The sequence below is a fragment of the Dreissena polymorpha genome, chromosome 4, assembly GCF_020536995.1.
Source record: "Dreissena polymorpha isolate Duluth1 chromosome 4, UMN_Dpol_1.0, whole genome shotgun sequence".
In the NCBI taxonomy this organism is placed as follows: domain Eukaryota; kingdom Metazoa; phylum Mollusca; class Bivalvia; order Myida; family Dreissenidae; genus Dreissena; species Dreissena polymorpha.
This window is the reverse complement of record NC_068358.1, coordinates 95,844,434-95,916,522: the sequence shown is the minus strand read 5'-3', so window position 1 is coordinate 95,916,522 and position 72,089 is coordinate 95,844,434. Positions and strand designations below refer to the sequence as shown.

The following is a 72,089-nucleotide window of genomic DNA, read 5'->3' as shown; positions in this document are numbered from 1 at the left end:
TCATCCAATCGACATTCTTCATATGTACCACGTGACCGTCCAATATATTCCGGTATTGGATCCAAAAAGTCTGTATTTTTTCCATATTGGACAGTTGAGTACAAGTGCACTAAGCAATTGTTTTATAACGATAAAAGCCGTAACAGAGAAAAAGTATCCGAATGTACTATAATCGATTCACACAGGCGATATTTTGCTTGTATGTCTCTTTTTAATACTTTCCTATTGAAAATATGAGAGGAAATAAAAAAACGAATCGAGAATGTGATATTTAATTATTTTTTATTGTTAGAAATTAAAAAAAAAATGCAAAAGCAAGTGATATTGTTATTGCTAGAAATTGAAAACAAATATGCAACAGCAAAACAAAATGACAACTTTAATCCAATGTTAGCCTAATTACAACTAAGTAACAGTAAGTTACAATGATATGCATTTCCATTTTCCATTTTCTGTTCTTCCATCCATTTATCGAAATGCATTTTAAACCACAGTATTTGTTGATAGCGTTTGTACACATGCTCACCATTCTGACCCAAAGGCCAAAACACAATTTACGAATTCGTAATCCTGTCGGAGCGAGTTGTTTTATTCCTATCGAAGTTAACAATTATGCATGACAAACACACAATCCGAAATACGTTTTGCCTTTTGGATTCGTTCAATGCTATCAAAATGGTATAATTTGCTACTAGATTTATTAAACACTACCACCTCCATATTGTTGTCCATAAAATGCAGAGTCTTGCTTATACTAGTATGTTTCGTCAGAGAAATGACGTCACACGAGATACGTCATAAAGTGCGTATTCAATGAATGAAAATAAAAATACGGAAAGCTGGTTTGGTAATGAGGATATAGAATAAAAAGTTTATTAGACGTTTAAACTGTACAATACGTGATATATTTGGACTCGCACACAGTTTGAAGTCATATTGGACTCGCCTAACGGCTCGTCCAATATGACTTCAAACTGTGTGCTCGTCCAACTATATCTCCGTTTTGTACAGTGAAACGTCTAATAACCTATAAATATTCACCATTTTTATACGATTTTTTTGTACATGTTCTGAATCCAAATACACAAATCTTTGGAGCAGTTAAAACACTACACTTTATGTAATTGTGTATTGAATTTTCCTCAATTTATTTAATAAAAATCATACTGTATAATACATTACAACGCAAATACACTTACATATTTTACCACAAGTGTACAGATTAGGGATGGCAACGAATACCGATTTTGGTATTCGAATATTCGGTCATCCTTCCGAACGAATATTCGGATATTCGGTCAACATCTGTTGCAAAAAAGTCAACTTTGTTTACCGTACCATTACTCCAAGAATTCTACTTTCGTTTTTACCGGAAGTGCACCGGAAATGACTAAATATTGACACAGCATTGCCGTCGATAATTCGAAGCTGATTTTGTTGATTACTTTTTATTGTTAAAATTGAATGACAAAAACTGTTTTTAAACTAATACTATTGTACATTAACAATAGAACGAGAAACATAATATTACATGACGACAAAATAATTACATGACAAAACAGAACTTAAACGAATTATGTACATAGCCGCAACACACTTTGAACCTGTTTAACAGACTAAACAGTCAGTCTTTTAAAGTTGCCACGTTTAAAAGTCACTTGGATCGGCGACTTCTTATCGGATGTTGTCGTGAAATACTTCCAAGCATCGGAAGGCGTAGGTGGCATTTTGCTTGGACAGAGATTTACTTTGTGCGTGTAGCAATTATAATATTTTCAATTAAATGAGGGCGAACTACCAAAAACATTTATTTAAGTATAATACCTGATTGAATATTGAGTAATATATTAAAGTTTGGACCATACGATACGCAAATACTCGTTAGAGGTTGATTAAATTATTTTCTAAAAGCTTTTTTGATTGGACAACGTGATTATAACCATACGATCTCTTTGTTTTTCACACCAAGTCGGCACTTCCTTCACTCATTTAATCTTGGATCATTTTAAATGTAATTCGAGTTATTAGATCAAGACGGGTCGGTGGTTTAATTGCCATACGGTCTTATTCGTTTTTTACACCAAGTTGGTTTTTCCTTTACTCATTTAATCTTTGATAATTTTAAATGTAATTCGAGTCATTGGATCAAGTGCAGGTCGGTGTTTTGATTGCCGACGCGATTTGCACCTATCATAATTTTGACGCAAAGTGTCTGTCTTTGTTTGGCAATTAGCGGGATTTATGACCGGTATACTGTCATCACCATAGCGACGCATTATCGCGCGTAGCAGGAATACACATTATGACACGAGGAACAACTTTTTTTAACAATGTTTGAAGCAAATTTCACGAAAACAAAGTCTTTGAAATTACTCGATTTTTTATTTTTTCTTCCGAATATTCGATTCGGAAAACTGTATCCGAATATTCGGTCTGGGACCGAATATTCGGATATTCGGATATTCGTTGACATCCCTAGTACAGATATAAAGATCTTAACTTAAAAAAACTGTGTTCCGAGACTTCTCCTGGTTCCAGGTATCCACCATTATTCCGAAGTTCACTGCCTCATTGTCTGGTCCTTCAATGCTGACCATCACCAGAGCATTGAAGACAGCAGACTTTAGACGACCCTTTTCATTGTGCTGAAGCCCTCTTGCAGTCTAAAAAACAATACAAAGATGTATTTAAGCATTTTGTGTGTGTTATTGTATTTTTGACAGTCTAGTCAAGAACCCACGGAGCAGTACCTACTGCTGGGCTGCACTGGTCTTCACATATGACGAATGAGCAACGAGCACTTCATACCTTCAACATGGTGGATTATTTTTGAAACAGCTGTTTTATATAAAAGTCTATTATATGTTTATAAAGTTACATTAAGACATGCTTTCATATTGAAATCTTATTAAATGTAGTGTCTAATCTTTGATGCAACACATGGCCTGGAGTATGCATTTTAACGCACAGTGACTGAGTAACATTTGTGTAAATATTTATTATTGAATCGAAGCAAGTACTTTAACATCGGTTTTGCCTTTCCCCGTATAGTTCACAATTCAGACCAGTGTTTTAAAACACACACTACAACAGCTCTTCCAGTAAATGATTGAGCATTCAATACATTTTCAAACAAACCAGAAAATATAGGTACACATGTAAATTAAGCGCGTTTAAGATTACCTTGCATACAAGTGAAATGGTTTACTTACCGTTAAATTGTTATACGTGCAAAATCGTTCAGTAATTCAATAACAGGTTTCTAATTTTTGCGTATATCATAAAGTTTATAAATGCATTTAAAAAATGTAGCCAATGTTCGCTTGAACAATTCAATGTGTTCAAATCGGCAGTCGAATTTTGGTTTTGAAATCGTTCGGATGATTAACTCTGATCATGAGACATTATTATTGTTAAAAATATTGTTCTTGGCAATAATCATGTCTCATGATCAGAGTTCATCCGAACGATTAAAAAAACAAAATTTTACGGCCCAAGTTTAATTTCTTGGTTAAAAGAAAGTTTATTATTGCAAAACAGTAATTCGGTATATGGTTCTCTACGATGGGTATGGGAATCTCAAAGTGATCCTTCAACTACTTAATACAAAGATGTATAAACATACAAGCTATTAATTCATGTTCACAATCTCAATTGAACAAAGTCTTTAGTAGAATTGCAAGATTGAACGTATGATCATCTTAAACTCTGTGCGGTTATGTACAACACAATGAAATATGGGTACACAGTGTAAATAGACGCAATTTTTATTTGTTTTTATTTGCTCCACATACTTCTAAGCTTCAAGTGTATCCGAGCGAACGAATTATTTCCCATATTAATCCATGTTTTGTAGTTTTAATGAACAACGTGTTTAAAATTTTGGGCCTTTATGTATGTTAATGTTGCATAAATTGATTTGTTCCAACAAGAAATATACTGCTTAGAAAATTCGACAATTCGAAAAGAAGACACAATGCGTTCAAGTATTAGAAATCAATGAAAATATAACAAATATTGTGTAAATATTCATTATGTGTACTTGTATTATTAGTTTGAAAATTGGAATAAATAAAACGTATGTTATATATCGACTGTCAAAATATACGAGGATTGTGTTGTGAAATCTTTATTTAACAGTTCACGCGACAATTGGTTTTGAAACCCAAATTCGCGTTTCTTCTCGGGATTGCTGTCTAAGATCCACGTTCTGAAGTGTATATTTTTAAGCTTAATATAACAATGTAGTTTTTGAATTTCATCTATCATTTAAGACATTGAACGGTAAAAAAAATAGACTCACTTTGAAAATTATTTACTTATTGGGGTAAAGGAAGCTCACTGCCATTTAACTTTACCATATTCACTGATCACACGAATACGTCCCAAAATCCCTAAGCCATGGGTCGGTGATTAAAGAAACATGACAGGATTTTGTATTGTAATAGAGTAATCCAGTATTTACGTGTACCGCATGCTAGCTATTGCGCGGTTATGAGGCATTTTATGCTCATTATTTATCGATCTTCTATTTCATTAACTAAGCAAATCATTTAATGTATACGTCTTCTCAAGCAAAACATAGCCTTGCAACCAATTTGGTTATTGGCGAGAATCGTTTGAACATTTACACTTATTTAATCGCATAAAGCCGTGATATAACCGGGAAGATTTTATTCACGAAATAGACCAGTAAGTGTCGTTGAACATATGTTTTAGGAGTTGTTATCTTTCTGAAACAATGAATCTACATACATGTAGACGACGCATTACTAAATAACTTTAAAAGACAATATGCATGGTGTACCTTTAGGTTTTAAAGTCAGGAATTCTTCATAAGGATGACTAATTTTAATGCGCATGTCAACCATGTCAGTGTAGTTTTTTAGCATTTGACAGGCAAGTGCCTGCATGGAAATGAAAATTAAATTTTGAGTTAAACGTTGACCGTTTTTTTTCGGATATACTTATTTGTAACGGTGGTCAGAATTAATGCAAATGTTTACTTGGACAACAGTGAATGCCATCTTAACGATGGGAACACCGTACATAACATGCGGATAGGTCCATTCTGGATCTATTTTCAAAAATACTATTCGTGAAGTCGAGTTTTGTTTTCAATGTTCGCCATTGTACAAAACTCGATTTGATTTATTTCAAACTTTATACATGTTCTGTCTTTTTATTATCGTTTAAACCCCCGAAATAAGGCGGACGACCTTAGACTGACGCTAACTGCACAGGTTCAACATAACCCACATTTTTTCCAGAAAACATCGTTAGTGAAGACAAGCTTTTTTCAAAGTCTTTACGTTGAATTTTGTTATCAAACGTTAGACTTGATGTTATACATCGGATTAAAAAGGTTTTAATCGTCTGCTGGAACATTTTAAACATTATATATTGAAAACCTTTTCAAACGACTAACATATAACATATCATAGTGTATTAAGTATATTGGCGTCTGAGATGTAGACTTTTCGTCAGTAATATCAGTCACTGGGTTAAAGATATGAAAAAATCAACTCAAGAATGTCGACATAAAAGTCAACATCACAGAAGTATTCTATTCATATTTCAGTTGCAACCTGTTTTATACGATGTTCAACATAATACTATTATCTCGTTAGTGGTATTATACGCTCAGTTATTACTGATATTTTTATATTTGACAAGGAAAACGAGGAAAAAGGAAGGAAAGCATATAAAGGAAATACATAACCTTGCCTCCATTAACGCAATATATATTAAAGCGAGTTCATGTAATTTCATAATAAATAATTTATGTACGCAATCTTAAACCCATGAATGTTCATTGGGAATATTAAATTAAATTAATTACAAACTATACATGGCATCCTCAATCAAACTTTGTTTACTGCAGTGAAATTTACAACGGGCAACTTAACAAATACATGGGCAGGTTTATTCTTATTTGTTGTCCTGCAAACGAATCTGCATATACGGATTTTCCAGAAGCGCACATACCATGTGTACATGAAGGAATTTTCTGATGTATAGCACAAACTTATTTGCTATAACATGTTTCTTTCGTTAATTTTCTTGACAATGTACTACTTCTTCTGAACATTTATTTGCTTGTTTGATCCATCGACGTTGTATTAGATTGTGAAAAGTAGTAAGATCGCATAAACTCGCGTTAACAACTGCACGGCAGTTTTCACACACTGAGGTGGTAAAGTGGATCAATCTGGAACTCGTTTTATGAATGTTGCTGGTTGGAGTTTATCTTTTTATTGTTGTTTATTAATAATGCTACTCCTGTTCAAAGTATAATTTTATATACTTTAAACAAAATGTGAGCATAATTCAAGTCTTAAATATATTATATATTTTTGTATTGTAGTTTTCAAGTTATGGTATTATGCTATCAATACGAGTGTTTCAAGCAGTAGCGGTAGTAAGGCTACCTTAAGGATTTAAAAAAAAGATTTCGAGAGGGGTTACGTGTTTATTTCTATTTAAAGATTTGACCCAGTCACAATTTATTTAGTCGCGTGTAACCAAAATTTAGACTTTGTCTACATATTTTCACAATAAGCATTCTGGACAAGTTTCACCAAGATTGAGTCATCGTTGTATCTTATAGAGGGTACCAATATTGTCTAAGATTTAATCTGGGTTTTGTACCAAATTATAAGGTCCTGCCTAGTCTTCTTAGATAATGTCCATGCTAACATTGTGACAACATTTCATGAAGATTGAGTCATAAAGGTGGTATGGAAGGTATGTAGCAAAAAAAACAAGCACTAAAAGCAGTTAAATAACAGCCATGTATGGAGTTTTCTGCTTCTGAATTATTTTAGAACGTGTACATCCCTACAAATAACTGCTATAGGCACGGTGGTAAATAGGCATTATCTTCGAAATAGGAAACGATCACCATTCTTAACACCACCCTTGCCTTAATGAAGATGTGAAAGGAAAATGGTATACCGGTTTGTAATTATTTAGTAGAACAACGTTCATTCAGTGAACAGAAAGGTTTGCAATATTACGATTGAAATGTATAACAATCAATAATAGACATAATAATCAATTGTTTTGGAGAAATTCTCTCACATATGAAATCATGGGAATTATTCATTCAAGTCTACTGGTAATAATTCGATTCAATATTGTTTAAGGTATCGATCGAGTGAAAAACGGTCAAACCCGTAGTGGATTAACGATATTAACGAAGTGCACACACATGCCAAATAATGCAAGAAATTAATACCAATTCTTAACATTACCGGAAGTTGATTAAATAGGCTGGTGCTAATGGCTGATGTTGATCGGCTTACATTGTCGAAAATAGGACTCCGGATATCAAAGCTGAGAGAATGGCAGAACTATTTATGGAATTATACTATTCCATTTCTTTATAAAATAAACACAGACAGTATTTATTAGTTTTAGTGTTAGCCCATGATTGTACATGTTCAATCTTCAACTTATATGCATTACGTATTGTAAAGAATAGCATGTTCAGTTCAAACGAAAGCCATCTTCTTGCGGACAGGCAACACAACCAACTCTTTAACTGTAGAATATTGTGATTCATTAGCATTCAACTTTTGCACCAATAGTTCAGATAACCACATTTCATATTTACATGTGTTGCATACTAAACTGTCTCTGCTCAATACTGTTTGTTATGTTCAATTTATATGACACACACAAATAGTTTTAATATAGGTATATTTAAAAAGATACATCTAGACTTAAATGTAACATTACTTCGTATTTTAATTATTGCAATTAATTTACCCGAATATCCCCACATGGCTATTGTGGTATCTTATTAATTTATGATACCGATTAACATATTCAGTTCGTGAGTAGATTATAAATTTTCTAATAAGGTCAATACATAGTTGATAAAACAATGTTGTGCCTATGAAACCAGGATACAAGATTGCGATGTTAACATCGAGATCGTGACCTATCCTTAGTCGAAATTATCATGCGAGATCGCGATACTAACATCGTAATAGTGCATCGTTTTTCACTGTTTCACATCATTCTCTCGCCATTTCGCATCGTGATTTCGCGAGGTCTAATTGCAATATCGTGCCGCCGCATCGTTTTTTTCGCATTCTCGCCCTTGAAAGTCAAAGTTGATAGTACGAAATGACGATGCGAGATTGCAAATCGAAAGTACGAGAATACTATGAACAATTATCGATATAAATGCTGTATTTTCACATCGCGTGCTTGCATTATAGACCTCACGGACGAGAAAGAAGAAATATTATACACAGACATATGCTTACGATGCCAGACCGCGTTATTATCGTGATTTCGCTTCTTCGCATCGTGTGCGTTTTCGCCTCGTCGATGTATCGAGACACCGCATGGCACTAACGGAACACTATACGAAATCGCATAGTTTGAATGAACAGCGTAAATAGACGACAGTAACAAAACTGCGTCTTGCCTTTAAGTTAAAATATATCAAATGAACATTAAATGCTAAAAATAGTTTTCAAAAATCGCTCGCGTTATACTTAGTCACAGGCATTTAAAGCATTAAGTAGGTTTGCGTTCAAGGTAAAATGATAAAACTTGATGAACTTGATATTTATGTACCGTCCAAATGTATTCGGTATCAATGCACTTTATCCTCTTATATTCGGTAACGCATAATTGGGGTGGTATAAATGCTTTATTTGTACATGGAGTTTGCAGCGGCAAAGGTCGTTCAGACTGTAATCTGCGACCTTTAAGTTTTTTACATTGTGTGATCTTCGAGCGGAATATAATCTAACCCGTACTAATTCATAGTTTGTTAAACCACTGACGTGTGTAGTTAACCCACTTTTGACACGGCTCAGGCGGTTCATTTTAAGGCCACGGTTTTTACAAAACCGCCGCTCGCTGCAATTTCTGAAAGAGCAACGCCCCAATATAACATGTATTGCTCATTATAAAAGCGGACGTATTTACAATTTAGCATAGCGTGTTTTTGGCTGGTAACATACATTTAGGATTATTGACTACTATTTACAGTAAAAGGAAACAATGTCGACGCTACATAAATATTCTAAATTAATGAAATGTTTTTATTTACCTAGTTTTTTGTTATTAAGACTGAATGTGTGTTATTCCATAGTTGTGCAGTATTTATGCAAGGTATTCATAGAATATGCATAAATACAATTTAATTATGCATAAACATATACATAAATAATTTATTTTCAAATGCCGTATAGAACTGACAAACATGGGTAAATATTCAGGTAGGAAATGATCAGTTGTAATAGCAATAGGAAAAAAAACCTTATCTGGAGATTTGTATACATGCATATATATGTTGCTTTATAATGTTATTTTAACATTTGCAAGTAACATTCTTACGATGCTATTGATATACATTTTACTAAAATATTATTATAATATTTAATACACCTGTGTATTTTGACGTATCTATCTACTGTTTTTTCTTTAGAATGAATTACGTCGAAGTGATACTGAACATTGTGGTGTTATATTGTGTAAGTATGTTATAAGCAACTATAGTAATTCATTGTAAAGTTCCGTGATTGCATTTTGTCCGAAGAATATTATTAAGTGTTTTAGTAATTCATTGTAAAGTTCCGTGATTGCCTTTTGCTCAAAGTAAATTATAAACGACTTTAGTATTTCCTTGTAAAGTTCCGTGATTGCCTTTTGTCCGTCGATCGTCGTCCGTGGTGCGCAACCAACATGTGTGTCGTACATACTCCGTCGCAACCTTTTAAGTGTAATCTTCATTGAACTTTGTCAGATTGTTGTCCGAATGATACCTTGGCTGAGTTTGAAATGAAAGAAAGATGCTATTAACACAATAGAAGTCAGAGTTTGAGTCCGATTTTTATGGCACTTCTCAAAACATTTTATGTATGATATCCGGGCCATGTTTGAAAATAGGTTCTCAGAAAAAAAAGAAGCAAAGGACGCTTGAAATTTGTCCTTTCATGATTGTAATTTAATTCAGATAACGCTGTATATGTATCATTTTTAGTATAATTTTCATGAAAATTGCTCTTAATAATGCGGTAACGTTAAGTTGATTAACTTTGAAAATGAATCCGGTCTGCTGAAAAAAAATGCGGTCAGGTAACATGGCGGCTAGGGGTGCGTCTTTTTCTTTTTATGGCAATAACGAACTCTTATGAACCTTATAAAAACTTGTTAATGTTTTAGTTTTCGGTAATTCTTAGCTTGGTAATGCACAAGATCATTGTGTTGATATAAAGAAGCAGTTCTCCTCCCAGCTCCGAATATGTTGGTTGCGGTCAGTGATCGCCTCCCCAGTGATTGGTGCGGTCTTCTTGACCCTAGAATGGTATGCAGGAAGGCAGCGGAGGTATTAGATCAGAGTTTTCCTTCTCCTAGATGGGCTACCAACCAAGGTTGACAATCCCTTTCTGCCCGAAACAGATTTAGGGCGCCGAAGACCCACCTACACCCCTGTTCCTGTTACTTAGAACATCTGCCGGGCTCAGAAGCTAAGCCACACGCGAATGCAAGGAGATGGATTTGGGCTGAAATTGGCTATTTAAGACGATTGCCGTATTTGGCATTTCTAGAGGAGAGAGCGCGTGTCCCCGATTTCCACACTGACATTATTAGCCTTGGGTACGACTGAACTCTTAAAAATAACATAAAGTACGTTTCAAATGACACCTTGACCGACGTACATTGTGCGAAAACTAAACAGGCTTTATCTATTTATCTGTATGATTACGGTCGAAGTCAATTTATTAATGTCGTATGTTTAGGAACATACGATGTTGTATCGCTTTAATAGCTTAAAGGGCATTTGTACTTTATTAGAAGACAAAGTATAACATACCGCACTTATATTACAATTGAACAACATGTATACAATAATTACACTAAATAACTGCGTTTCGTTAGTAGAACAATGGCATTATATTGCTGTAGAACCAAATTTTACTTTAAGACTCCACAAAATGAATATTTTATAAGTAAGATATGTGTTCATTTCCTTTACGAAATATTAGTGTTGGTTGGTTTAAAGTTTTGCTTAGAATCCTCTTAACAGTAATCGAGTACGTACGAAACAATATGTATATTACATTGCTACAGCAATCGCGGTTTTGCTCTGTGCAGTTTAATAGTATATATACGTATCATTATATCTATGATAGCATAGCATTATTATCGGGTCGGAGTGTTTCAAAAAGAAAGAATAACCATTCTCGTAATGGACATACAGGCGCGCTTGTTTGAAGTTCTAATGTGTCTTGTCGCTGCCCTTCAAACTGGTCCTCAGGAACAAAAAAATCTGTCAGAAATCTGTAAACTTTCCAAGATATTCATGAATTTTCTAATTTTTGATTATTGTAATTGTTTTAAGATTGAATTAAGTATATATCTTTATAAAACTCACAACTGTGAGCGAAAAATATCGAACGCGTTATGATACAATTTTTACATATCTTATAAAATGAATTCACATTTTAACGATGTGAATGCTAACGATGTAAATGATCGTATGCGAGCAGGTGTAATCTTCCTCTCCAAATGATAATGAAGATGCTTTTGATGATAATTCGAACGAGGCGTTTGTTTTCAATTCACATTACTTTGAATATGCTCCTGTACATGTCACTCTCTTTGAGAAATATCATAGAACAGGAAATAGAACAGCATTCTTACGTCTTGAAATGCCATTGCATTTATTAAAAAGAATACGCAGTGACTTTTCAAGCGATGCACGTTTAACATGTGTATTACGGCGTTGAAAGTAACAAACATGTTTTATGATGCATTCGGCGAACGTGAGCGAGCTAGGGTCCATCACTCAACAAATCACTTTCATCTCTTATCACCATCACCTTTTTAAGGTGTAGCCTATGCTGTAACCTTCATTGACCTTGAACAACAACCAATAGTATGTTAGAGAAGTTTTAAGTCAGTTAGCAAGAATGTGTTAGTGGAATTTTAGCTATTATTAAAAATACCATAACTAATCAAAAAAGACAAAGGCCTGTTTTGTCGTCAACATCTGTTCAATAATATGCACAACTGCTTGACATTCGGGGTTGTGTAGTATATTGTATCTAATTTGCAACGCTGGGATATCCCTACTATGTTAAGTGAATGTGTGTGTTAATACGTCACTAACTTAAAGCGGATAATGATCAATGAAAAAACACACACAGTGTGTTGCCTTTGAAAAAGTAGTGAAATATTTATCTGATGTGTTGTTTCTACAACACTGCAGTGTTTGGCTGAGTAAGGATTATGTTCGAGGTTGGTTATCTACAAAGTGTGATAAATTCATTATAAACTATAGAGAAGCAAACATTTCAGGATCTACTATCACTACTACCACTACTACTACTATCTCTAATACTACTACTACTACTTTTACTACTACTACTACTACTACTACTACTACTACTACTACCACTACTACTCACTAACTACTAACTACTACTACTTCTATACTACTACTACTACGCTACGACTACTACTGATACTACTACTAACTACGACTACGTACTACTACTACTACTACTACTACTACTACTATACTACTACTACTATACTACTACTACTACTGACTACTACTACTACTACTACTTACTACTACTACTACTACTTACTACTACTACTACTACTAACTACTAACTACTACTAAGCCTAGTCTTACACTACTGACTACTACTACTACTACTACTAACTACTACGACGTACTACTTACTACTACTACTACTACTACTACTAGTACTACTACTTACTACGACTACGACTACTACTACCTTCGACTACTTACTACTACTACTACTACTACTACTACTACGACTACGACTACTACTACTACTATCTACTACGACTACTTCTTGACTACTACTACGTCTACTACTACTACTACTCGACTACTACTACTACTACTGCATACTACTACTACCACTACTACACTACTACTACTACTACTACTACTACTACTACTACTACTACTACTACTACTAACTACTACTACTACTACTACTACTACTACACCACTACTACTACTACTACTACTTACTACTACTACTGCTGCTGCTGCTGCTGCGCCAATACTACTGTTGATACTACAACTACTACTACAATAATTACTACTACTATTATGTGTGCTACTTCAACTATTACTACAACTACTACTTTCACTACTACATCTACTAGTGCTCTACTTCTTGTGTACTATTACTTCTTCTACTACTACTGCTACTACTACTGCTACTATGTCTTCAACAACAACAACTATTACTACTTCTACAACATCTGCGATTACTATTTGTACCACCACCAACTCCACCACCACCACTACTTCTACTTCTACTATAACTACTACTACTTCTACTTCTACTACTACTACTTCTAGTAGTTTTAATACTTCGACTTCCGTTACTACTACCACAGCTACTACTAATACTTCTAATACTATACCAATTATACTACAGACCATCAACCACTGGTATTTAAGTGCTTTTGCACTCTTAAAATAAGAAGGTTATTTTGTCGAGCGGGTTAAACGATTGATGGGTTAAGTGAAATAAATTACGTTTGAATGAATATTATCAAGGTTACCACGTACGTAGAATGAAAAGGTCCTAAATTGGATTTTGATATAATTGCAAACGTTATCAAATAATTGTGTTTGGATAAACTGATAATACGTTGAAAAACTTCATTACTAGCCCTGACTTGGTTTACCCACAAAGCTCATTGCAAATGCGAATTTGCAGTGTGTAGTTTAAACTAATACTTATATTGTCCCAGTTGATATCCAGTACAATATCCAGTTTTTACACTTCCCTTTTGAACATTAATGCTAGTTTATAAGATTTTAATATCAAACTTGTGTTGCTTCAATATTTAGCCAAAATATGAATATTAATTATGGGTCTTGAATAAACTATACTGAATATTTAAAAATGGTACGATAAATCGAATTTCGTTTACTCGTTTTGTGTTTGGATCCGAAGTTGTGTGTATTCGTCGTATTAACATATATGTACATCATAGTAGATATTTTCCAAAGTGTTTTTCAGCTTCTATTTGTAACCCAGATTTTGATCTTTCTCGATCTTTTAATTGCAAATGCATTCTTGAGAACATTCTAGATTGTAGGTCTGAATGAATAAATTGAATTATAATATGCTGGGGCTATACAATAATTGTGTGAAATAGACAACGTGCATTTTGCACATTTTTTACTCATTACCTTACCAAATTTTATTTCATCGTGCATGGACAATGTTAACATTTTAGGAATATATAATTGCGATATGCAACGATGTTATCTAAAATGTTCAGCGTGAAGCCATTTTATCTCAAATAAAATAACCACCGTATTACATTATGTTCACTAGTATACGGTAAAGCATTAAAGTATAATTTTTCTGCCTTTCGATTAAATCGAGCTATATTGATGCTGGTTGCTTATTGACAACTATGATTAGTCATAAACGGGTAGATTTGATGACATCATTACTCAATAAAGGTATTGAGATCATTGACACATCACGAGTTATCAAGCAGAGTGTTTTTATAGCTTTCTTTCTAAAACAAATTCACACTAAAGTTGTCAACATATTTTTATTACAAATAAGTACTGTCAACACATCATTAATTATTATTGTTGTGTTATAACGGCGTTCGTTGGAGTATTGTAAATGATATGATATGTTACTTGTAAAAGTGATAATTTAAAGCAGTTGGGGGTAAAATCTTATTTGTTATTAATTTTTTGAAACTTTTCTTTAAGCGTAGTACAATCAAAGTATTACACTCACTATAAACTGTTCGTATTGTGGAAAATAGTTATAATTTTAAATATGCTCGTACAGGATTTTTTTTTATATATCATTGTGAATTTTTCTCAAAATGTTTTAGTAGTTTGGGTTTTATTATAGTAAAATATAGAATATAAACACGGTTAACAGTACAACAATCAAATTAACACACAATCAATAAACATAATGGCATGGCTTAATACAATTGCAGTAATGGAATAAAAGATGCAAGTTATGACTATTTTGAGATTAGTTTGTTATCTCTTTCTGCAAACAAAAGGACATGTAAATGATAACCATTATAGTTGTCGCAGTATGACTGTTTTTCATTATATTAATTATTGATACAGTACTTCGATTGGCACAAACAGGTTTGTAAACAAAAACGTTTACTACCACAGATGATTTTATTGGCAAAATGTATTCAATCATTGAGGTAATTTTATCAAGTTTGATCTAATTTACACTATGAATATTATGGGCACTTCTATTCTACGCTTTACTCTACCCCAAACATATCACAAAGACCCACTATTTATTGAACTTTCAGACGAACCATTTCATCTGTTCGATTACATAGCATGTCTCGCCAAAGTTTTACAATGCACATTCCCGGAAGTAGAAGCCAAATCCCGTTGGGAATCAGCACCAACAGCATCTCCTCGAGAAGAGTATTGCCGATCCGGTAATCCTTGCCTCCCGCGAGCTCGTAGAACATGGCTATATACAAAACCGTCTTCCAAAACGTCATCACGGATACGGTGAACGCAAGAGGCTTGGTGAGGTTTGATTTCCGGTAGTGCTTAAATATATAAACGTTATAGACTGACAGAACAGGTGCTGATGAATCAATAAGACTGGGCTTTGTAACACACTCACAATTTCCTTCGTTTAATATTTACAAACATAATTTGAGCTTTCAAATCACCGACTCGGTTTTGAAAACCACAATATAGATGTTATAGCTAAAATTTATGAGTCTTTACCCAACAAATCATCATCGACTCTTGTGTTTGTGAAATTGTTTTAATCCGGATCAATCAAATCTTACAATTCAATCTGTTCAATGCATCTAAATAAGTATTAGAGGGATTCATCCGACACTATTGAACATTATTGACACCCTAAATATTGCTAATAATCATCGGGCATCTGATGCAAACATCGTAAACAGCATACCCCTCTAAAACATGGTTAGAGAAATGATATAACGAAAACGCATAAGAAAACGCTTTGAACTATGATGTTGCATTGTTCAATATGATACATTCTAAAAGAATTATATTAAACATGCATGGATATACCTGTTTTGTTATGAAATGTTTGTTTCTCTATAGTTTATAATGATTTTTTTCTAATTAAGCGTCAAAGGACAATTATGCGTAAATTCGAGAGTAGTAAATACAATTGTGAACCAATACTTACATAGAACAGAGTCACTATGTTTAAAAGGACTTCTGCGTAGTTCATTCTAAAAGGAGCAAATCAAGCAAATGGTATCCATGATTGACTGCAATATCATCTGTAAATGTTTACAATGTGTATTACAGCGTTGTAACTTGGTCTCAAAACTGTTTTATGCATATCACATATACGACCAATCAAACAAAAAGAAAGCAATCTTAAATCATAACATTAAGTATCAGTAATATTTAAATATACACGTATGTCGAGGTTTAAACATGGTTTATGTATCAGTAGGACTCGTTCATGATCGTTTGTCAAATGCCCATTCAATAATCAGAATAACAATTTGTGCTATAAATAAATATATGTATTTGTTTCGGAAGATTAGCGGGTGATAATATGGTATGAAATCATCATTAATATTGCAACCATTGGTGAACACATTAAAGTTGCATGCCCCTGAGTGGATAAAACACAGTTAAGATAAAAACGCCGGTCAATTTCCTATGCATTTCTTCGAATGCACCGGTGGTCTATGTTTTATAAGGGCTTAGGTATAAATCAACGAGTAGCACAACGTCGTCAATTTAAACGTGACTTTATTTTATTTTAAATTGTGAGACTGCCATTTCGTTGCTCCGTTTAATACATCGTTTACATTTGCAAATATAAAACATGCGTAAAAGTGACAACCGAGACTTTTCTAACTGCATTGTGTGTGTGTGTTTTTTTAAAGTTTGAAACAGTTTAGCACTGATGTTAATCACTTGTGACGCGCTTCGCTTAAGTTGTTTTTATCAATCATGCGTAAACACGCGTTGTACGCAAAAGGCACAATTTTTACACGTAATTCGCCCGCCGACAGACGCCTTTTAAAAACATGCTTTAGTCGCATGTGTACTGCATATCTTAACAGACACCTAAGTATTACCACAAGCAAGGGAAGCAAGGACACTTATTGCACATAAGACAAATCTTTAATTTATTTATTTTTTAAACAACAGCAAATAGAAAGGTACAATCTGACGGACAGATCGCCTACCATATCAAGTTTTTAACTTTTAACAATTTTCACGATGTGACATTGTTAATAACGAACTCACTAAGAAAACAAAGCATTTGCTTCTCAAAAATAGAAACAACGCAAAATTGCCGAAGTGCAATGTATATACCGCGTCAACGGTTCAACGGTTCTTAAACCTAGCCTATATGCGCTTACGTAACATGCATTATACTAAGACCCACTGAAGTGGTTTGGAGAGTCAACACACGTAGACCTATATATCGTTACGCGCCCGCGATTCGGCCTAGCGTACATAACACATTTTCATGAAACCCATCAACGGTCTTTTACTGACCCAGAGAGATGGATGTGACCGAGTTTTTCCACCCTCCTTTTAACTACAGAAAAGAACTAAACATATATTTGAGATTTGTACATTTTACTTACAGACTTTGCGTGTATACGTATGAATCCGATACGTCGTTGTACCTCTGGTCCGTGTGGATGTAATATTTATCTGAAGAAAATAGACGACCGATTAATGTTAAAACGCAGGATTGGCAAGTGGAAATAGGTTTTAAAAAGCATAATCATGTAAGTGTGTAAATTTGCTCTTCCAGTAAAAAACATGAGCACTAATTTACTGAAATACAAATCAAATGTAAACATGAGATTAGTTTTAATCAAAACTCTTACTAACAATTATGAAACAACGTATATCGTACGTCGCACGCTATTTTGCACAATCGCATGTAATACATCAATTGCCTGTATCAAGTTTTCCTTTTTTTGGTAGATCAATTTTAGCTGTCACAGAACAGCACTTATACCCACAAAATCCGCTTAAGTTGTCTATTGGTTGTAGGAGTCTCATTGGAAGCCGTTTTCGTTGTGCTTTCGTTTTATAAAATAAGAATTTCTGCCAGAGTATTTCTGAATTATTCAAATTAAAAAAAGAATGCAAAATAAATATCTGTTTAGGCATTCACATCCAATGAACGCAAAAATAATTCACTACTGATCCCGTCGTATGTGACTTAGCTAAAGTTCTGACTCTAGAGTTTTGCAATAAGTATTGGGCTTTCTATGAAATTGAGACAAATGATAGGCTTAAACTGAAAACTTCTAAATAAATTTATATTAAAACGTTCCAAAAACACTTCTATAATGTCCTCACATCTACGCGCACATTTTACGCTTACTTTTAAACTTGCTTGTCATTCTGGTGTTCATTTTAGCAATTCGCTTACGCTTAACGTAACGAAACAGCCCACATACAGAAAAAGAAAAGATAATGCAGGGATCCTCCTGGCAACGTGTGTGGTCGAAGGACAATGAAGCTGGCGTCGATGGTACAAATGATGGCGGTTGCATAAAACCAAATCACCATCCACATGGGCATCTTATTTCCATGGTTTGCAAGGGTCCCTTTATCCATGCCTATGTCTTCTTAATGCCAGAGTGGTATTGTGTGGTTGATTCTAATGCAATAAAAAGAACAGTTGTTGTATGTACGATTGTTATAAAAAAAGTCATGTTTTTTACATTTTATCGTGTCATCTAGGCCCTTAAAAGTCAGTAAATCTGTTTACTGAAGTAACATGACAATCATATACTTGGTATTGTACGCCTACATCGGATTGCTGTTACTTTCGTGTGATAACGAAAAAGAGAACTGGTTTATAACGAGATCGTGTAAAGATTCGATTTGATCGTATCTCGTAATTAATAATGTTTGATTTATATGCGATCGTATGTCGCAAATCGCTTTAAAACAATGCTAAAGCAACCGTTTTAGCGATTATTTCGCAAGCACATCATCGTGTTGGATTAAATGTATGTTAATGCCGAAAACTGTCGTGTGAACACAACGGAAGAAGGTTACATATCGAAAATTAAGTCAATAAGCTTTCGTAAGGAAATCATACCTTTTTCTTGGTGGATGTTCCCTTCTACGAATAAAAAGGCTGCATCCTCAAAGAAGTAATAGATGACGAGCATAATGCAGTGCAAACATAGAAATATTTGAGTCTCGCTCTGGAAAAACAGGGCTTAATGCATGTGCGTAAAGCAGTCCGCACAGGCTTACGCGTGACGACGCTTTCCACCCAAAATGCCTTTTTGCTAAGAGACGAACAGCAATACAATTTAAGCTTTAAATGTGGTCACAGATAAACCTGTGTAGTCCGCATTAAAGGTTTATGCATGAAGAACATGCATTAAGCCACGTTCTCCCAATGCGAGGTATGTGCAGTTGATTTTTCTTAATACGTGTATCTTGAAACCATGCCAAGGCTATACTTTGGTGATTTGTAAGTGATAACATCTTCACTTTGAACCCTACACACTTGTTTTTACCTATAATTACTATGACCATATAACCTGATATACATAATTATACAAGGGTGAATATAAGCATACTGTAGAGAAGGCTATTTGTGTCAGTTAATTAACATACATGTGCTTTCCCTAATATGTGAACTGCTGACTCTTGCTTATTGATAAATCATATGAGTCGCGTTATGACAAAATTGGGCAAAATGCATGTGCGTAAAGTGTTGTCCCAGATTAGCCTGTGCAGTTCGCACAGGCTAATCAGGGACGACAATTTCCGCTTTAATGGTATTTGTCGTTTAAAGGAAGTCCCTTTTACCGAAAATCTAGTTTAAGCGGAAAGTGGCGTCCCTGATTAGCCTGTGCGGACTGCACAGGCTAATCTGGGACGACACTTTACTCACATGCATTATGCCAAGTTTTCTCAGAAAAAGGCTCATACTAAATGGTTGTATCGGTTGCTGAGTCAACATCATCAAAATTTAAAAGAAATCATTGAAAACAAATAACACAATTTTTCCGACAACTTTCACCCCTTTATTACGGGTAGTTTGATATAACAATGACAAGTTCACCACACACATTAAACACTCACATTAGTGTCAGCAAATCATATGACACCTGGTTGTGGCACTAGGGTTAACTCTTGAAAATCATTTTTTAAGATCCGCTACATATTCAGCAAGCCGAAACGTTTTGAAAAACTGTAAGGAATGGTCAGCCGCAACAGTTTCCGGTGGGGTGTCGAACAAGTCTTTCATGATTTGAAACACAATGATGAAAACACGAGAAACATAACGCCGAACGCCGGGATATATAATCATAAATTTGTTCGCAAGATCTTAATGTCTTGTTTCGTTTAAACAATCTTTTAACTTTGTGATATGTCTTTTAACACATGCCATTTACATCAAATTAAATAATATTGGACGTGCTCTGTGAAAAAAAAGTTTAATGCATGTGCGTAAAGTTACGTTTCAGATTTTCTTTGCAGTCTGCACAGGCTCGAACAGCACAGGCTAATCTGGGACGACACTTTACGCACATGCAGTAAACCCCCTTTTCACAGAAAACGGCCTATATATATAAATGTAAACGTATTCTCGCTTTCTTTCACAAAACAAGGAACACTGCAGCTTATATTATGCGCTATATTTTAGGCTCATACGAACTGGATTTATCAAAGAGCTTGAAATAGCAACATAAAGTTCTATTTACTTTAAACATTATGAAAACAAGTTTATCGTTATGCAAACAAATAACTTTTCGAAGTTAACAGGCTTAAGCCGCGATTTGGGAACACGGGGCTTAATGTATTTTCGGAAAGTTTCGACCCAGATTAGCCTTTTCAGTGTGCACTGGCTAGTCAGTGAGGCTCTTTCCGCTTTATGGACTTTTTCGATTGAAGTAAGTCTCTTCTAAACGAAAATCCAGTCAAGGTGGAAAGTGAACACCCTGATTAGCCTGTGCGTATTGCACAGGGTCGCTTACATTGGACGACACTTTCCGCACATACATCAAGCACCGTTTTCCGAAAGCGCGGATCATTGAAAATATCTAAGTCATCAAACCTCTTTCCGGTCTTGTTTCCTTCTCGCTTTCCGACTCGTGTGACGTGTTATTATTACTCCTTTCAAACAAAAAATAGTTATTTAATTATCGATATATTTGTTTAAAATGTAAGTGGATTTAAAATACTCTTTTCTTGCACCCGACACTTGTTTGTTGTAGTGCTCTCTTGGAATAAATACCTGCATGAGATAACAGTAAATTTGGAAACAAAGTAGATCTAAACATTTATACCTGCAAGTTTACGCACATTCAAACTTTGACCGAATGTCAGTCCTTTCAGGCAGAATATTTATGTAGTGTATGAAACATCTTTATGTTTACTCTCATCGATGTAAAGTTGACAAACCCTGGTCTGATTGCGATAGGACATGGAATGTTTACCGGTTTAAACTGTCAAAACCTAACGCGTTTACTTGTAAATTTATTACATTGGGCACATGGTTGACTACTTTAAACTGCAATCAAGCGGCGGAGAGTTATGTCCTAAATACTGAACAAACACAAGTTTTTGCTCGTATATTGTCGGATTAAAGTTTTGCTCTGGTGTAAACGGAATACCGTTAGTTCCATCGTGGTTACAAATTAAAATCCAGAGGGCGACAATGTGATAGTGCGATAGTACGATGGCGACAATGCGATAGTACGATGGCGACAATGCGATAGTACGATGGCGACAATGCGAAATTCATATCGTACTGTTGCCATCGTATCATCGAATTGTCGCCATCGTACTTACGCGTTATCGTACTGACATCATGGTATTATCGCATTGTCGCCATCGATATATCGCACTGTCGCCAACGTATTGTCGCACTGTCGTCATCGTATTATCGCATTGTCGCCATCGTACTATCGCATTGTCGCATTGTCGCCATCGTACTGTCGCATTGTCGCCATCGTATTTTCGCATGGTCGTCATCGTATTATCGCACTATCGTATTGACATATTGTCGCCATCGTACTATCGCACTGTCGCCACGTAATGTCGCACTGTCGTCATCGTATTATCGCATTGTCGCCATCGTACTATCGCATTGTCGCCATCGTACAATCGCGTTGTCGCATTGTCGCCATCGAACTATCGCATTTTCGCCATCGTACTGTCGCATTGTCGCCATCGTAATAGCGCATTGTCGCCATCGTACTATCGCACTGTCGTATTGTTTCCCTATGGATTTTAATGTGTAACCACGATGGCCTTACGGTATTGCGTAAGTTTAACCCAAGTGCACTCAGTTGAATGATGTCAGCGTTACAACTGGAGAAATGTGTAGTACTTTAAATGACCTAAATACTGAACAAACACAAGTTTTTGCTCGTATATTGTCGGATTAAAGTTTTGCTCTGGTGTAAACGGAATACCGTTAGTTCCATCGTGGTTACAAATTAAAATCCAGAGGGCGACAATGTGATAGTGCGATAGTACGATGGCGACAATGCGATAGTACGATGGCGACAATGCGATAGTACGATGGCGACAATGCGAAATTCATATCGTACTGTTGCCATCGTATCATCGAATTGTCGCCATCGTACTTACGCGTTATCGTACTGACATCATGGTATTATCGCATTGTCGCCATCGATATATCGCACTGTCGCCAACGTATTGTCGCACTGTCGTCATCGTATTATCGCATTGTCGCCATCGTACTATCGCATTGTCGCATTGTCGCCATCGTACTGTCGCATTGTCGCCATCGTATTTTCGCATGGTCGTCATCGTATTATCGCACTATCGTATTGACATATTGTCGCCATCGTACTATCGCACTGTCGCCACGTAATGTCGCACTGTCGTCATCGTATTATCGCATTGTCGCCATCGTACTATCGCATTGTCGCCATCGTACAATCGCGTTGTCGCATTGTCGCCATCGAACTATCGCATTTTCGCCATCGTACTGTCGCATTGTCGCCATCGTAATAGCGCATTGTCGCCATCGTACTATCGCACTGTCGTATTGTTTCCCTATGGATTTTAATGTGTAACCACGATGGCCTTACGGTATTGCGTAAGTTTAACCCAAGTGCACTCAGTTGAATGATGTCAGCGTTACAACTGGAGAAATGTGTAGTACTTTAAATGACCTACTTCTCAATGTCAGACAGTCTGACACGATACTTAACTGAGACTTGTGCTATTATTTAAAGGGAGCTTTAAAGGACATATATACACGACATGTACTTTCCCTAAAAAAAGTTATGTACGTCTAGATTCAATTGTATTGTATTACTATGATTAATGACAGTTAGAATTTCGAGTACGTTGTAAAATTGTAAAATGAAGAAGGAACATATCGGTCAAATATTAATATATAGTATGCATTACAAGGTTTATACCGTTTTCACAATAAAGCCACTTGGTTATAGATCAATAAATACAGTATTAGTATAAGTATATATTATCAGTAATATATTGAGAATTAAGGGGATCTTTTCACGGTTTGGTAAATTGACAAAATTGAAAAAAGTTGTTTTAGATTCGCAAATTTTCGTTTTAGTTATGATATTTGTGAGAAAACAGTATTAGTGAACATTTACCATAGTCCAATATAGCCATTATATGTATCTTTTTACGATTTGAAAACCTAAAAATTATAAAGCGTTGCAACGCGAAACGATTGAATAATTTGGAGAATTCTGTTGTTGTCGTTTAAATTTACGAAACTACGAAAATTGCTTATATAACGTATAAAATACTTAAATTGTGTATACACGGCGGAATAGCCAGAGGGCTAATGCGTTTTTACTTCAAACTGACTCCAGGACTCCGTGGGTCACTGGTTTGAGCCCTGTTACTGGCTACTTTTTTTCCTTTTTTTAATTTTATTCTTGATTTTTTAATGGAGCTTTAAAGATCCAATGTTTACATTTATCAATATAAAGCATTTAATGACAAACTTCAAAATATGCCAAAATCTGTGAAAAGACCCCTTTAAACGCTTTTCGAGCGATTGTGCACAACTACGAACGTAATAAGATTGTCCGGAATGGCAAAAATACAAAAATTATCATTCGTAAGCATACAATTAAACGACAATTTGTTGGATTCGGTGGAATATCGATTTTAATTGACTAGTGATCAGAGAAAACATATATTTTCACTCGTGTCTGCGCCACTCGTAAAAATATTCTTTTCTATAATCACTCGTGAATTAAAATCTATATTCCACCATATCCAACTAATATTATATATTTGATCACTAATCATTCTCTATTAATCACAGAAAATCATTAATTAGATTACAAATATTATACAGATATGTTTCCAGTGAAATGTTAAGAAAATTGTAGAAAACATTTTTTGTTTGATGGCATTTATGAAAAACGGAATTTGTATTAGATCTAATCGATTCGACTACTATATCCACAAATAAACTGTGAAATTTAATTAACATCTAAATGAAGTCATATCATAAAAAATGTACATGTTAATTAAAGAGAAAAAACATACCTTAAGCAATCCAAAGTGGCACAGATTTGCCTATGTAAATTATTATGGAACGAGTTTTGAAAACCGTTAACCTTTCTGACTGCCCATTATTGACCTGTTACAATCGAAAAAGTTGATATCCTTGGCGTTATGTGAACAATACGGAATACCGGTAGTGCCATCGTGGTGACACATTAAAATCCAGAGAGCGACAATGCGATATTGCGATAGTAAGATGGCGACAATGCGATAGTACGATGGCGACAATGCAATAGTATGATAGTACTACTATCGCGTTGTCGTATTGTCGCCATCGTACTATCGCACTGTCGCCATCGTATTGTCGCAATATCGCATTGTCGTCATCGTACTATCGCGTTGTCACATTCTCGCCATCGAACTATCGCATTGTTGCCATCATACTATCGCATTGTCGCCATCGTACTATCGGACTATCGCAATATCCCTCTGGATTTTAATTTGTAACCACGATGACCCTAACGGTACGATGTGCGCATAAGTACATGAAGGCGATGGACGACAATGCGACAGTACGATGACGACAAAGCAACAGTGCGACAATACGATGGCGAAAGTGCGATAGCACGATGACGACAATGCGATAATACGATGACGACAGAACGATAACGCGATAGTACGATGGAGACAATGCGATGATACAATGGCGAAATACGATATGACTATCGCATTGACGCCATCGTACACTATCGAATTGTCGCCCTCTGGATTTAAATGTGTAACCACGATGGCAAAACGGTACTCCGTAGTAAATGAACTGCAATGGCATGTAGCGCGTATAATCGGTGAGATAAGTGGGTTAAAATGATCTAACCATACTCGCATTCTAATGCGTTTGCGATTATGGCGCGATATATTGGCGAATTATTTTTAACCGATTTTGCATAATCTAAATTCGTAGACTCTAAATGATTATTCGGATATCGATTACTTATAAGTCTGAATCTTTAAAGCTCAAGTTAACTTCTAATTATGTTACCCATCAAAAAGGATAGACTTTACTTTAAATTTTGACATTTGTGATTACGATTCGAATTTCCTCCAATAGTTGAACAAGCAGCTTTATAATAGCATTATCATCAAGAAATAATTGCTTACCTTAGAATAAACTTCCAGATCTCTTCACATTAAAAGTTTCTTGTGTTAAAAGAATACCTTTAATTGCTTAGCACATCGCGCAGTACATATTATCATATCAAACGGTTATTGCATATGACAATAATTTGTCCAAAGCCAAAATCTTTGCGATAAAATACTCAGGTTACTTTAAATATTAGCATGCTATAAATAATGTATCCCCGTTAATTTTCTGTATGTGTGACTACACAATTTGTTACCAGATACTAAATAAATGGAATTAGTACAGTCTAAAACAATATCGTGTTACTCAGTAAGTCAAATGGTATGAAAAGCAAGGCTGTCGATTTAACATAGTGTGAAGATTAAATAAAAGCTATACACATGTATTCTTCTTGAGAAGAGTTGTTGGTAGGCTAACTCTATCGCGGGGACTTGATTTTATCTTTTCTCAGTATTAGAATTTAATGTTTATTGTGCTACAAGAATTCAAGCAGAACGGCATTAATTTATAATATCAGATTCGGACATGCTATAGGGGCCGCCCATAAAGTATGTCACGCTTTTTATTACCATTTTTACCCCCCCCCCCCCCCTGTCACAAACTGTCACACAATATTGGTCCCCCACCCCAAAGTACGTCAGGAACTCACACTTTTGAACATATTCTTTTTTTTAAATTAAAATACCTATTTTCAATTTAATCTAAACACAATTGACTATAATAATTAAAAATTCTAACAACACCTTTAGGTTATACGCAATTCGTCTTATTTTGACATAAAACTAATTCAATTAAAAATTTTCACTTTTTTTTGAAAATTATTTATAAATTCTACTAATGAAATACTAAATAAATTAGAAATATTCTTTTTAAATAAATGTGTGACATCACACATGGCCTGACCCCCCTCCCCCTCCTCCATGGCACAAACTGTCACACTTTCTTACACCCCCTCCCCCACTTGGAGCGTGACATACTTTATGGACGGCCCCATAGTGATTGTTTTTTCATTTCGTTATTTACCATCGTTTAAACTCAATCCCTACGCCGTTGTTAGATATAGATCTCTATTTGGTAAGTGAAACTTGAATTTTTTTATTTGCTTAAACGCCAATTACTATGAAAATACATATTCAATGGCGTTTTACAATAAGCTGAAAATTAAACAAGTTAAACAATATATAAATAATAAACCAATGATAAACGTGGTTAAAGTCTTCAATGGCGTTTAACAATAAGCTGAAAATAAAACGAGTTAAACAATATATAAATAATAAACCAATGATAAACCTGGTAAAAGATTTCAATTATGGCGTTTTACAATAAGCTGAAAATTAAGCAAGTTAAACAATATATAAATAATAATCAAATAAACCCGGTAAAAGAGATAAATTCGGGATTATTTAAAACATTGAACCACATACGGTATTTCGATTTCGAGCAAACCCATATACTGATATATTTTCTGGGATGACATCAAATAGAGTACCAGCATAGGCAAGGTAAAACCATGGTCCTAAGCAACTTCCTTGTGGTACACTGCACTGCAGGGGGTGGGGGCCGCCGTTGACCGTCCGTCGTTCACATGAACAGTGCAACAACGACCACTCAAATATAAGTTCATCCGAGCAAGTATTTGAGGCTTGCGAAAATTATGCTTTAAAAGTTAGAGTTAAAGGTGAGGTTTATAGTCTGCTTCACTAACGTATGCATCTTCAGCCGATTTCGACATTAACCCTCCCGGTCACTGGGATTTAAGTCGTCCGTTTACATATGGCGCCAAAGGCAGCCACGGCACATTGAATTATTTCCCTCAGAGGTACTCATTTATACACCTGGGTGGAGAGGAGCGAGTGTGGGATTATATTTTGCTAAAAAAAAACCCAGTGCCCCGAGCGGGATTCGACCCAGGGACCTTCCGATCCCTAGACCAGCATCCTACCATTTATACTGTCGTGTATTTCATAGTATGTCGTCTTTGAAAAATATGCAGTTGCTCGTCCTTTGTCAAAAAAGAATATAGCATGTAGTAATTATATTAAATCAGCATATCACGATGAAGTGCTACCTGTTCTGAAAGCGCGTATTTTAGAATAATGGTTTATACTGTGGTATAGAGGGACATCCGGTATATGTTTTCCAGCACATTCGCACGCGCTGGTCTTCAAGCGCATGCGCACCTGTAGGGTTTCCTTTGAGCATGTGAAGACTTGTACAAACGCACGTGATATATTTACATGTGCATGTAAAGCAAAGAATTTTTTGAATGCCACTTCCAGTCCACCAGGGGAGATCGTTACATAATAAAAGCCTTAAACTGAAATTATTTTAGATTACTAGATTTTTTATCTTGATTGCTAAGGTACAAGTATAAGAGACGGAAGTCGTGATTTCACATTAAGCTTTACTTACGTACTTACCTCTCTTGAATGGAAGCGACCTTGTATAAATGTTGTATGTATTTCGATGTATAACACTATGTATTGTTTGAAATAAATATGTTTAAACTAAGCGACCTTGTGTAACACAAGAGGGACCGTCATATTAATGGTTCATACTATTATAGATTCTTGTTCACAGTTAGGCATAATTATGTTCAAGGGACTTGTTCACAGTGTGACCTAATTGCAAAGTTTTAAAATGAACTTCTCGTAGATTTTGAAAAGTTATAATGTATGCATTATTTTCGAACAAGCAAAATCTCATGCAATAATAGTTCAAACTTCTAAGACCTTAATGTTCACGTTGAAGCTATTGTGTCTTACTGCCGAATGTCTCTGGTCAATACTCCGGGTAATGGAAAACACTTAATATGGTGTTGTTGATTGTTTGCTATTATAATAATCTTACTTTTTTCAAATATTGTAGAGAGGTGAAAAACATTATTGACATATTGAACAACTAAGAACTCCCCCGAAGAAAATGTCCCCATAATATTTTGGGCATGTACTTTTAACAATTTACAAATTAAAGTGGCATACCGGTACATACAGTTAGTACGGTATTAAATTTCCCCAAATATTTGTATATTTTGAACAGTATTATTAATTCTACTGTTTTATAAACGCTCAATACAATATCAATTTTCATAAACTTCACACTTTTAGCTGGCGCGGGACCATCAAAAGCGGTAGCGGAGTAGTAGAATTAGAAGCAGTAGTATTATTGTACTGATTGAACAATACGATAAGTACCTCTACACACAAGCTTGCGCTAACGGAACTAGTGAGGTTTACGTTAAATGCTATATTAGTAGATGTGAGTTCGAATCCGAATGTTGGCGTGAGATTTTGCAAATAGAATGCAGATATAAGAGATGGTTTAATAGTAAACATTTTTATAACGCGCGCGTGTTTTATGTTTTTTAATTGCTTACTTTGAGGTGATTTTATCCTTATTTTAGTTTCAATACATGTAATACCTTTATGGTTATTTAGAAAAATATGTCAAATATTGAAATTTCTCAGGACAATATGTCCCAATAATTCGTCTTATTATTATATTAAGTTTTGAAATAGTGTGATTATGTATCATGTTTCTTTAATCCTATTGCTGAGTCCAGATTCGCCTTAAAAACGCTCGATTGGATTTAAACATAACATTTGTTCCTAGATGATCAACTTCAATGTTTGATAGGATAAATCTTTGCCTTTTTTATTCTATCGGAAAATAACATTTGCTAAATACGAAAGAGGATGCAATAATGCATTTTGATCTTAAAACATTATGTTTGAAATAATCATGAACTAAAAACTAGTCCCTAATGAGGAAATATCGGTCTTTATTTTCTAAGGCACGATCCCATACTAAAAATATTAAAAACACAATCTCTACACAGAACAAGAGTAAATAAAACAATTAGTGCGTGAATATGCGCTTTTTATCCAATAAATGTCTAATTATACATCACTCTACATACGTTTGCAATAAATTATACATGTATTTTAAGATAATACGCCAAATGTATAAAGAGGGACTTTTTCTAATATGTTTCCGTGGTCCGCAAACAGCGTGTCATGAAAGCGGTTATAATAGCCGATATGTACTTTACTTAGTCAGATAAAGTGGAGCACTTAGATGTTGCTGGCGTGTGGTTCGCAAATTCTTCAAAACTGACATTTAATGTAAATATTAAAAGGAGTTTGCTGTCTTCGTAAAACTTTGATAGACATTTTGACGAAATGACTTACTATTCCTTCGGCGACAGTAAATCACATGGTTGAAACACTTGCTTTACAAAATACTGCTATAAAACGTCATAATGACATACCGTTTCATCATAAGTAACTATACCTAACTAAAATCTTTTGCTGGGAATGGAGGCAATGTGGAAACATACTAAATGGCTAAAAAATACACACACTATGAAATGTACTACGTTCTTTTAAATTAGAAATAAAAATATATAGCAACTTAAAGCCGCTTTAAATATCAAATAAGTTTTTATTTAACGCTTCAAACTCGAAATAGTACATATGTTGACATGTCAGGCATTCGATTGCTGTACACAGCTTATACCACAATATTACGTCATTTGAAAATGAGAAAGTTTCGAAATAAGTTGTTATACTATGGTCAGAATAAGTACTTTTTGCTTTTAATTTGTAATTGAACATGTATCTACCAAACGCTTAATATAAGTCTTGTTTCCATGTTCTTTAACGATAAAATATGATATTGTTTGTTTTAAAATAGCTGATGAATCGCTTCATCTTAAAAGTTTAAAATTTAAAGGCAATTTACGGTTATAACTTATTGACCGACAATTCACGTGCCCCCCCCCCCCCCCCCCCCCCCCCCCGTTCAAACAAAAACCTTCTTGCACTACCTTGATATTGCTTCTTATGTCCATTGGAGAGTTCGGCAAGCTAAACGTATTGATGATCAGTATGATTGATACCTCAGACATAACTTGGTATAAGTTAGACAATATTAGGAGTTTGATCGATGTTTCAACGCAATATGGTATTGTTAGGTCGATGATTAATGGCTTGTGTTCCGATATTTTATAAACATTTAGAACATTGGTACGGCAATAATCAATCGTAAGCCAGTCACACGATTCGCGAACAACAGGTCTGCCGTAAATATTATGTATGTGTACACGTCGTTCAACTTCGTGACATCATTTGATCAATGTGCTAACAAAGTCATCCGTTCTACCTGGCCAGTTACTTAGGTTGTTGTTCACATACATGAAATACATGTTCAACAACAGGATATTGTAATAACAAACGTTTTTACCAAAAGTAAGAGTTTGCTTCATTGAATATAGAACAGAGGGGTTCGTCACGTGATAGTCAAGATTGCGACTTCCAGCCGAGAAAGTTGTTTTCGCCGTTTAATACGTTTACTAATTGTGTTTATTTGTTCATCTTATTCTCAAACCATATCAGTACAAAAATGTGATAAGCGTTGATTGCGTATTAAAATTCGCTTTATATCTTGATTTTACACGCTGCGAATATTGTTAGAAAACTGTAATGAGGTCATCCCGCAATGAAATTGTGTAGCGTGTATAGTTGAGATATAAAGCGTATATTCACACTAATAATCGTTCACTCACATAAAAACTACTCTCACAATGGCCAAAACACAAGAACTGCGTTATCGGCCTCCATTTAAAGAATCCGAAATGTGCGAGGCGCCGGATGATTGTTAACTTGTAAAGTAATTAATATATATTCATTCGTGAAAATCACGATCCTCTAATTTATTATAGTCAGAGTAATTAAAAGATTATATCGTTCTGATTTGTCTGTCTTTTAATAACTGTTTTAAAAAAGATAGAGATCTAATAAGCATTTTCTCGCGTTTTGATTTAAATGTATTCAACCAAATTTAACACAGATTTTCCACTATTAAACATTTTCACAGATTTTGGCATGTCTTGAAGTTTGTCATTCAATGCTTTATATTGATAAATGTAAACATTAAATTTTTAAAGCTCCATGTAAAAAATCAAAAATACAATTAAAAAAATGACAAAAAGTAGCCCGCAGCACGCTCGAACCAGTGAATCCCATCCTGAAGAAAAACGCATCTGCCAACTGAGCTATCCTGCCAAGGTTACACAAGTAGCGGTTAATCTGTCATATTTAATATTAAACTCTGCGAGTTGAGTGCCTCAACTTAATCATTTTTTACATCCTAGAGAAATATTTACAAGAGGATTTCTTTTGCTGTGTAGACTTTGATAAATGTTTCGTTTGGACTGGTCAATTACATCGATATAAATTAATCACAGAACCTCGGCGCTTGCTTCGTGCGATGCTTGAATTGTGTATATACCGTATTTATACACTATAACGTATGAAAAAGACACATTGTCCATTTAGAGTCATACTTTTATTTAATGTGTCGAATAAAAGTGAATAAGGAACTCTAACATATTTTCACCAGAATTCAAGTTCCTAAACAAAAGGAAGCATTTATCGGGTTTGTAATGAACGAAACATGTCAAATGTGTGTATGTTTACCTTGACTGGCTTTGGGCTTTTCATTGCTTGCGACTATGACGATGAACCATTCTCGGTAGTGACAAGACTTCAACGCCAACAATCTATGACTAAGACATAACGCGCTGAGCAAGAGAAATTAAAATCAGATGACACCTTAACCCATTGAACCGTAGACATTAATGCAATCAGTAAACGTGTTAATGCATTAAACGTAGACTCTGAATGGTCGAAGTGAAGTCGCAGAGCAAACGTCATTGCCCCAGTATGAATAAACGTATGCTATCGCATAGGCTGCAATGGAATTTATCGGGGTTGTTTTATTGTGTTATGTAACGAAGATAGGCATGCTGAGTCTGAAGCTATCATATCTCATATAGAAATAATGAGCGCATACAACAATACCACACTCAACTCTCCAAAACAATAAATTTTGAAGCAACAGCTTATATAATTTAAAGCTATGTTTTTACTTGTAACACTTATTTTTATAATTAGCATCTTAACTTAAACAATTAACACATTTTTTATTTCTCTCCTTGTTCTCTATACTGATAAACTTATACAGGGTCATTTAATTTAGTTTTAAAATTTCAACAAACATTGACAATAAGTAAGTTTTGCATGAGCCATCGTTGCTTCAAAAACACTTAAACCTTATACATTCCATCATAGATGTTATAAAGGTCTGTGCGCGATCAGATCGTATTGATATGGTTACTTAGAGCCAAATTAGACCACCTACATTTGCCCACTCGCTATTTCTAAACACAGTCTGACTTCAATTTTGGATACAAGGGTATTGGGGAAAGTTTTTTAATTTAAAAAACCTCAACAGTATATTGATGTTTGATTTTAATATGTTAAAAGAATTGAGTCTTATGGTGTACTATCATGTCTAATGTTTTTAATCGTGAAGAACAAACTACCTTTATAATGCGCAATGGGAGGACACATATACTAAATTCTGAAGTATAATCATTTATATTATATACATATATTTAAAGTTTATCGAGTCTTCGTTGTTGTTATTCGCAAACTGAACTTAAAGTAATAATGTGTTCTTAAATAGTACTGGTTTAACCTTCAAAGCAAAATCTTTAGAAATTGGTCCTGATTTTCACATTTACAACATATTCTAAACTGTATAATTGCATTATTCCATCATTTAAACAGATAAATCGTAGCGTATATAAGCTGTTGTCGATGAGAATAAATTCTCGAAATCACAAATAAGGATTATAGTGGTATGTTGTTTACCATTGAACTATAAAGCACATATAAAAATTTGTTTCTAGCATATATCTACAGCTACTAATTTGCTCGTATATAGTTGTTAATAAAACAGCACAATTTTAATAAATATGATGTTATGCTTTCAAAACATGAACGCTGTAATATAATACAAAGAATTGTTATTATAATTGAGCTTTCACAATGAAATAATAATTATTTGTGGCCACTTCTAACGGGCGGCCTTATGTTATAAATTATTAAAGCACGTCATGTGCGTAGGGATGACAATCATTAGAGAAATGTAATTATGATTTGTGATATGCTTCGAGGGTTGTAAATTGATGAAGTAATAATTGAAATGACACACTATGGAGTTTTAAGCACATTTGATGATGGCCATTACAAAACGTTTATCAATGTACAAAACCTATTTATTGAAAAGTATAACAGATGATATTTGTCGAAATTGTGTACAGAGCTTTTCTTAAAAACCTTTACTAAATTCAAAACGGTTCGTTATCATTTAAACAATTCGGAATTACATACCGTCTTTGTTTAATGTTTACTAGCACATACATCTACTTGTGTAAAACTTGATATAACACATTATAATCTGTGTTAACAGTATACTGGTATTGAAAAACACCAAACTTAAAATGTAATATCTGTCTGAACGTAACATTCTGACTGCCACATACTTGTGATTCTGACAGCAAACCTCTATCTGTCAATACCAGCTTCGTTGATGAGGGTTTTATAAACATAAGCTATTCTGATAATGGAACTAAATGTGTACGGCTGTATCGACGTATCCACCAATATGTTGTCTCTAAAGAGAATATTATGTGAGTTTTGGATAAAAATAAATTTTATCCTACAAGGCTTAGAACCATGGTAGCGCGAAGATTTCCGAGCCGAGCATCATAACTTTATCTTTATCAGAAACTCACATAATGTTATATTTATCCTATTATTTCTTCCCTATTTTCCTTAATAATTATCAAATATTGCATTTTTTATGATTTTTTTTCAGTAGTTGACAAAAACAGATTCTCAAATTTTTGGAAAAATCCAAATCTGGTCTAAAAATAGCAATAATATAAAGCTCAAGTTAATACGATCGTTGTTTAACTATTGATTTTTATCCGGTATTAGGATAAAATAGAATATTACACTTTGCAATTAATAAGATAACTCTAGTTAATAATGCTTGCAAGCTATCTCAATATTAGAAATGTTGATTGGAAAAGATTTATGCTTTCAAAATTAGTTCAATAATATTTTGATTACTGATTCAATGTGAACTTTTGTCAAGTATAAGACACTCAGAAAACGTGATTGCATACGCAAAATACCGCTCTAACACTCGGAAACTAATTGCAGTTCAATTATATCTAATTCAGAAGAGCACTTCTTAGTAAACGACAGTAATATACATAGATGACGAAATCGACATTTGAAACATCGGGTTACACAATTTTGCTGGTCACTTTGGGTTTCAACATATAAAATACTGTTACATATATGATGAAATGTGTAATGAAATAGAAGTTTTTTCTGTATATATGCTAAAAAAGTACTTATCATCTCATTTTTATATTCGATGTTCAACAATCTGATTGTGTTTATATGAATACGCCAAAAAGGAAAAGCACTAGTTGCTAACGTGGGACATACTATTATATCACTTTCCATGCTTTAATTCTTTAACAAATGTAGTCAATTACTTAATGATTTGTAACAAACGGTGGATAAATACTGCATTTTGTTGCATAAACCCTTTAATCTACACCATGATACGGGATTGCAAGTTCGTGATTCACGTTTGTGTATTATGCCGAATCTTAAAGTACTCTGTGTGTGTACCCATGCTTATAATACACTATTCAAATGCTATTAGAAATATCACTTTGCCGGGAAAATTACACAGGCAAAGAAATGCGCATTACAAACAATAAATCGTTTAAATTTTAGAATAAACGATAACAATGCTTTGCCTGAAGTGTAATGCATCGTAGTAAGACACACATGTCGCATAACTGAAATGAATATTGTTGTCGCGTAGCCTTTGAAACATTATAAACGTACACAACTCAATTTCAGTGTTCATAGCGATTTATTTCTGTTGATTAAACTCTCACACAAACGCCGTACAATATTATGAACAAGAAGTTACATGCGGCGTAACGGTCGCAGCCGCCCCGCTACAAATAACATTAAGCGCCTTATATCCGGCTATATGCGTGATACTGTCCTTTTTACCTTACTAAAACAAACAGATATAAACAATGTTACAGACAATTGTAACGTGTGCATGTCTGATTGGTCATAATAGCTCTGCCTTGGTACTTAATAATTTGCCGACCGCTTATTTATTCACTCAATGACACGAAAGGAAATGTACTTAGACAAAATCTTTCACAATCAACCATTTCAGCGGATGTTAATTATGGCTTACCCAGATTACAATTCTCTATGCAATGAGATTACACTCAATCAGCATGTTCGTCCAGTTCAACGGACGTCATAGATGATTGGACAAGATTATATTCTCGAGGCAATACAACTGCAATTATTTTATTATTTTTATAACATATTTTATCTTTTTGAATCTCTGTTAAGTATACAGCCTTGAGTAATATGTTGTCCCTCAAGTTACTGGTCTGAGACACCTTAACAATAGCAAAGTTATGCTTGTTTTATTTTTAATTTTTTGTGATATAGTTTAACACATTTCATTTTATTTTATTTATACTATGATAATCTTCATAATTAAACACTTATTAATAATTTTCAAACTGTGTGTAGGTATTTCTATAATTATGGCTATAATGATAAATTAGTTTTTATTAACTTTTCGAAATTCACTTATGACATTACAATACAATTATATTTATAACTTTCAAATCTCAAATAGTATTTGTATATTTTAATGATAATCGTGATTCAAAATTAAATAATTTCGTAAATTTCGATTATTATGTTTATATTAAGTGTTGCTTCCGCTTCCGTTAAAGATGGCTATGTTTGTTTTCCTCTGGAGATTTAAATAAATAAAATTAGTGCCCGCGGACATATGAACATTTAAAACATGATATACATCAACATACATCAACAACAAGTGTGAACAATTGTAACAAAGGATATTAAGGAAGCAAAACGATCACGGTAAATTTCGTTTTATAAGGAAAACAAAGTGTATTATATAGAAAAATTTAGGCGGGAAATCATAAATAAATATACAAAGGATTGTGAAAAAAATTATAAAAATCGTGCACCACTTGAAAACCGGATAAAATCGAGTTAAGAACATAAGATCAAGCAAGAAATCCGTGCTCCTCGGGTAACCTACAAAAACAGGGTAAACTCGACTTAAGAACTTCAGATCAAACAAGAAATCCGTGCTCCTCGGGTAACCTTTATTGATAAACACTAATGTAAATATTTACGTTAACCCATGACAAAAAAAGGACAATCCAAACAGGATCAGGATCAGCCGAAGAAGGAACAAAACAAGGGTGGTAAAAAGCGAACGAAACAAGAGGCCTCTCCAAACTCCGAGAGTGATCAACCTGAAAAGTGGCAGGTTATGGCTGAAAGCTCACCAACAGCAGCTGAAATGCAACCGTGTACAGTAGCGGCAGCACCATATGCAGTACCACCGGTTACACAGTCATACAACGGTCAGTACTATGCACCTCATCTACAGTTTATGACACCACACCGCCAACCTATTCCCACAAACGTCTCAAACCAGGTCCGTACTGAGAACCAATACTACTTGCCTTCACCACCACCACCACCAACGACACCACCACCATGGGCAGCGGAAATAATGCAAGATATAAAAAGCATCAAGCTATCTGTTTCAAAATTAGACAAACTCGAGAAGCTTGTTGACAAAATAAATGCGCGCGTTGAAAAATTAGAAAATGAGTCTAAAGCAAAAGACGTGAAAATGTCCGACGTCGAAAACGCAGTGCAATTCGCCAGAAGCGAAATTGAAGACACCAAAAATAAAATAAAGGAAACCAGTTCTGAAATAAAAGTGATCACTAATCAGTACTCAGACATCAAAACCGCTTTATCAGACATTAAAACCAAAACGGACGAGTTAGAAGCAAAAACGAACGATTTAGAAAGCAGAAGCATGCGCGAAAACCTGTTATTTTATGGCCTCAGTGAATCAGAACAGGAAAATTGCCAACAAAAAGTCATACAAGTTATATCAGAGCGTCTGCAGTTAACAGACGATATCATTCTGGATCGTGCTCACAGACTCGGAAAACCTGCACATGGAAAATCAAGACCCATCGTTGCCAAGTTTCACTACTATTCACAACGAGAACTGGTCAGAACAACGGCAACATCGAAATACGACGTCCTAAGGAATGAAGGCCTTGGCATAGGCATTCAGCAAACCAAGGCAGTCCTAAACAAGCGGCGGCAACTGAACGACGTATTCAATCGGGAAAAATCAGCCGGGAAGCAAGTCAAGTGGGCTGGCTCCCGACTTATGGTACGCAACAACAGCAGCGACCAATTCCGTGAAGTTACATGCTAGGACCAAAAGGAGGAACTAAGAACTCTCGTTTGGAACGTGAATGGACTAGTAAGAAAAATTAATGATGAAGATTTTTTAAACTTTATTGCAGAACATGACTTGATTTTACTCTCTGAAACATGGACACACTCAAAACTGAATGTTAACCTAGAAATAAATGAATACATCTCTTTCCATCTTTTCGGAAACAAAAGTCACGGAACAAAGAAAGGTCGTTATACATGTAGCGGCGGCCTTAGCGTTTATTTTCATAAAAAACTAAATAATAAAATATCAGTTATTGAACACAATAAAAATGGCATAATATGGATAAAGATAAGCAGTGAAATATTAACTACCGACCAAGATGTATTCATTTGTTTATGTTATATTCCACCAATTACCTCGAAAGTGTTAATAGGCCATGACTTCGATTTTTTCGAGGAAATCGAAAAAGGTATAGAACATTATGGGCCACTTGGGGCCACATGTATTGTTGGTGATTTCAATGCTAGGACTGGAAATTTATCAGATATTATTAGCAATGATATATACTTAAATGTGACGGGAGACCACGTGCAGGATAACAAAAATGTTGACAATCTAAACGTTCGCCTTACGCTGATCGCATTATAGATAACTACGGAAAAAAATTGATTTCACTATGCAAATCTACAGGTCACATTATAGCGAACGGACGATTTAAAAACGATAAAACGGGACAATATACTTTCTTATCAACACGAGGTCTCAGCGTCACAGACTACTTACTTATTAATATAGAACATACTCATATTCTCAATGACTTTAAAGTTCTAAATTGGAATAACTTTTCAGATCATGCTGCATTGTATTTGTCATTAAAATTAAAAAATCACATATTAGATAATGTTCAAGATAATAATGCGAAAAATGTAACGGAAACGAAATTAATATTTAACCAAGATTTAATTCACGTCTATCGAGAATCATTAAATGCAAATTTACATAAACTTCGTGATTTAAATAGAATGGGTACGGTCGATCAGGTAAATCTGCTCACAAACTTCATGCATGAGCAAGCAACGCGAGTTTTTAGTAAATCGTTTAAAGGGGGTAATCTGAATTCACATAATCGCAGTACACAGCAAAAACCACCGTGGTTTAACAAAGAGTGTCATGAATCGAAACGCGAATTCAATAATGCACGAAATGTATTCAACCGTTGTAAATCAGACGAAAACAGAATTCATTTTTCACAACGGAGAACTATGTATAATAAAATTAGAAATACAGCCAAATATCATTATAAAATCAACCAAGGCAAAAAACTCGAAAATATTGCTAAATCCCAGCCTAGAAAATTTTGGAAGACAGTTAAACAAAGCTACACAAATAAAAAGAAAAAGAAAAACAATTTACTGATAACGGACCTATTTGAACATTTCAATAATCTATTAGGGGAAACGCAACCTACAAATGAAAATTTTAATAACGAAAATGCAGAAAATAAATCAATTAACGATGCAGATTTAGACTGCGAAATAACCTTAAATGAAATACATCAAGCAGTGTTTAAACAACAAAACAACAAAGCGTGTGGACTAGATGAAATATCAGCAGAACTTATAAAAAACGCATTTGATATCATATCTCCGTACCTCTACACACTTTATAACAAATTGTTCAACAACGCCGAGTATCCAGAAAGCTGGGGACTAGGTTACATTGTACCTATATTTAAAGGGGGTGACCCGAATTCAGCTAAAAACTATAGAGGTATAACATTAAACAACATTCTTGCCAAGATATATTCGCAAATTATTTTCAACAGACTTACAAAATGGACAGAAAAAAACGAAACTATAATTAAAAATCAGTTTGGTTACCAAAAAGGAAAAAGCACTACTGACTGCATTTTCCTATTACAAGCTATAATAGCAAAAGTCATTCATAGTGGACATAAATTATATAGTGCCTTTATCGATTATGAAAAATGCTACGATAAAATCAATCTTCCATTCTTATGGCAAATACTCACTTCACAAAATATAAGCACGAAAATTATTAATGCTATTAAAGCGATGTATTCCACGGTCAGATCTGTAGTGAAAAACAATAATGAGCTATCGGATATCCTATACTCACACCAAGGAGTAAAACAAGGCGACTGTCGCTCATCGCTACTGTTTATGATGTTCGTGAACGATATATTAAACAATATCAATTCGAATATCGACAATGTATTTTCCACCAATGAAATAAATTTATTTCTAATACTCTATGCAGACGATCAAGTTTTATTTGTGACTTCACCCGCCGCGTTACAATCTATGCTAAAGGGCATTGAGATATACTGCTATACATGGAAATTAAAGATAAACACCTTAAAAACAAAAATCATGATATTTGAAAGAAGCACCAGATATACGAATATAGATTTCTTCTTAAACAACGAAAAGCTCGAAATTGTCAATTTCTTTAAATACTTAGGGGTCAATTTCTTTAAAAACGGAAACTGGAACAGAACTCAAAAGAATATTTTGGGCATGTACTTTTAACAATTTACAAATTAAAGTGGCATACCGGTACATACAGTTAGTACGGTATTAAATTTCCCCAAATATTTGTATATTTTGAACAGTATTATTAATTCTACTGTTTTATAAACGCTCAATACAATATCAATTTTCATAAACTTCACACTTTTAGCTGGCGCGGGACCATCAAAAGCGGTAGCGGAGTAGTAGAATTAGAAGCAGTAGTATTATTGTACTGATTGAACAATACGATAAGTACCTCTACACACAAGCTTGCGCTAACGGAACTAGTGAGGTTTACGTTAAATGCTATATTAGTAGATGTGAGTTCGAATCCGAATGTTGGCGTGAGATTTTGCAAATAGAATGCAGATATAAGAGATGGTTTAATAGTAAACATTTTTATAACGCGCGCGTGTTTTATGTTTTTTAATTGCTTACTTTGAGGTGATTTTATCCTTATTTTAGTTTCAATACATGTAATACCTTTATGGTTATTTAGAAAAATATGTCAAATATTGAAATTTCTCAGGACAATATGTCCCAATAATTCGTCTTATTATTATATTAAGTTTTGAAATAGTGTGATTATGTATCATGTTTCTTTAATCCTATTGCTGAGTCCAGATTCGCCTTAAAAACGCTCGATTGGATTTAAACATAACATTTGTTCCTAGATGATCAACTTCAATGTTTGATAGGATAAATCTTTGCCTTTTTTATTCTATCGGAAAATAACATTTGCTAAATACGAAAGAGGATGCAATAATGCATTTTGATCTTAAAACATTATGTTTGAAATAATCATGAACTAAAAACTAGTCCCTAATGAGGAAATATCGGTCTTTATTTTCTAAGGCACGATCCCATACTAAAAATATTAAAAACACAATCTCTACACAGAACAAGAGTAAATAAAACAATTAGTGCGTGAATATGCGCTTTTTATCCAATAAATGTCTAATTATACATCACTCTACATACGTTTGCAATAAATTATACATGTATTTTAAGATAATACGCCAAATGTATAAAGAGGGACTTTTTCTAATATGTTTCCGTGGTCCGCAAACAGCGTGTCATGAAAGCGGTTATAATAGCCGATATGTACTTTACTTAGTCAGATAAAGTGGAGCACTTAGATGTTGCTGGCGTGTGGTTCGCAAATTCTTCAAAACTGACATTTAATGTAAATATTAAAAGGAGTTTGCTGTCTTCGTAAAACTTTGATAGACATTTTGACGAAATGACTTACTATTCCTTCGGCGACAGTAAATCACATGGTTGAAACACTTGCTTTACAAAATACTGCTATAAAACGTCATAATGACATACCGTTTCATCATAAGTAACTATACCTAACTAAAATCTTTTGCTGGGAATGGAGGCAATGTGGAAACATACTAAATGGCTAAAAAATACACACACTATGAAATGTACAACGTTCTTTTAAATTAGAAATAAAAATATATAGCAACTTAAAGCCGCTTTAAATATCAAATAAGTTTTTATTTAACGCTTCAAACTCGAAATAGTACATATGTTGACATGTCAGGCATTCGATTGCTGTACACAGCTTATACCACAATATTACGTCATTTGAAAATGAGAAAGTTTCGAAATAAGTTGTTATACTATGGTCAGAATAAGTAAGCTTTTAATTTGTTATTGAACATGTATCTACCAAACGCTTAATATAAGTCTTGTTTCCATGTTCTTTAACGATAAAATATGATATTGTTTGTTTTAAAATAGCTGATGAATCGCTTCATCTTAAAAGTTTAAAATTTAAAGGCAATTTACGGTTATAACTTATTGACCGACAATTCACGTGCCCCCCCCCCCCCCCCGTTCAAACAAAAACCTTCTTGCACTACCTTGATATTGCTTCTTATGTCCATTGGAGAGTTCGGCAAGCTAAACGTATTGATGATCAGTATGATTGATACCTCAGACATAACTTGGTATAAGTTAGACAATATTAGGAGTTTGATCGATGTTTCAACGCAATATGGTATTGTTAGGTCGATAATTAATGGCTTGTGTTCCGATATTTTATAAACATTTAGAACATTGGTACGGCAATAATCAATCGTAAGCCAGTCACACGATTCGCGAACAACAGGTCTGCCGTAAATATTATGTATGTGTACACGTCGTTCAACTTCGTGACATCATTTGATCAATGTGCTAACAAAGTCATCCGTTCTACCTGGCCAGTTACTTAGGTTGTTGTTCACATACATGAAATACATGTTCAACAACAGGATATTGTAATAACAAACGTTTTTACCAAAAGTAAGAGTTTGCTTCATTGAATATAGAACAGAGGGGTTCGTCACGTGATAGTCAAGATTGCGACTTCCAGCCGAGAAAGTTGTTTTCGCCGTTTAATACGTTTACTAATTGTGTTTATTTGTTCATCTTATTCTCAAACCATATCAGTACAAAAATGTGATAAGCGTTGATTGCGTATTAAAATTCGCTTTATATCTTGATTTTACACGCTGCGAATATTGTTAGAAAACTGTAATGAGGTCATCCCGCAATGAAATTGTGTAGCGTGTATAGTTGAGATATAAAGCGTATATTCACACTAATAATCGTTCACTCACATAAAAACTACTCTCACAATGGCCAAAACACAAGAACTGCGTTATCGGCCTCCATTTAAAGAATCCGAAATGTGCGAGGCGCCGGATGATTGTTAACTTGTAAAGTAATTAATATATATTCATTCGTGAAAATCACGATCCTCTAATTTATTTATAGTCAGAGTAATTAAAAGATTATATCGTTCTCTTTTGTCTGTCTTTTAATAACTGTTTTAAAAAAGATAGAGATCTATATAAGCATTTTCTCGCGGTTTTGATTTAAATGTATTCAACCAAATTTAACACAGATTTTCCACTATTAAAGGGGCCTTTTCACAGATTTTGGCATGTCTTGAAGTTTGTCATTCAATGCTTTATATTGATAAATGTAAACATTAAATTTTTAAAGCTCCAGTAAAAAATCAAAAATACAATTAAAAAAAAGACACAAAAAGTAGCCCGCAGCAGGGCTCGAACCAGTGAATCCCGGAATCCTGAAGTAAAAACGCATCTGCCAACTGAGCTATCCTGCCAATCATACACAAGTAGCGTATTTTATACGTAATATAAGCAATCTTCGTAGTTTCACAAATTTAAACGACAACAAAAGAACTCTCCAAATTATTCAATCGTTTCGCGTTGCAACGCTTTATAATTTTTAGGTTTTTAAATCGTCAAAAGATGCATATAATGGCTTTATTAGACGATGGCAAATGTTCAGTAATACTGTTTACTCAAAAATTTCATAACTAAACCAAAAATTTTCGAATCTGAAACAACTTTTTTCAGTTTTGTCAATTGACCAAACCGTGAAAAGATCCCTTTAAACTTATCGACCAAATAACTCAAACAAATAAGTATACATGTTAATTTTTTACAATTGGGTTAAAATTGATCTCATTGTTTCTAAACACGCGATAACTTGTGTTGCTTCTCGAGTAAATCCACTATGCACAATGCGTATATATGCCATACGCGCAAAATGCGTTTAAACACAATCATAAACATTTATTACAAACGAAATAGTTTCATGCGAAATAAAGCTCATTTCCGTTCATCAGAACTAATCATATTATAAACGGCGCTGACATTTTTATTGGTCAGGGTCTTAAATAAAAATAATTCCCTGAAGGATACCTTTACGTTTGAATGTTATTTACCCCTCTAACCGCCTCAATCAAATTATTTGAAAGTCTTAACACAATCCTTATTTCATAAATTGACGATACATATACAACAACTGTCATTCTTTTTACAGAAATTCATAAATTTAATTCATTTAGCGAACATGACATTGCAACGTATTCTTTATTCAGACTTACTCAATATACGTCGTCGACGACAATTATACAACTTAATTTATATATGAGTACCATGCATGTGGTTGTCTATTAGATTAGATTTCGTTTGAAGTTGTTTAGAAAATTGTGAGGGAACACACGTATAGGGTGTTGCAACTACGAAAGGAAAACTATGTCAAACAAAACAAATGTGTACATGTTTACATTTTGTTCAAATCTGTAATTACAATAAATATAATTGAGTCGGTTTCTTATAAAACCAAGCTAAATGCATGTGGAAAAATTGCGTGTTTAGCCAACCTATCACGGGCGTTACTTTAGGCATTTATGGAATGTTTCTTTTCAGGGAAGTATTTTCTTAACTTATATCCAGTCTAGACGAACAGTGTCATCCCAGATCAATCTCTGAGGATAGCACATTTTACACAAATACAGGAATTCTAATTTTCCCAGAAACCTGCTCAATCATAAAATTAAAAAAATAGGTCTCCACGTTTTTGATGACAGCGTTATGTATACTGAATTATTATGTGTGGTTTGTCTTTAACTACTCCCAATAGGGATATTAAATCATGACGTGTGGTTTATCATTCGGTTGGCATGTCGTTGATTAGATGTCAACTGTCGTGGTACACTAGGGAGTTTATCTCACGCGATATTATATTATAACATTATTTTTGAATTAAGCGGGCACTTCACCATTTTAATTTTGTAAATTATTCGTTTATAACAACATGCAAATTGAGCAAAACTTGTTGTTTATTTTTTGAATATTTCTTAACAATTAGATCACGTCTTTATTTATAATGGTGATAAATTGCAGCAGGATTGGACATTAGAACAAAGGCATATATTTATGATTAACTAATCATTCTATGCATATATTAAAGTAACTAATAGCGACAAATTAGGTTATAAAATATTTAGAAATAATAATTATTGAACTGCAGACCGTAAAAACAGTAAGTAATAAATGAATCAGCCGACTAAACGTACACTGGCATCATCTAATGTCACTGTTTTTTCCAAATGTTACCATCAGACCCGACTCCGCTTATGTTTGAAGACAATCAGTCCAAAGTAATTCACAGACACGGTATTAAACTGGTTTGACTGTGAAACGATGATTTCAAAGAAATGATGCGTGCAATATGTTTGCCCAAGGGTTTTTATTTGTTTTTATTTACCGAAACAAATATACACCAATGATTAGTCAACACAAGTATTGATTTAAAACTGTGTATGAATTATTGTTTTACAATTTAATACATCTTTATGAAATGTAAAGGAATTGATTCTAGAAGAACTGAATCGAAGTGATATAAACAAAAAAATGAAATCAATGATACATTGCCTTTCGAAAGCTTATATAAACATATACAAACATTATTTAATTGAACATGAAAAGAACGTCATTCGTAGAGCAAATAAAATGCTTTCGTATGTAGCGACAACGGCTTCGACAAAAAATAACACCAAATCTCGATGGGCGTTATGATCAGATATGTGTTTTCGTTGCCAATGTAATATTCTTAATGATTGCTCATATGTCGAATGATGAATTGAGTAGGACTGTAGACGCTTTGTAAACATGTTTTTCCCATCTACGAAAAATGTTCGCCATCGAAAACTTGTTTGAAAGGTTGGCGCAGTTGCTGGTTAATCTGTCATATTTAATATTAAACTCTGCGAGTTGAGTGCCTCAACTTAATCATTTTTTACATCCTAGAGAAATATTTACAAGAGGATTTCTTTTGCTGTGTAGACTTTGATAAATGTTTCGTTTGGACTGGTCAATTACATCGATATAAATTAATCACAGAACCTCGGCGCTTGCTTCGTGCGATGCTTGAATTGTGTATATACCGTATTTATACACTATAACGTATGAAAAAGACACATTGTCCATTTAGAGTCATACTTTTATTTAATGTGTCGAATAAAAGTGAATAAGGAACTCTAACATATTTTCACCAGAATTCAAGTTCCTAAACAAAAGGAAGCATTTATCGGGTTTGTAATGAACGAAACATGTCAAATGTGTGTATGTTTACCTTGACTGGCTTTGGGCTTTTCATTGCTTGCGACTATGACGATGAACCATTCTCGGTAGTGACAAGACTTCAACGCCAACAATCTATGACTAAGACATAACGCGCTGAGCAAGAGAAATTAAAATCAGATGACACCTTAACCCATTGAACCGTAGACATTAATGCAATCAGTAAACGTGTTAATGCATTAAACGTAGACTCTGAATGGTCGAAGTGAAGTCGCAGAGCAAACGTCATTGCCCCAGTATGAATAAACGTATGCTATCGCATAGGCTGCAATGGAATTTATCGGGGTTGTTTTATTGTGTTATGTAACGAAGATAGGCATGCTGAGTCTGAAGCTATCATATCTCATATAGAAATAATGAGCGCATACAACAATACCACACTCAACTCTCCAAAACAATAAATTTTGAAGCAACAGCTTATATAATTTAAAGCTATGTTTTTACTTGTAACACTTATTTTTATAATTAGCATCTTAACTTAAACAATTAACACATTTTTTATTTCTCTCCTTGTTCTCTATACTGATAAACTTATACAGGGTCATTTAATTTAGTTTTAAAATTTCAACAAACATTGACAATAAGTAAGTTTTGCATGAGCCATCGTTGCTTCAAAAACACTTAAACCTTATACATTCCATCATAGATGTTATAAAGGTCTGTGCGCGATCAGATCGTATTGATATGGTTACTTAGAGCCAAATTAGACCACCTACATTTGCCCACTCGCTATTTCTAAACACAGTCTGACTTCAATTTTGGATACAAGGGTATTGGGGAAAGTTTTTTAATTTAAAAAACCTCAACAGTATATTGATGTTTGATTTTAATATGTTAAAAGAATTGAGTCTTATGGTGTACTATCATGTCTAATGTTTTTAATCGTGAAGAACAAACTACCTTTATAATGCGCAATGGGAGGACACATATACTAAATTCTGAAGTATAATCATTTATATTATATACATATATTTAAAGTTTATCGAGTCTTCGTTGTTGTTATTCGCAAACTGAACTTAAAGTAATAATGTGTTCTTAAATAGTACTGGTTTAACCTTCAAAGCAAAATCTTTAGAAATTGGTCCTGATTTTCACATTTACAACATATTCTAAACTGTATAATTGCATTATTCCATCATTTAAACAGATAAATCGTAGCGTATATAAGCTGTTGTCGATGAGAATAAATTCTCGAAATCACAAATAAGGATTATAGTGGTATGTTGTTTACCATTGAACTATAAAGCACATATAAAAATTTGTTTCTAGCATATATCTACAGCTACTAATTTGCTCGTATATAGTTGTTAATAAAACAGCACAATTTTAATAAATATGATGTTATGCTTTCAAAACATGAACACTGTAATATAATACAAAGAATTGTTATTATAATTGAGCTTTCACAATGAAATAATAATTATTTGTGGCCACTTCTAACGGGCGGCCTTATGTTATAAATTATTAAAGCACGTCATGTGCGTAGGGATGACAATCATTAGAGAAATGTAATTATGATTTGTGATATGCTTCGAGGGTTGTAAATTGATGAAGTAATAATTGAAATGACACACTATGGAGTTTTAAGCACATTTGATGATGGCCATTACAAAACGTTTATCAATGTACAAAACCTATTTATTGAAAAGTATAACAGATGATATTTGTCGAAATTGTGTACAGAGCTTTTCTTAAAAACCTTTACTAAATTCAAAACGGTTCGTTATCATTTAAACAATTCGGAATTACATACCGTCTTTGTTTAATGTTTACTAGCACATACATCTACTTGTGTAAAACTTGATATAACACATTATAATCTGTGTTAACAGTATACTGGTATTGAAAAACACCAAACTTAAAATGTAATATCTGTCTGAACGTAACATTCTGACTGCCACATACTTGTGATTCTGACAGCAAACCTCTATCTGTCAATACCAGCTTCGTTGATGAGGGTTTTATAAACATAAGCTATTCTGATAATGGAACTAAATGTGTACGGCTGTATCGACGTATCCACCAATATGTTGTCTCTAAAGAGAATATTATGTGAGTTTTGGATAAAAATAAATTTTATCCTACAAGGCTTAGAACCATGGTAGCGCGAAGATTTCCGAGCCGAGCATCATAACTTTATCTTTATCAGAAACTCACATAATGTTATATTTATCCTATTATTTCTTCCCTATTTTCCTTAATAATTATCAAATATTGCATTTTTTATGATTTTTTTTCAGTAGTTGACAAAAACAGATTCTCAAATTTTTGGAAAAATCCAAATCTGGTCTAAAAATAGCAATAATATAAAGCTCAAGTTAATACGATCGTTGTTTAACTATTGATTTTTATCCGGTATTAGGATAAAATAGAATATTACACTTTGCAATTAATAAGATAACTCTAGTTAATAATGCTTGCAAGCTATCTCAATATTAGAAATGTTGATTGGAAAAGATTTATGCTTTCAAAATTAGTTCAATAATATTTTGATTACTGATTCAATGTGAACTTTTGTCAAGTATAAGACACTCAGAAAACGTGATTGCATACGCAAAATACCGCTCTAACACTCGGAAACTAATTGCAGTTCAATTATATCTAATTCAGAAGAGCACTTCTTAGTAAACGACAGTAATATACATAGATGACGAAATCGACATTTGAAACATCGGGTTACACAATTTTGCTGGTCACTTTGGGTTTCAACATATAAAATACTGTTACATATATGATGAAATGTGTAATGAAATAGAAGTTTTTTCTGTATATATGCTAAAAAAGTACTTATCATCTCATTTTTATATTCGATGTTTAACAATCTGATTGTGTTTATATGAATACGCCAAAAAGGAAAAGCACTAGTTGCTAACGTGGGACATACTATTATATCACTTTCCATGCTTTAATTCTTTAACAAATGTAGTCAATTACTTAATGATTTGTAACAAACGGTGGATAAATACTGCATTTTGTTGCATAAACCCTTTAATCTACACCATGATACGGGATTGCAAGTTCGTGATTCACGTTTGTGTATTATGCCGAATCTTAAAGTACTCTGTGTGTGTACCCATGCTTATAATACACTATTCAAATGCTATTAGAAATATCACTTTGACCGGGAAAATTACACAGGCAAAGAAATGCGCATTACAAACAATAAATCGTTTAAATTTTAGAATAAACGATAACAATGCTTTGCCTGAAGTGTAATGCATCGTAGTAAGACACACGTCGCATAACTGAAATGAATACTGTTGTCGCGTAGCCTTTGAAACATTATAAACGTACACAACTCAATTTCAGTGTTCATAGCGATTTATTTCTGTTGATTAAACTCTCACACAAACGCCGTACAATATTATGAACAAGAAGTTACATGCGGCGTAACGGTCGCAGCCGCCCCGCTACAAATAACATTAAGCGCCTTATATCCGGCTATATGCGTGATACTGTCCTTTTTACCTTACTAAAACAAACAGATATAAACAATGTTACAGACAATTGTAACGTGTGCATGTCTGATTGGTCATAATAGCTCTGCCTTGGTACTTAATAATTTGCCGACCGCTTATTTATTCACTCAATGACACGAAAGGAAATGTACTTAGACTAAATCTTTCACAATCAACCATTTCAGCGGATGTTAATTATGGCTTACCCAGATTACAATTCTCTATGCAATGAGATTACACTCAATCAGCATGTTCGTCCAGTTCAACGGACGTCATAGATGATTGGACAAGATTATATTCTCGAGGCAATACAACTGCAAATATTTTATTATTTTTATAACATATTTTATCTTTTTGAACCTCTGTTAAGTATACAGCCTTGAGTAATATGTTGTCCCTCAAGTTACTGGTCTGAGACACCTTAACAATAGCAAAGTTATGCTTGTTTTATTTTTAATTTTTTGTGATATAGTTTAACACATTTCATTTTATTTTATTTATACTATGATAATCTTCATAATTAAACACTTATTAATAATTTTCAAACTGTGTGTAGGTATTTCTATAATTATGGCTATAATGATAAATTAGTTTTTATTAACTTTTCGAAATTCACTTATGACATTACAATACAATTATATTTATAACTTTCAAATCTCAAATAGTATTTGTATATTTTAATGATAATCGTGATTCAAAATTAAATAATTTCGTAAATTTCGATTATTATGTTTATATTAAGTGTTGCTTCCGCTTCCGTTAAAGATGGCTGTGTTTGTTTTCCTCTGGAGATTTAAATAAATAAAATTAGTGCCCGCGGACATATGAACATTTAAAACATGATATACATCAACATACATCAACAACAAGTGTGAACAATTGTAACAAAGGATATTAAGGAAGCAAAACGATCACGGTAAATTTCGTTTTATAAGGAAAACAAAGTGTATTATATAGAAAAATTTAGGCGGGAAATCATAAATAAATATACAAAGGATTGTGAAAAAAATTATAAAAATCGTGCACCACTTGAAAACCGGATAAAATCGAGTTAAGAACATAAGATCAAGCAAGAAATCCGTGCTCCTCGGGTAACCTACAAAAACAGGGTAAACTCGACTTAAGAACTTCAGATCAAACAAGAAATCCGTGCTCCTCGGGTAACCTTTATTGATAAACACTAATGTAAATATTTACGTTAACCCATGACAAAAAAAGGACAATCCAAACAGGATCAGGATCAGCCGAAGAAGGAACAAAACAAGGGTGGTAAAAAGCGAACGAAACAAGAGGCCTCTCCAAACTCCGAGAGTGATCAACCTGAAAAGTGGCAGGTTATGGCTGAAAGCTCACCAACAGCAGCTGAAATGCAACCGTGTACAGTAGCGGCAGCACCATATGCAGTACCACCGGTTACACAGTCATACAACGGTCAGTACTATGCACCTCATCTACAGTTTATGACACCACACCGCCAACCTATTCCCACAAACGTCTCAAACCAGGTCCGTACTGAGAACCAATACTACTTGCCTTCACCACCACCACCACCAACGACACCACCACCATGGGCAGCGGAAATAATGCAAGATATAAAAAGCATCAAGCTATCTGTTTCAAAATTAGACAAACTCGAGAAGCTTGTTGACAAAATAAATGCGCGCGTTGAAAAATTAGAAAATGAGTCTAAAGCAAAAGACGTGAAAATGTCCGACGTCGAAAACGCAGTGCAATTCGCCAGAAGCGAAATTGAAGACACCAAAAATAAAATAAAGGAAACCAGTTCTGAAATAAAAGTGATCACTAATCAGTACTCAGACATCAAAACCGCTTTATCAGACATTAAAACCAAAACGGACGAGTTAGAAGCAAAAACGAACGATTTAGAAAGCAGAAGCATGCGCGAAAACCTGTTATTTTATGGCCTCAGTGAATCAGAACAGGAAAATTGCCAACAAAAAGTCATACAAGTTATATCAGAGCGTCTGCAGTTAACAGACGATATCATTCTGGATCGTGCTCACAGACTCGGAAAACCTGCACATGGAAAATCAAGACCCATCGTTGCCAAGTTTCACTACTATTCACAACGAGAACTGGTCAGAACAACGGCAACATCGAAATACGACGTCCTAAGGAATGAAGGCCTTGGCATAGGCATTCAGCAAACCAAGGCAGTCCTAAACAAGCGGCGGCAACTGAACGACGTATTCAATCGGGAAAAATCAGCCGGGAAGCAAGTCAAGTGGGCTGGCTCCCGACTTATGGTACGCAACAACAGCAGCGACCAATTCCGTGAAGTTACATGCTAGGACCAAAAGGAGGAACTAAGAACTCTCGTTTGGAACGTGAATGGACTAGTAAGAAAAATTAATGATGAAGATTTTTTAAACTTTATTGCAGAACATGACTTGATTTTACTCTCTGAAACATGGACACACTCAAAACTGAATGTTAACCTAGAAATAAATGAATACATCTCTTTCCATCTTTTCGGAAACAAAAGTCACGGAACAAAGAAAGGTCGTTATAGCGGCGGCCTTAGCGTTTATTTTCATAAAAAACTAAATAATAAAATATCAGTTATTGAACACAATAAAAATGGCATAATATGGATAAAGATAAGCAGTGAAATATTAACTACCGACCAAGATGTATTCATTTGTTTATGTTATATTCCACCAGTTACCTCGAAAGTGTTAATAGGCCATGACTTCGATTTTTTCGAGGAAATCGAAAAAGGTATAGAACATTATGGGCCACTTGGGGCCACATGTATTGTTGGTGATTTCAATGCTAGGACTGGAAATTTATCAGATATTATTAGCAATGATATATACTTAAATGTGACGGGAGACCACGTGCAGGATAACAAAAATGTTGACAATCTAAACGTTCGCCTTACGCTGATCGCATTATAGATAACTACGGAAAAAAATTGATTTCACTATGCAAATCTACAGGTCACATTATAGCGAACGGACGATTTAAAAACGATAAAACGGGACAATATACTTTCTTATCAACACGAGGTCTCAGCGTCACAGACTACTTACTTATTAATATAGAACATACTCATATTCTCAATGACTTTAAAGTTCTAAATTGGAATAACTTTTCAGATCATGCTGCATTGTATTTGTCATTAAAATTAAAAAATCACATATTAGATAATGTTCAAGATAATAATGCGAAAAATGTAACGGAAACGAAATTAATATTTAACCAAGATTTAATTCACGTCTATCGAGAATCATTAAATGCAAATTTACATAAACTTCGTGATTTAAATAGAATGGGTACGGTCGATCAGGTAAATCTGCTCACGAACTTTATGCATGAGCAAGCAACGCGAGTTTTTAGTAAATCGTTTAAAGGGGGTAATCTGAATTCACATAATCGCAGTACACAGCAAAAACCACCGTGGTTTAACAAAGAGTGTCATGAATCGAAACGCGAATTCAATAATGCACGAAATGTATTCAACCGTTGTAAATCAGACGAAAACAGAATTCATTTTTCACAACGGAGAACTATGTATAATAAAATTAGAAATACAGCCAAATATCATTATAAAATCAACCAAGGCAAAAAACTCGAAAATATTGCTAAATCCCAGCCTAGAAAATTTTGGAAGACAGTTAAACAAAGCTACACAAATAAAAAGAAAAAGAAAAACAAATTACTGATAACGGACCTATTTGAACATTTCAATAATCTATTAGGGGAAACGCAACCTACAAATGAAAATTTTAATAACGAAAATGCAGAAAATACATCAATTAACGATGCAGATTTAGACTGCGAAATAACCTTAAATGAAATACATCAAGCAGTGTTTAAACAACAAAACAACAAAGCGTGTGGACCAGATGAAATATCAGCAGAACTTATAAAAAACGCATTTGATATCATATCTCCGTACCTCTACACACTTTATAACAAATTGTTCAACAACGCCGAGTATCCAGAAAGCTGGGGACTAGGTTACATTGTACCTATATTTAAAGGGGGTGACCCGAATTCAGCTAAAAACTATAGAGGTATAACATTAAACAACATTCTTGCCAAGATATATTCGCAAATTATTTTCAACCGACTTACAAAATGGACAGAAAAAAACGAAACTATAATTAAAAATCAGTTTGGTTACCAAAAAGGAAAAAGCACTACTGACTGCATTTTCCTATTACAAGCTATAATAGCAAAAGTCATTCATAGTGGACATAAATTATATAGTGCCTTTATCGATTATGAAAAATGCTACGATAAAATCAATCTTCCATTCTTATGGCAAATACTCACTTCACAAAATATAAGCACGAAAATTATTAATGCTATTAAAGCGATGTATTCCACGGTCAGATCTGTAGTGAAAAACAATAATGAGCTATCGGATATCCTATACTCACACCAAGGAGTAAAACAAGGCGACTGTCGCTCATCGCTACTGTTTATGATGTTCGTGAACGATATATTAAACAATATCAATTCGAATATCGACAATGTATTTTCCACCAATGAAATAAAGTTATTTCTAATACTCTATGCAGACGATCAAGTTTTATTTGCGACTTCACCCGCCGCGTTACAATCTATGCTAAAGGGCATTGAGATATACTGCTATACATGGAAATTAAAGATAAACACCTTAAAAACAAAAATCATGATATTTGAAAGAAGCACCAGATATACGAATATAGATTTCTTCTTAAACAACGAAAAGCTCGAAATTGTCAATTTCTTTAAATACTTAGGGGTCAATTTCTTTAAAAACGGAAACTGGAACAGAACTCAAAAGAACATCTCAGAACACGCATCAAAAGCTATGCATAAATTATTTTCCGTGTTCAATCAATATGAATTTAAATTAAAAGAGAAACTCAAATTATTTGATGTATTAATATCCCCAATTCTCAATTATTCTGCTGAAGTTTGGGGTAATCATATGGCAAAAGACATAGAACTAATACATTCAACATTTTTACGCAAATTATTGTGTGTAAAAACATCAACCAATCTTGTAGGATTATACAGAGAACTAGGTAGGATCCCGATGCATAAACACAGAAAAATTATTATGTTCCGATATTGGATAAAAATCTTAAATTTAAATGAAAATAGTATTCTTAAACAAGTTTATCTCCTATTGAAAAACGACGCCGACAACGGAATCAATTATAACAAAAACAATTGGGCGTCACAAATAAAAGAAATGTTAGAACAATTAGGGTTAACAAATTTATGGATTAATCAAGAACGTATTACTATATCATTAGAGAGCATAAAAATTAGAATATTAGATCAATTTAAACAAAATTGGTTAAGTAACATTAATCAATCTGGCAGACTTAGCACATATTGTATGTTTAAAACCAAATTTGAATTTGAACCGTATTTGCACATAATCAAACAAAATAAATACAGAATAGCACTAAGTAAATTCAGACTATCATCGCATAATCTAGAAATTGAACAAGGACGTTACTATAATATAGAGAGAGCAGAACGAAAATGCAAAATATGTTGTACAAATTTAATAGAAAACGAATATCACTTCATGTTAACATGCCCACTATACTCACATCTAAGAAGAAAATACTTCAAATCATATAACTGTAGATGGCCAACATTTACCAAATTTAAATCGCTCATGTCAACTACAAATAAATGTGAACTACTTCAAATTGCAAAATATATTTACGATGCAAGTAGACTAAGAGAAGAACTCGTAAGCATGTAACTTTCTGACAAAAAAATAATTATCATTGCTTCAAACGTCAATGAAAATTGAATTACTAATTGACTTAACTAATTGTCTGTATATATGTACATTATTCAACTTTTCGCATCGATAACATACATCATTTTATTTATTGAGAGTGTATGTGAAATACTAGTTTCACTATGTTAATGTATATATATATATGTACATTAGTCAACATTTTTCATCGATAACATGTACCATTTATACTATGCTGTATATGTGAAATATTGGTACCATTAATACTACATTGTATATGTGAAATATTGGTTTTACTATGTCGATAGTAAAAATAGTTTTCTCATTATGCCAAAAGCATGCACTATTGTAATATTTATATATTCTAAATAGTTTTCTCAATATACCAAAAAGCGATTTCGGTATATTATGTTTATGTTAACAAATAAATATTTAATGACCATCAAGCACTAACATTGCATTCACGATCTTTGACCTGTAATACTAATATCTTTCTTCCAATGTATTCAACTAACAATCACAGCAATCTTTACCTGAAGAATTACCATTTGCTTTATCTATTTGTAGGCTAGAAGCTTATTTGTAGCTTAATTGCCGAAATAAATGTTGTTGTTGTTGTTGTTTGTTTATTCAATAATGCCCCAAATATTCGTTACGTTACACTGCACGTTTTTTCAAACCATCATATTTTCTCTATATAATGCTTGATTTTTCAGCGATAAAAGACGTTGAAACATTATTATTTGATATTATAAAACGAACAACAAAACACAAACATTTAAATATCATTAAAATATATTAAAATAAACATAGATATCTAATTGTCTACCTTGAAACAAGAGTAAGTTGGTGTCGTTGTATTATACCGTAGTTTATTTCACTCTTATTGTCATAGTTATATCCAATACATATTGCATAATTCACTACTAGTAAATCCACCTGTGTGGAAAGAACTAATTATTATCTAATCATTGTTACAGCCATTCATAATAATATAATGTTTCATACAAAGTTTGGTCATCGTTGATCCCATATGCCTACAGGTTGGTTATCGTTAGTGTGTGTGAAATGTATGTCCATATTCAACAAACGTGTGCAACAGGCAAACGAGACGAGCGGCTTGCATCCGAAGACCTTTGCAACGTCCATGCAGCTGCGCCAACACTTGCTTCAACCTTATGTATACAGCGAATGGGCAGAGAAGAGTTCAAGTCAAATAATATGCAAAAATACCTTTAAAGTCGACACAATTGCGAAAATTCGCATAATTGTTTGTTACCAAAATAATACAAGGCTCACACACACACACGAGATTGCTGTTATGTTGTTTCTCATAAGACTGTTTGGGTTATTTGTCAATTGTTTGTAAAGTTTTGTAAATATTTATTAGTATTATACTGACCTTAATTAATATTCGTTATTTTAAACATTTAGTTCCTTTGCATTTTGTAAGCAGTCGCAAACCGGTGGTTTATTCGAGCGGACTACAGGTTTGCCCTCCGTGAGAAAAATGTGTCCGTTCTTTATTGTATAAATACCGATGGTGCTTGGAATACATCAAGTATACTTGCGAATGGTAATCTTATACTTTATTGACGACCACTTGTCTCCACCTGCTATAAACGATCAGGCAATGTGTACCTGATCATGGAATAATACATTAAAAGAACAAAACTTTTTAAGTAAAAAAGGCTATGATTATAAAACTGTTAATTCATATTAACGGTAACGTACTGCAGTTAATCTGGCTGAAATGTCGATCGTATCAAGCTGATCAATAATTGAACATGAGTTCATAACACGGCTACATACCTTATTTCATCGTACGAAAATGTTTGATGACATTGTATTCGAAGGTTGTATTAAAATTGACTACCAAACGTATCATTGTTGTTTTAAAGTCATAAACTCTTGCTAAACAAAATTATTAATTACAAAATACATAGATAAACATGACCGACTCAAGGGCGATCAACAAACGGGCGAGTTACTCTAATTCTTCTTTTACTCATTAAAATATAGTTTTTTAATTTAAATGTTATATTTGATATAAACATATGAAACCTTATAGATATAATTCATATTAATATTTATAGAATGCCTTGTGAGTGAAGGTAATTGCAACAAATGAGGAAATAATTCAATTAAAAAAACTACCGTGTTATTTTTTTAAATAAATTTGTTTCAATCGACCTATAATTTATTATACATTTATACATCATAACTATGTGCTTGATTAACAAGTTATTGCGCCGTTTGGGTATTTACTTGACCTGATTGACAAAATGTTCATTTTTCCTACTTATAATTATGCCTTATGCATCCTCCTATGATATCAAATGATCCAGCAATGCCAATAAGAGGCAAACGCAAAGCCGATACACATATCTCTCAGGATTTCATTGAGCATTGAAAGCATTGTATTTAAGGAAAATATATGTTCAACCAGAATTCTCTTACCGTGAGATGGACGAAAGTATTTGATTGGTCATGAATGAATATGTTACTTCAAATATTATGGCTTGGCCTGTGTAAATGATGCGTTCACATTTACGTGAATGTGGGCGGTTTTAACTTAAAAAATGCGATCATAGGTTTGATGAAAAAAGTGCAAGTGGTAAACAATATTAAATTTTCACATAATCTTAATCGAAAAAGGCTAACATAACATACGTGTTAAACGTACGTTCAATATACAATATGCATGTTTATATTGAGTTCTTTTTAATACACTCAATTTTAAAACCACACTTGTTTCCTCATAATTCACCATGAACATGTTTTATTAAACAACATTGCTTGAGGCAGCTTTTTGATTCTGTGCTACAGAATAATTAGCATAGCATTAAAGCTATTGAGTTTAAAAAGACCTCTATAATCCTCTGAAATATTGTTTCGCAAATATGATTGATATGAGATACACAAGAAACGCCCTCTTCGCCTTGAATTTGTACTCTTATACATTCCCCAAGCACGTTTGTACACCATGGAACCAAATGTAAAAGGAAACACCAATATTTAAATAAACAAACAAAAACAAGAAAAAGAAGTACTAATTACACCAGGCTTCAATTTGCCCACACACAATTTGATTGGTATGCCTGCATATTACCCCGACGATCGTTCCACAGTCACGTTATATGTGGCTATTTACGTGTGACAGAAACACCTCCATACAAGCATGCAATATGCTATTCACGCTCGAAACGATAAGTGCAAAGCTTCCATTCATGCAGTTGGCAAATTAGTACTGCTTTATTTTTGAAATGGAAAATCTTTGTGTTGAAAAGAAGATGACGTTTCGCGAATCTATTTTATGTGCAATTATCATGTTGTATGGCTGTGCCTATGTATTACATTATGATATTATTAAATGTGATATAATGAATCTAATTTTAATAGCACATAACGATTCCGGATTCATGTATTATCAGTGAATCCAAATCCTTATTCAATTCAAGTACATGATGATATTATACAAACGCGTTCTTTGTATCAAAACTAATGTTTGTTTCAAATAACATTCAATACGCGTGTCACTTTTATCAAGTCTTGTATTGATCTATAACGCAGTAAACAATTCAGTCCATTGGTCGTGTCGTTCACAGAGGAAAGTACATCCCACTTACATGTTTAGTAATTGTAGATGTAGACAAAGCGCTGCCCCTGGGGATGTTCCAAATCCGACGTTGTTTCTAATATTGCTAATGAAAAAATAAATACCATAGCGACATATAAGTCACAATGCATACGATCTGAAAGCAATTGATGTTATTTTATTTATAGGGCCGAGTCAGTGCAATGTGTTCTTTCTTTGTGTGTTGTTGTAACCTAAACGTGCATGTGTATATGGTGATTCACTGAACTCCCTTTACCTCGTTCGATTACTAACTCACTATTTACCTTATATATTTGTTTATTGAATATTTAACAAATTGATTAGTATTTGGTGTATTTATAACGATAATGTATGTCACCTTATGACGGCAAAATGCTGAAGAATAAATGTCGGCAAGTGATTGATTAATCAAACTTATACTGATAAAGAAATCAATGCATTTGAGCATGAATACCCGAAAACATGTTTTATTGTTTTCTGTTATTTTGCTTTTTCGATTGACTAATTAATCTATATTAATCTTTCTATCAACTTCTTTTATTTTTGTTTAAAACCTTCCTACCTGCCTCCTGTGTGAGGGCATGTCCAATGCCATTGAAACAAAATATTATTTTTTCTGTTAAATGAGATGTTTGATTTTAAGTTCTTTATAATGTAATACTATTAAAAAATTTAAGCCTGAAAACAGCCGAAATATCCACTATAATGGTCAAATTGCACACGGTTGCATTTTGAAGGACTATTCGAATGTCCAATCATCGATCGACATTCAAGTGTATCTTCATGTGAGTTGCGTTAAAATGGTTGTGAGGTGTTAAAAATGGAAAAACGACATATTTGCTGGCACAATGGGCATTTATTAGAAACATAAACAAACACCTTTAAATACCTCATTTTTCAAGGATTTTCGCGTTCGTGCAACATGAACATGAATTTGTGCATGCATGATGGGAAAAGAAATTGCGAAGAAATTAGGTCGTCAGTTTAAAATTATTTAAAATTATTTTGTTCAGGAAATATGTTTTAGTCACTGGACTACCATTTCTGATGGATGCGTATGGAATGGTTTCATATTAATATTACATAATTTAGCAACATAAATAAAGACTTAAAACAATATTATATATAGCCATTATTGATTCGTTATTGATTAATTTAATACTGTATGAATATGTAAATGAATTGGGGAGGAGGGCCAGCATTTGTGAAAGCGAGCGATGAAAAAAGCGATTGAGCGTTTTAATACGAATACCAATAACATTATTTGAAACAAGGTACCAATCCTAGTAAAGTATGTTTCATGATGATTCACTTGGAACATTCAGACACAGTATTTGCGTATGTATTTAACTTATTTAAAGAGACATATTTCAATTAAGTCAACTAATTTAAAGATTTAGATTTTTGACCTATCAGTCGATTGTCAATTGCCGTGTTATTTTTACACAGTTGTATCCGCTCCTGTGTTGTTTTTCTTACGCTTTCAGAATATGCCCCTCAACATCAAAACAGGTGTATATTTTATACTCAACGCCTTAGAAATAAATTATAAATTTAACATTATCGATAAACAAATATGTAATACAAATTTAAAAAAAAACACGAAAAGTAACATATGTAATTTAAATGCGTTTAGAAATTGTCAGTGTTTTCATTGAAAATGATGTTCCGGTAAGAGTTCATTGAATTTTATTTACAAAAGACAGCGTAAATATTCACAATAATTCTTTAAAGGATAAACAATGAATGTTTAAAAAGAACTTACACATTAAGAATGCGAAAACGGTCTGCTTTAAAAATCGACCAATAACTGTGAATGTGTGGCAATTGACAATTGATTCAATGAGTGTATGTGGTCATTTACCTAAACAATATTGCTGTGTACAAACCTTTCGAAACAGCCATTTCGACGCTTCTTGTGTATCAAATATTTATTGAAAGTAATATAAATACTCAATATCCAAAAGTTCAACGCTAGATGTGGTATGGTAACATAGAATGAACGAGATACACAATGCTCTTGTTAATTTTTTTGTGACACACTATATCCATCAGAATCATTTTGAATCTTGTTGAAACTATGTTACCAGACAGCATCTAGCGTTGAAATTTTGGCTATTTCTATATTATTTATTTTTAATGTGTTAACTGTATTTTTTTCGAAATATTGTAAGACATGAACGTTTATTTTAAGTATTGTATAACATAAAACATGCAATCACAGAAACAACAATACTATAGATTTTATTGAAACCTTTGAATTATTCAGAAAATGTATCTAACAGTGTTTGCACCATGTTGGATGTAATCCTGGCTGTCGGTGGTAAACGGCTTATCTTGAAGGCGGTTATTATTATCATCAACACACTGGTGGAAGCATTGCTCACTGCAGTTATTATTATCATCAAACAATGGATGGAATCAGCCGATGTGCAGTAATATGTGCCAGTAAAAGATCTCCTTGCCTATTGTGAAGTGATTGCGAACATTGCGGGTCCTGGTCTTTTTACAACAAAACAGTCAACTATTCAGGATTGGAGGTTTATAAAGAACTATGCATGTAAACATATAAACCTACATTACAGTCAAAAACATTCTCGTACTACACACATTATTTATATGTTGTTGTTTTAAACGAAAAAAGCGATTTAAACACAGACTATTTCAAAATAAACTCTTTCACATTTGTTTAAAGGTTAAACATCTACATGTTGATGCTTTGTGTGTTTCTTTTGTATATAATATAAATATAGGTTGATTGTATATGCAAAAATATATGAAATAATTAAGACTGCTCTTCGTTGAACGTCACATTGTGTCTTAAGCATATGGAGGTCAGCTTGTGCATTATGGACTCAAATGCGAAACCAGCAAAAATGTAATAGTTGTTTTAGAAAACTACCTTTCATTCATACGTATCAAAAATATATTTCTAAGATTTTTGGGCACCAATCACACTTCCGTAAAAAATTCCAAATGTAAAAAAAGAGGAATATAATTTTTGGAAAAACAACGCTGTATTTTTATAAGGGTGGGGTTAATTTGTATTTGATTTATTATCAGTCAATGTGTTTGTTTCTTCCTGCTGTTGGAGATTTTAAACTAACAAGCCTTTAATTCAGTTAATGCATGATTTTATTTCGGCGGTAAAACAGCATTAATCGTGCACCAAGTTTAATATCGTAGTGCATGCATTATCTTGGACTGTAGATGCACTTGGTCATTTGAATTAAGTAAAGGGCGATCGTAAAAACTCATCCTTTGATAATGTTCATAGAGTTTCAAAATTCCTATTTATCGTCATAAATAAAAAACACAGAAACAACTATAATATTTCTGAATGCCTACAGAGATAACGAGTGTTTATGTAACTGTCTTCAAGAGCTATGCATTCGATTATTAATTTGCATGCGTAATACAATATTGACCTCTTCGCGCCAAAACCTACAATCAGTTACCAACAGATGCCAAAATAATTAAGATTCCATCATAAATCTAATTATTACAAAGTCTTGATTTGACATTGCTAAAGTGGGGATTAATTTTTAACTTAATTGAAAAAAAATCTTGACTCTCATATTCAATTAGTTATTCTTTATAGATTTATAATTAACATACACGTTATTGTTTACTTAATCGACGAAACTCGACGTTAAGGTGATCAAGTAAGTTAACAAGAAATGTGAGTGTGTAGAATGAAGTATAAGCTCCACTTAACCGTACGTTTAGTCTAATACGTTAAAGTAAACTATAATTTGACAGAATCCAAAGTCGTAAAGAAAAGCAAACCTTTGCATTTAAGCCGCGCTACTTAACGTGTAAATACTATATGCTATTTAATATAAATATTTTTGAAATAATTAAATGTCGAGAAGAAATACATATTTGTTCATTTTGCAACACGCTAACTTTCGATTAATCAAATACGTAATTGGAAATAATATCGTTGAAGTCAGAAATGTCGAAACAAATAGAAATATTCGCATATTTGCGAACAAGCAGGACGTAATAATGCTTCTTCGATATCTGTACATAAACGTTAAGGAAATGGTTATTAATAAAAGTATGTTACAACCGGTGCTCCTATTAATTCTCATTGGTGTATTTGTATGATATCAATTCTCTTCATTTGTTGGTACTCTTATCAAATGTGGAGCGGTCGTATGATGGGAATGAATGTCTCAAAGCAATCACGAAGAGATTTCACCCACAGAAGTAATCTGTATATTGACAAAACATTCGATAACGACAAACGAAACATTTACCGTTAATTTAGAGGAAGACTGTCACTGTATACATTCATTTACAAAATGTAGACCATATAAGAGCAATCGATGTCCTTATAATGCATACATCTTTGGGAAAACCAGTATGTGAAACATCGGTAGAATGAGTTTTATGTTGGATAATAACAGAATATGTTTATTTCCAAATAAATCCTGAACATGTTATGACTTCTCCGCCATAATCGTTAGTTTACCATTTGTTTTATGCCTCTGAGACATATTTCCACTGCAGGGAATCACGTGATCACATAAGTACATCGTACGCACAAATGGCGGAAAAAGCTCTCGATTAATGACGAAATTCAAGGTATTCTCATATTTTATAATGTCAAAATAAACGATAACTATGCGCAGAGTACCCGCTTATTCGCCTTATGTACTCTGGTAATTGTCGTTTTTCTTAGATTTCTGTAGTTTTCTCAAACATTGAAAATTGTACATCGTCTGGACATACATTATTTGGACGTGTTTGCTATTCAAGACGACAAACAACGAAATAAATACAGCATTGTTTGCTTGATAACATGCTTAGAATATTTTGTACAAGGTTTTGCACGTTGTTTAAGCTTTTTTTAGATCTGTGGCGAGGAATTTGGAAAATAGTACATCGTCTGAACTTTTGTTGTTTGAGTACATCGTCTGAACGGTTTTGAGTACATCATCTGAACTTCTTCTGTTTTTACTTTTAATGCGCTGCTGATCATAATACAATTGTAATAACATCTGTGATCAGCCAATAACTTTATTTATAACGCAAGTATTCTTTTAACTTTACTATAAAAATTAATTGGCAAAGAAATCCTTCATGCCCATCTGTGAATGTGTGTTTATTCAATGTGTTAAAAATGTATTTGCTGTTATATTGTCACCTGTATGCTATTATATTTAAATTTCAGAACTGAGATCAGATTGTACTACTCAAGGTCCCAGAAGACTTTACCATATATACATTTGTACCAACAGCAAATAGAATCCGGTACTGTTCTCTTTACATATCGATGGGCAAATAAATTAAGCCTTCAATATGAGTGGACAAATTACACTGGATTGCTTATGATTGTTTCATATTGAGAAATAAACAACCGTGAACGGAATCAATGACGCTCAAGTAAGGGCATTTTTATAACTGCACTACCATGACCACGAATATTTGTGCTTAGGTATAGCTGGCTTGGTTTGGACACGTCACAAGGCACGAATCTCTGTGCAAGACTGTTATTTAGGGCACGTTATAGGGAGGTCGACGCCGAGGCCGTCAGAAGAAAAGCTGGATGGATAATGTAAGAGTAGACATCCCTTTCCATGGATGAATTACTCTAAGCAGCACACAACAGACCTGACTGGGGGAGGATTTCTGTATTGTTGCCCCTCATTTCCCCTCCCCCTCTCCCGGCCAAGGGATTGATGAGAAAATTATCACCGTGATATGACTTAAATAAATCTTGAGAATGACTGTGATAAAGAATTTATTTAATCTAACAGTCATATATTTGAATTTGTGAACATGCCAATCTATGTACTGTATATGAGCATAATCTTTACCTCTCTGACTATAACATAACCAATACAAAGAACTTGAAATTTAGTTTAGTGCAAATAAAAATTACATTTGTTTCATAAAACATATAACGTTTAGTTTCTTATTTTTAGTTCACCTGAGCACAAGGTGCTCATGATGTGCTTTTAGGATCACCATTTGTCCTATATATATTAGTCTTGATATATATTAGCTTTGGTTGAAAAAAATGGCCGCCAGGGGGGCATATTTGCTCACATGGCTATATTAAAACCATTTTTACACTCTAGAAGTCACATTTATACTTCAATTTTCATGAAACTTGGTCCGAACATGGTTACGGTCCGTTGGAAAACATGGCCACTAGGAAGCGGGGCAGTTTACCTTGTATGGCTATAGCAAAACCTTGTTAACACTATCGTTTATAAAAAAATATTGATGCACTGATGTTTTCTTTTGGAACTTATATCTTACAATGAAGAAAATACACAAAGCACTAGGTGTAATGCACAACATGCTGAAGTGTACAAATGCATTATTTCAATATTGCGCTAGGCTATCAACAGCAGAATATTCTGATAGCAAGACATTCATGTACCGGGTATTATAGATATAAAATAGATAATTCATATAAAATGCTTTAATCCAGTAAATTCCTATTGAAGCATCATAACTTGTGTAAAGTGTATTTGCTGTTTTTTGCTAATGTCTTATATATGCCCCCCCCCCATCCAATTGGGCACATGTCCGGTAGGAAGTTATTTTATCAGTTAGTTAGCTGCAATAAAATATTTTACTTCCTGCATGTGGCCACTTCTGACCCCAGTCAAGATTAAATAACACATACATGTATTCGAGGGCCTCTTTATGATGTTACATATAAAATATAACACTAGGTCATAATGACTTCTTTATTAACATTAAATTTTAGTTCATGACATAACATTAACATAATTTGTATTCGGCATAAAATAGCACAAGCATTCTTAAAGCATTCGGAAAGTCTATAACAATTCATAAAATTGGTATTAAAAGGAGGTGGTAGAATCTGATAAGAGTTAATATTTGAGATGTAGATATACAATTATTTCATATCTTAGATATATTAGTACAAACTATTTTATGTATATGTATCTCGTTAAATTGTCTGCTAGTGTTGTAGTATTCTCATAGCTTTGATATTCGCACTATATCGATTCCACTTAACTGTTCGCTTTTCGTTTTGACTGATCCATTGTTAATGTTTAGAAGAAAATCTGATTCAGTAGCGTCATGAATGCCACGACATATTTTTTCACAAGATGGCTGCTGCTCAAAAAGCTCTTGCAGAAATGCTTTTCTTTGCTTTTTTGGTGGAAATACTTTATACAATGGTGAACGAAATGGTGACTTAATGGACGTTGTAATTTGTTGCAGACAAACTCCAGCGTGACATGCAGGTGACGAAATGCATTTTGGTGTAACTAATCGTATTGTTTGCGATGTTTTCAAGCGCCTTCTCTTCAAGCGATGAAGCGATAGACTTGACTTTTGGCGCATTTTGAAATAACAAAACAGCTATATATAACAGACATCTAATTATACCTATTTATTTTATGACATCAATATTCTATCTTCACAACAATAAATATATATCGATTACAACATATATGTAATTCAGACTAACATTTACATTAAATATTATATACTAACTATATTATTGAAGCTTGACAAAAACACCGCAAGCTCAGAGCCGCCACAGTTTCGAGCCGAGCATTATATTTTTAATAAGTTTTCACATGCGCCAAGTATGTAAAAAGAAATGTCACATGCGCCAAGTATGTAAAAAGAAATGTTAAGTTCAGTTAAGTTTTACTGCAAACTACATTTGTTTTTTTTTTAATATGTGAAAAGCCAAGGATCTTTCGTCAAAATGACATACCTCGTATTACATTATTTTCATGCCTTTATATATATAAATAACAACCTTTTTTGAGCGTGACTTGTATTTAATTTAATTAATTTAATTTAATAAAATTAAACACAATGTAAACATGTAAAATAACACAGGATTTTGTGTTTTCTGATCATAGAACGGAATGTCATTTGGACGAACAATCGCTTGGCTGATCACAGATGTTATTACAATTTTATTATGATAAACATCGCATTAAAAGTAAAAACAGAAGCAGTTCAGATGATGTACTCAAAATAATTCAGACGATGTACTCAAACAAAAAACGTTCAGACGATGTACTATTTTCCGAATTACTCGCCACAGATCTAAAAAAGCTTAAACAACGTGCAAAACAGTGTACACAATATTCAAAGCATATTATAAAGCAAAAAAAAATTTTTTGTTCGTTGTTTGTCATCTTGAATAGCAAACACGTAAAAATAAAGTATGTCCAGACGATGTACAATTTTCATTGTTTATTGTTCCTGAATGTTTGAGAAAACTACAGAAATCTGAGATAAACGACAATTACCAGGGTACATAAGGCGACTAAGCGGGTACTCTGCGCATAGTTATCATTTATTTTGATATTATAAAATATGAGAATACCTTTATTTTCGTCATTAAGCGTGAGCTAGTTCCGCCATCTTGTGCGTACGATGTACTTTTGTGATCACGTGACTCCCCGCAGTCGATTTCCGTATTTATATATCCGTCTTATCAAATCTCGTTACACCCGTATTTGTCCATCGTTCAGACGTCATTTGATAAATCACGCGCTCTATGAATGCAGACACCACAAATTAATGTCCCAAGTGTAACAATAAAAACAATATTTTGTAGACTCATTTTCTGGACTAAACAAAACAAGAGCTATTTTTTATTGTAGAGACCATGATAAAAAAACACTTATACATTATTCTAATTATAAGTACAATATGTACATACAAATTTGAACAATTAAATAAATAATCATGACCATGCTTCTTTCCGATTAATGCCATTCTAATGCACATTCATTTCTAAACGTAAGCTGCAAATACAGACGTGTTTTAAAGTATTAAAGTCTCTAAAAGATAGCTTTTTAAATTACTTTTTGTAATACCTTCTTTTAACGGCATTCATTAAACGTGCCCTTTGAACGCAGAATAAACGTGTCTATATGTAAGCACTATTGTTTTCTTGACCTATCAAATTTCAATATCAATTGAAAATACATAAAACGCAACTTAAAATACATGTCACCGTTATGTACGTGACCAAATTTGAGCTAGTATACGCGATCGTATTTTTTTTTCAAAACAGATGATAGTACCAGAAAAAAACAAGAGATTGCCAAGCAATATGGTCCCCTACCGGTGAAACTTCACGATTGTCAGTAAAAAAGTATTAAAAAAAATATTTGTTGCCATAGCAACCGGAATTTTTTACATAGGCACAACATGAAACGACGTGCATAATCTCCATATTGTCATCTATCCATGTTTCAAGTTTCATGAAAAAATATTAAGAACTTTTAAAGTCATCGCCGGATCCAGAAAAGTGTGACGGACTGACAGACTGACAGACAGACTGAGTGCAAACCATAAGTCCCCTACGGTTTCACCAGTAGGGGACAAAAAGAACGAACAGTTGTCTTTAATTGCATTTATGGTTTGTACATTGCAAAATTCCCTTATGTACACAAGGCATGTTCTTTGTTTCGAAATCCCCATTAGCCTAGTAGTATGCAAAATCGACACTTAGATACAACTAATGTTCTACAACAAATACGTATATGTTTTTTTTCAATATTTAGCCTATAAAGAATGTTTATTAATTGTAAATAATAGGTACTTTAGACCGGTTCCGAACATACCATTTACGGCCAAAGTTGTGTTTGGAGAGGTAAGAATACTCTAAACCAAAAGCTTGATCGTAATTGCTTAAGTTTTATTTCAAGTAATGTAATATATGCAATAGTCTGTTCACGTTCATTTGTTGCTGCTTTTTGTATATTTAATGCATTTTTATATATTTAAGAAATAAGATAAGTGTATATTCGTACTTCTTGCGATGTCTAAATCATAGTAAATATTTTCTAGAATATTCCAGAATAACGAATTTTGCTAAGCATTGATGCCTTTACAACACATAGAAACATTACGAACAATCGCGTTTATTTATTACAGCTTAAGTTCACGACATACACTAACGAATTACACTAAGGCCCAATGAGTCCTCGAGGAATAGAAATGTAAATAAGAGGCCATCAACCAGAATATCAATGTTGGCGGTATTCTTACGTTTTCCACCCAGACCTACTTACGTAACGGCCATCGACCTATTAGATATCGATTCCACATGTCGGATTTAATGTTTGATTTTGAGGCAAATCCAACTACGAACAAAAGTTTTTAGGTCTTTCTAATAAGTTATAAAGGTTGTCGACAAATACAACCAGGCCATGTACATGGCATATGAATTGAATGTGCGAGGTCGAAAAACAACAGTAACGGACTTGCATTTTTCATATACGTCCCATAAAACAAGCGCTCGTTAAACCAATAATTAACAACTGCAGTGGATTATGGCGATGTTATTTAACAAAATAACACATAATCTTATAGTCTTAGCACATAATAAACGTAATTAGGATCTTTTACTTGATTCCATAAACCGTTCTTAGTTAGCGATACAATGTCAACGTGTTCGACGTTTTCATCCGAAGTCATGTCATATTGTAATATGTTGCTATTTGATTTTAACATCTTTAAAGATAATGTCAACGCATGAAATTGCAAATAACAAACCATAGTGAACTTAAATGTCATTTTGTAACCTGTATTCGTATTATAGTTGAACAGGGTTAACTTTAATTTTAAACTCGTTTTTATAAGTAATTGGATGTCATTCCACGTCTCGTGTGTGTGTATATATATATATATGTATATACGGAGAGAGAGTGAGAGGGAGGGAGGGAGGGACGGAGGAAGGGAGGAAGGGACGGGAGAGGGAGGGAGGGAGATAGACAGAGTTTAGTGGTTTCGTGGCAGTTCAGAAAATTAAAGATAACCCACCATTATGGATTAACGATAAATGGTTAATCCAAATTACTTCCGTTGGACATGTAAGATTCGAATAATTGTCGATAAATGGAAATCATCTTAGATTATACTGCATATGTCTGATCTTTGGTCTTTGCATATAACACGCTACACTAATTGCATTGGTGTTAAAACACAAATAACACATACACATATGTTGGTATTTAACGGACACATCTTGCGGCGCTTTAACTTTGCATATAATACAAAATGTGAAAACTCGACCATAGCGGAAAACAATGGAAAAATTTGGTCGACAAAAGCGTGTCCAATTCAACGCAAACTAAATGAAACTAAAAAAATATTATGATACAAGAAATTGAACGCCTTTGATATAAGGCAAATGCCAAAGTGCGTGTTCATTATAAGATTTTACGTACAAAACAAATGTTTAAAAGCATGCCTAATATCACAATTACTATTTTGTCGTCAGTAAAATGTCTGGATTTCTCAAACCTACTTAAGTTAAAAAAAATTGAATAAAGTCGGGTAATCTTTTTGTTTAGTATTAAACTTCATGGTGTTTTATAGAGGGCGAAAAACACTAGTCATTGAAATATTCTGCGCATTCCGTTTTATTTATAGGAAATCATATGTTCAGATTGATAAAGCTTTTATTAGCGATGAAATAGTATTTGATGTTATACAGTTGTCTAAAACATAGTAGATCGCTTACACGAAATAATATGAACAGACCGTTTTGTATTGCACTTTTGATTGTTATTCTGACCCTGGAGAAAATGTTTCGAATCCTGGTAGCATGGGAACACCATTTAGAATACAGTTTAGAAAGGTAAACGGTATAGAACGAAAAAGCATGGGCGGTTGATAAACTGAAAATTAGAACACATAAAACTCCAAGTCGGTATGTTTGGTACGGGAGTAATAATTAAATGCTAACTAATAGATTTGTGGTGGTGAAACAAATGACACCAATGCAAAACTATTTTGGAATAAAATTGAGCAAATCCGGATATCCGACTTCATATTTGATGCATTTTGATTGTTAATGACACTGCTTTTTAGGGAATGATAATAAAATGATACTCGTCAACATCTTCTTAAAAATCCTTAAATCAACTCAAGTGTTAATTATCATGGGATAAAAGTTTAGATGTTTACGAACAAAGAATCAAAATAAAAGCCACAACTCAACATTCACAAATATTAAAAATGATGTATTGAAGCATACACTGAACGTATACAATTCGTACATGTCCAACACATAAAACAAATCAACACTTCTTTTTAATTGTCTTAAAGCGATGGTACAAGTTTAAATGTGTTCACTTTCTTAAAACACATATGACATTTAATGCGGAACATTATAATACTGAGCCATATTTATATGCATCCGTAAATAAAACATTGGTAACTTGATCAAATGTTTATGTTCAATCATATTTGTTGTAGAACCGAAATTCTCTATATGGTTCGTATGAACAAATCTACATTGATTAATGTGGTATTCCAAACAGAGCATATGTCTTGTGTACATGAAGGATTGTCTGCTTTTCAGCAAAATATTTCTTACAATCGAAGAACGCATTTCATTCGTGCATGTACCATAACTATTATGTTGAATTTGTCTCTTGATTCATTAAAAACTAACGCTAATAAGAAAAGAATTCGTTATACTCGCCATAGCGTCAATATAACACACTGTCAGAGAAGGTTATCACGTGATAGATAAGATGTACATGTCCATGCCGAAAACGTTATATACAGCGAATATTATGTTAAATATGGCTTTGGACTTTTATTTATACTTTTTAAATGGATCATACACGCATACAATAAGTAGAATATGTCAATAAATGTTATACGTTATCACACAAGTAATATCAGCCTGTTTGTTTTGAGGCAAAAAACATGCTCAATCATTTTTACCGTTAGATATATATTGGTCCATAATGAGTTGCAACTTTAGCCTTAATGGTTCAAAAAGACACAACGTGCATTCGAGCAAGCATAACAAGAAAAATAAATCTTACGCAAATAAGATGTCATATCAAAATGGTTAATGGTTTTGTTCAGGCAATAAAGACTTCATTATCGGAAA

General features: G+C 33.6%; 1 protein-coding gene across 12 annotated transcripts; it reads right to left on the bottom strand.

Annotated features, from left to right (window-relative positions):
- Positions 1 to 14,582: 14,582 nt before the first annotated feature.
- Positions 14,583 to 25,709, bottom strand: LOC127879452 (uncharacterized). 12 transcript variants are annotated; one of them, XM_052426292.1, is made up of 6 exons: positions 25,688 to 25,709; positions 21,114 to 21,293; positions 18,411 to 18,689; positions 17,656 to 17,725; positions 16,224 to 16,269; positions 14,583 to 15,600 (listed from the first exon to the last, which is right to left on the bottom strand). In XM_052426292.1, exons 3-6 carry the CDS (start codon positions 18,580 to 18,582, stop codon positions 15,334 to 15,336), a joined length of 555 nt encoding a protein of 184 aa, XP_052282252.1. In that variant the 5' UTR covers positions 18,583 to 18,689; positions 21,114 to 21,293; positions 25,688 to 25,709; the 3' UTR covers positions 14,583 to 15,333. The 12 variants fall into 12 exon arrangements, with proteins under 12 accessions (XP_052282252.1, XP_052282254.1, XP_052282260.1 ...); XM_052426294.1 differs by lacking the exon at positions 25,688 to 25,709 and adding an exon at positions 24,572 to 24,655 and having other exon boundaries at positions 21,114 to 21,172; XM_052426300.1 differs by lacking the exon at positions 25,688 to 25,709 and adding an exon at positions 24,572 to 24,647 and having other exon boundaries at positions 18,487 to 18,689; positions 21,114 to 21,172.
- Positions 25,710 to 72,089: the final 46,380 nt, after the last annotated feature.

Coding starts and splice junctions, on each gene's coding strand:
- LOC127879452 (XM_052426292.1), bottom strand. CDS start 18,582: ATGCAACCGCCATCATTTGTACCATCGACGCCAGCTTCATTGTCCTTC. Junction 17,726..18,410: donor AATGACAAGCAAGTTTAAAA/GTAAGCGTAAAA, acceptor TATTTTCTTCAG/ATAAATATTACATCCACACG. Junction 15,601..16,223: donor ACATAGTGACTCTGTTCTAT/GTAAGTATTGGT, acceptor TATATATTTAAG/CACTACCGGAAATCAAACCT.